The sequence below is a fragment of the Anopheles ziemanni genome, chromosome 3, assembly GCF_943734765.1.
Source record: "Anopheles ziemanni chromosome 3, idAnoZiCoDA_A2_x.2, whole genome shotgun sequence".
Taxonomy (NCBI): domain Eukaryota; kingdom Metazoa; phylum Arthropoda; class Insecta; order Diptera; family Culicidae; genus Anopheles; species Anopheles ziemanni.
In genome coordinates this window covers 20,807,501-20,871,884 of record NC_080706.1, presented here as the reverse complement: position 1 = coordinate 20,871,884, position 64,384 = coordinate 20,807,501, and the positions used below count along the sequence as shown (strand labels likewise).

The window sequence follows — 64,384 nt, the reverse complement described above, 5'->3', positions numbered from 1 at the left end:
CAAGTTCGCAATCAGGCTGTGTTCCGGTAAGACGGCGGCGGCGGCGTCTCGTCCAATAATAACCTTTGGCGCGACCGGTCTGTGGCCGAACGCAAAACATGTGTGTCTTGACGCCGAATTCTTCGAGTTCCTCTTGCCGAAGGGGCCTGAACGAGGTGGTACGGTGGATCGGGGTGGGTTTGTGTCATCAACGAGTCACGTTCCTGTCCGAAATCGAATATGCCCGTCAGGTTAGTCGGCAGTCCACCGGGTGCCCCCTCGTGGCTACCGCACTCTCTCCTCCCATCACATGAGGCAGATGTTGCGAGGTTTGAAATGTTTAGATGTTTTTTCGGGAGGGAAAGGATTGTTCGTTTACTGCCGCTGTTACTAACCGCTGTCGTGCCTTTACGTTGACGTGGCAAAATTTCTTTTTCCTTGTTCCCATCCTCGTGGAAACTCCCACGCGAGGCGGCGGGTAATGCGGGATTAGATTTAGAGAAGCTGGGTAGTTTTAAGTCCGAGAGTCATAATGGATCTCCGGAAGTTCCTTAGGTAGCAAATGCGATCCACGAGAAACCACGGTTCACCTTCCACCGTCGTTGGAAAGCGTTGGAAATGGACGGACCGGCGCATCTTTTACAACAGTTTATCCAAAGAAATTAATTGCACACACTTTTCAGCGCTTTCGAGTTGCCGGACCGCGTGCTCAGTAATGATGCAATAAATATATATATATGCAACAAGATTCGGAAGATGCCTTTCCACGCGCTAATCGCATTAATTGTGCTCGCTCTGCACAACACCACGTGGGGAGAAAGTTTTACGATACTTCGAAACACACACTCATTAGGACCCCCCGATTAGGGGTGGTGTGGGCCACGATCTCTGAACCTATGCCTCTCCGAAGGCTTTCGTCTGCAGTCTAGTTACTGTAAATTAACGGTGCGCTTCCTAAACTAAATGTTTTATTTGTTCGCTGCTTCAGTGCGTTACTGTTGTTGTGGAAAGACACTGTAGACTCAGTGACGGGAACGTTTAACTAGAGATAGTCATACTTTTCAAGCCATTTTAAATGATTGTTTTTTAATACGGAAGGAAATAAAGGTGATTATAACATTGAATTACAGGGTTTCGATTATACGTTGTTATAATGGAACGTTTCTGGCAGAGGGAAAATTTCATCAAAACAGGAGATGTTTAAAGACGCATCGGGAAAACAGGAGAATATTTCAAAAAAATGGAATCGTGCAAACCCATCGGGGAACTATGCAATCGATTTGAGGATTTCGCATCGTTTTTGTAATTCAATGATGTTCCTACGTTTGTACAAAACGTTACGTAAAACATTAAAACATCTTTTTCAGTGTTGTTTTCAACTAAATAACAAAAACATACTCCTATTTTTAACGTTTTTTATTTCGAGTTGTTACGGTAGTTGTTCAAACAACACATCCGTTGTGAAAAACATGAAATGCCCCGTCGTTGGGTAACAATCGATGTGAAGTTCTCCACGTTTACCGTACCGAATCCGTTGCTGGACAAATGCGTGTAAGCTATTGGATGAAACAATCGAAGGTACAAATTTTAATTTAATTAATAGATGCATGGACGTACCGGCGCGAAATAAAGTAAACAAACAAATTACAATAAACGAACGGACTTTTGAGAGCACAACAACTTGATCACCTAACCGGTTGCAAAGCTCTCCGTTTGGTATGCACATTTCACTTAGCTGTCTGACACATTCCCCTATATGATTGCAATGTTCTCCCTACCGGTTGAAAATGTGGTTTTAGTTTGTGAAAGAAAATTACTCACTACCGATAGACGAACACGAGCATACTGAGGCGATTGAAAACAAAAATCATTCCGTTATTAGATGAACCCCCACTGCAAGTTCATTGATTCTTCCACATTCTATAAGGCGTTAAGGCTGGAACCGTTCGCTGTCCATCTCGCACAACACCGTATGTGAAAACAACCTCCAAACAAATCCACCCTCCGCGAGAGGAGATATCCCGGTGGCTACCGGTTCGTTGGGCATACAGCTAAGGGACCGTGAGGTAGGCCAACTAAGCAGGAGGGTGAACCATGCGTGGCGCCTCTCCCGCTTCATGCGGATGCTGCTGATGGCGATGCGCCAGCTGTTGGGGTGTTACTGTTTTACCGGTGTTAATCTGAGCCACCATCTGCCGGGCGAACGGTAACCGTAAGCGGCGCGGTAGCTGTGAACGAAGAAGGAAGGAAAATACAGCAAACCGAAAGCCGTCGAACTCTTCTCTTCGAGCCCAGCAAGTTTGATGTTTCACTGGCGTGAAGCAACAATCTGTGAGTCACTTCCCGCCGTCGATGCTGTGAATCGTTCGTAGGGGGGGAGGGGGGGGGGAATCTTTTCTCAACCCAATGGTGGCGGCACCTCTGCCATACGCTTCCATCTTGCTTCTTCCCAAGGAACCAGCCAGCTGGCTGGCCAGTTTCGGGTAATTACTTCAGTTGACCGGCTTTCCGGGTTTAGGGCACCTGGTGGTGGGTCCGCGGTTATGTAGTAGTATTGTGTCGGTTAGGCTGGGAAAACTGGCCAACAAACATTTCCTGTCGTTGTTTATTTAAGGAGGAAAACTTTACAATGGTGCTGCCCGCCGCGTGTCATCATTTGTTCTGTGACATTCAGGGGCTTTAAACTTGCACCGTTTACTTCGGGATTATTTATTTTTTGGGGGATGAAACTGTGTTGTCTGGTTAAGAGCATTTTGATAGCTTGATCCCTTAAAACATTCATAGAAGTAGTAAAAGAACATCGTAGTTACTCGTACTCGTAGAAATAAATGAAAACCCTTATACTGATGTCTTTCTCTTTCTCTCCCTCTCCGTCTCTATTTTCAGGCTTCCGCAACAGCGTATGTGATGCGAGTTCTTGAAAAGTAAAAAAAAAAGTAAACTCTTATCAACGCCATGACACGCCGAGGTCGCTGCCTTCATGCCGTCCCGCGGAACGACGCGTTTGCACACTAATTGCTGCGAATAATAATTATTGCAGCTCTCCAGCGGCTGCACTTAATCCCGACTTCTCCGTCGCAAGACGAAGTCGCTTGGCCTCGCGACTTGGCCGAACCGATTGTGGACGCACAATCGACGATTGGCGCACTTGAGCATAAAAAAAGGAACGCGCTCTTCCAATCACAGCAATAACTGAAGAGGATGGAAAAATATAAATCACTGGCGCAAACAAAAACTCAGAGCGATAAGCGCGCGGGCGCCGGTTCGGCCTCAAGACGCCGGCACGGCGGAGGAATCGAACCGCGAAGTGCGAAATCTATTCTCTATCTATCGTCTTGCCGCACCACTTTGCAGCAGGCTTTCGTGTGTGAAACTTCTCCACCAGGACAAATGGGATCGTTGAGATTGTCGAATGATTGTTGATTTGTTTGTGTAAGAAAGGGAGAACGATGAGATGAGCGAGCGGATAGATGCTGGACTTTATGGAGAAAGTTTATGATGGCCAAGAATGTGTGAAGACGGTGGCGCAAAAGCGATAAGACCGTGTACTTAACCCACAGACCGTGTGCTGCGTGCGCACCGACGTGTGGTTTTTCTGTGAATTAAAACAATTCCAGGAGAGCCACACGAAAACAAGTGCCTTTGTGGCTTCGTTTGTGGTTTAATGATAGTATTAATGAATATGATGTTCCTTTTTCTCCGCAATCGGCAGGTTCAAGTAAAAGTAGCAGTGTCGTCTTGGAACAACAGTGTGGCATACTCCTCCGGTGAGTGTGTGAGTTTGTGCGTCCTTAGGATGGAAAGTGCATTAAAACAACCCCTCAGTGCGCAGCATCCCCGTTGCTGCCCGTTGTCCCCCCGGAAGCGGCAGCAGAAGAAAGTATAAGCCACGACTGGTTTTTTTTTTTAGTTTCCGTACCGACGGTGAGTGATGATGATGATGGTTCCTGCCCACCGTTTGCCGGAATCGGAGCCACCAGCTCCTCACGGGCATTGAAAGGGGGAGTGTCGCCTACCTCGGGAGCGGTCTCTAGCTGTGCCGAGTGCATGCGACCCTTTAGAACGGCCACCCGTTAGTAGTAGGTCTGCGAAGTGAAAAGTGAATCTCTTTCGGAGAATGAAAAGAATCTCGTAGGTGTTATTAGAGTTTTGTATAAGCAAAAAAAACCCCGACCCATTGTTCCGTGTCAATCGGCCAGTAGTGTGTCCCTTTAGTATTTACCCGAATGTGTGTAATGTAGTGTGTGCGCGACTTGTGGAAAAAGAGTTAGGTGAAAAAGCAGAAGGAAGAGAGCAAAACAGAAAATTTTCCCAACTGGTGATTGTACGTGGCTGGCTAGTAGCAGGCTGGTTGCATCCCTAGTTCGTGACAGGTTGTTGTTGTTGTTGCTGGCAAGGGGTTTGCATGTGTGTGCGCACGTATTTGACAAATCCGGTGGCTGCTGAATGGAAGGAGTCGGAGTCGGAGCAGAATGAGCGGCGTCGACTGTAGCAGTTGCAGTTGGATCGCCAGCATTAGCCGCCGCAGCCGTCGCCGAAGCAGCGTCCCCATCGGCATCAGTAGCAGTACCTCATCGGCCGCTCGCACCATCAGCAGCACCACCGCCATCAACACCACTCCACTGCCTGACGACGCCATCGGCAGGAGGCAGCAGCTCTATCGCCAAGGCGCACGGTCGATCCCTTCAAACGCACGTTTGATGCGATTGGGTCGCCAACGGCAGCATCGGTCGTTGTTGCTGCATCAACCTCCTACAACCATACCAGCCAGTACCAGCAGCCCCGTCGACGTCGGCCATGTCGCAGGATACACTGGGGGACTGCTCGCGCTATATTCTGCAGGTACGTTACAGATCCTAAGCCCACAATAAACCGCAATGGTAACTTGCAACCTCGATCGGCGAAAAGAGAGGTTGAAGCAAAGCAAATTTTCTGCACCGCCATTGTTTTGACAGTTGATTGAAGTTGTTTTCAAACACACTTGCATTATGTGACAGATCCTCGCAACAATCTCTTACATAGATATATATCGCCCGAAAATCTGAATCGCAGATTGTGACCCAAGTCTTCACGGATAGTGTCGTTAAATAATTTTTCAAGTAGTCAAAGTGCTCCTCGGTGCGATGTCACGAGAATATAGATCCCGTTGGTCACTATGATGTGATCGTAATCAAGTGTCATACCGAATGCCAAATTACTTTTTTATTAAACGCTCTCTGATAGCGGATTATTAATGAAATATACTAAAATTTTTTTTAAACAAACTTTTCGTAAACTAATAAAAGGTAAACAAAATTAAAAATTTTTATAAGGTTAAATAAATTAAAATATAAAATTATCCCAAGTGAACGTTACGTTTTTTTCTTAAATTACATTTTGCTCCACTCACATAAAGTAAATGTGTTTGTAAACACTTTTCGAACCACGAATGGTGTTGGTGGTTTGCCACGAATGGTGTTGGTGGTTTGCAGAAGATCCCGGCCATCATCGGTGGTTGTGTGGGGGAAGGTGCGGAGCACGCGGGATGCGTGTGAACGATAAACAAATTTCGTCCGATCGCTTCGTTTCGAGAGGTTGGCCAGAGTGTGGTGGCTCTTACGCGGAGGAAAGCAAAGGAAGAAAAAATCAGCACACATTTACACACACATGCAGTAATAGTGTAACACGGTTATTGCTGCGAATTATGGCGCCTTCCCGTGGTGAAATTCCGGCGATTCCGTTCACGCGCGCGCACTCACTTTCCGTAAATCAATTATCTGTAATAACATACCATTCCTGGGGCGGGCGGGCATTCCCGAATGTTCCCGAATTTCCCCATACGATCGCCCCTACCGACGCCCGTTCCTAGGCCGCCCAGCACGGGGTGTGAATATGATCTCGGGGGATCTCTGGGGGAGGAGGTCTATCGTGTCTTCAAACAACGAAGACGACCGAGACGTTGGCTGGCACATGCCGATGGCGTTGTTGGTAGCGAGTTTATTTATAAGTGCAGACGTGTTGCCTTAGTTGGGGCGTACAGTACTCTCATTTGTGCCCTTGATCGAGGAGTGACTCGCTTCTGTAAAGGAGTTAGCGTTTATGAGCACCGGTCTCGTTAGGGAGGACTTTAACGGAGGTTTGGACTAACCTTGTAGTTTTTCGGGACTTCCTGTGATGTTTGTAAACGAAAGTCCCCTTCGTTGGTAACCGAAATATTTCTGTAGTTTAATTGCTAGTGTTCATTCGATGCCAATTTGAAGGGGTTTCTTTCAGAAGTATAACTCTGCGCGAAGAATGATAGAACTCTTGTCTATTTATGGACTGCTACATCATTTGTAATCCATGCTACGATCACTTTTTAAATCAATGCATTTCAAACACCACCCCCGTTTCTTATCGTTTTACGATCTTCACGATTTGCCTCGTGGTCGGCTAGTAATAGCATTGTTGAAAGAATTCATTTTGCCCGCGTCATCGTTGGACAGCCAAGAAACGTGCAAAGAAAATCTAAGGTTCCTCGCGGGGGTTGTCTTTGCCAATCTGGAGCGGAAGGAGTGTGGCATTGCTGCACACACAAGGCTTCACCCGGAGGAGGCTATCGTCACTTCGAACAACCCGGAGTCATCCGTCAGTAAAGTCAGTCCATCCAGTGGGGTTCCGTATTCGCCAGGTGGTGGTGGTCGCCCGACAGGCCTCAGTCGCTCACAGAGGTAAAGGTCAAGATCGTAAAAATCACACACACACACACACACACATCATCAATCTGAATGTCGGACCAAACGGAAGAGAAGGAAAGGGAGAGCTTCCCGAAACTCGTTTGGCCTTGAAAGGAAGCAAAAAAGAAAAGAAATACACTTATTGGTGGCCCATTGTAGATATTGCAGGACACTAAAACCGTTGTCTCCTTCGCGGAGTTGTGCCTCTCCAGCGTTGTAGCTCCAGCACGGAGAGACACCGGGCGGGGTGACGGCGACGGTTGGATTGATAAGATAACGATGCCGGCTTGGTTGCTCCTCGTCAATATTGCCTCCAGCTCCCCCCGGGTCTACGGCGTGCCTCTAAGGGCCATTTGGCAAGGTGGTGATATTTTCAGTGGACTTTGAGGGGAAGGCCGAGAATCTCAGTTTGTTTAACTTGTTACGATCACGCAACTATCGAAAAGAAAAAATCAATATTTGACTAGAGCTACGATTTATTGCCACACACCTATTGCCGATCCCTTCTTGTTCTCCTAAAATGGGCGATTACTTTCAATAAAACATTTCCCTTCTTTGGGCAAATGCCGTGGGCGAAGGGGGCTACGAAACCGTTGAGTGATCGTTTATTTGCGGTACAAATGATGTTCTTAAATTTCGACCCGATTCACCGCGTAATAAAATGAGCTCACTGGTCAAACGTTTTATACGTCCTTGACTCACGTGCCTGTAGCATACAGACATGCTTTAAATGGACGTCCCCATCTCTGTGCCATCGGGGGAAAGGGGTGGAGGATCTGGAGTAAATCTATATATTTCTTCTCCAATTACTTGTAATAAAAAATCGATCCGTTTTTGGAGCAGCTGTGCACCTACGAACGTAAATCACGAGCCGTCCGACTGACGTCTCGTGTGTGCCAATTCGCCATTTGCCCAAGGACACCTCATATGTCACCTTTTTTTTGTTTTATGCATGCCAACCATCATATCCAGCACACTTAGCCGACGTGAAGATTCGAGGCAGTGGCATTCTCAAGTAAGCAGGAGACCCACACACTCCAGGACAGAAACGTATCACGCTCCTCATCGCCCAATGGGGCTCTCTATAAATAACCGAACCGAACCGGGCCTGCGGGTTCACCGGAAATTCCGAGCCAAAGTCGTCCCGGCGACAGAACACGTGTCAACAGCTCAACCGTCGTCAAAGAGAGGGGCGTGGGAGGGGGTTAGGAAGCGTGATAAGAAAGTTCTGAACTGCAGTTGCAACCGGAGCGGAAACTCCTCGAAAGAATCTCGGGCGCACGGGAAGCATGAGCGTAGGCGTCGCTCGCCTATAAACTCTGGGGCGCTTGGTGGTTTTTGTTGGTGCACCTACACCGGTACCGGGAGTCAACTTGACATTTGACAGGCTTTTCCGACGAGTGGCACCAAGGTGACGTGCGCCCCGTATCGCGTATCGCCATGCCATTCGCACAGGGAAATGCGGAAGTGGTCACCGGTACGCGAGCTACTAATAATATCCCTATTTCCGGAAAGTGTAACACCTCTCCGAGGGGTTGAGAAAACAAACATACGGACGCTCATAAACATTTTGGGACCCTCTTCGCGTTGTTTCACACCTACACGCAGGCATACAAATGGTACAGAATTGTAGCCTCTTCTCCTAGAGGAGCTAGAACTTGTGTGTCATTCCTAAGGGCAAGATAACGTCGGTAAGAGGCAAAAGTTAGCGAGGAAAAAGGCAAAGGCTATGTCCGCTCCGAGGGCGTTTCATGTATTCCAAAGCTCTTGTGTTCCTGTAAATGCGAAAGAACCCTTTCATTGTTGTTGGGGTGAGAAAGGGATAAGGCAGCATCGCAGAAGGGAAAAAGAATATTGGCCGCGGGTAGTTGTTTGTCAAAGAGAAATAAAATCCAAATCTTATCACACACCACGCACACGGGAGAAGGGAATGTGTACGTATGTACATATACGGCGGGACCATGGTCCGATAAGGGCTCCTCGGGCCGCTTATGACGTCCTCGGCCAGTCGCTTCTGATGAGCGGCTTTTGACGAGTTCAGGGCAAACTTTGTCGGGGTTTGTGGCACGGTTTCAATCGACATCATGAGGTCATGGGGAGTACGGAGTAGTATTTTGCTGCCGTAATGACATTTGCCACTCGTCGCGTTGTGTATCGCCAATAGGAAACAATCTTTTAGTCCTCTTCCACATGACGGGTTCTAGCACCACATCCCAGCGCAGGTGGTGGGAACGCTCCGAGCGGATAACCTTTTCCGTTTCGATTAGTATCGGATGAGATTAGCCCTGTGCGGATGGCACGACACACAATGTACGTGCAGTGCAGCGCCAAACACTTAGCCTCACGGAGGCTTACAGGCCCGGTATGATGAAATCCGCAGTAAAACTGCGAGGCCAAACAACCGACCGACTTCGGTGCGGACCCTCACAACAAAAACAGCGTCTTTAGAACGCGTCAAGTGCACGGTGGGTGCCTATGTTCCATTCACAACTCCTCCAATGCATACCACAGTGATCGTGTTTGGTGGCCCTGAGTTTGGATGAATCATCTATTCGCTCGGCGTGTGTTTTTTTCCCTTCCCTTGCGGGTGTATGTTGTGCCCTCCGTTGACAATCGATTCCATTCAACCAACTGGCAGCCTGTTCAACACCGACCGAACAAAGTGTTTTTCACGCCGTCAAACTGGTGATGGTACTAGTGCAGCGAACTAAAAATAACTGTGTCTTAGGTTTGTTTTATGCGCCAGAAATCGTTAGAATTTGTTGGGAATTACTTTGGGCGTACAGAATTCTGAGGCAACACGCCTGAAGAAGAAGGTCTGTAGTCGCGTGTGGTATGTTCCACTAGTTTGGTGTCGATCTCAACATACTTCGACTAGTGTTCTGCAATTCTGAAGATCCTGGTATCAACGAAATGGGCTCATCCGATCAGTCTCGGGCTATTCTCTAAAAACCCTGTGGGATACCAGATGATGTGGCTATCGTTTATAAAGATCGGTGTGGCCATGACGGGTCACCGGCCAGCGAAAGCACATATCTCACCCATCGATAAGAGGGTTTGGCTTCGATATATTACGCGATTTTGTTGTTCGCCCTTATCGCCAGAGTGCAACGTGGTATGTGTGTGTGTATGCGTGTGCGTGTCATGGCAAGTTCGCGATTGATTGATAAGCGCTTGTTATCCCTCAGGCCGACTGTGGCAGGTTTTTGTTCGCATATCCCTCGGTCGTGGAACTACTCCCGTTCGGGGACCTTCCATAGGAGGCGGCGCACACATACGGTGTTAAGATATCGGAACATCGCAAGCTTCGGGTACCGCACACTGCAGGTGGCGCGTGGCCTGTCAGTGCGGTGACTACACGGGCCCGAACCTGTTCGCATTTTCGCCGCTGTGTCCCCTGCTCGGACCCGGCCACAAGTTGTTGCCCAAGGGGTGTGTTATTATTGATTCGATTCCGTTGACTCAACACCCAGTATCAATGGTTGCCGTGCCTGTTCTCGTTGCGCACGCGTGCTCTAGTGCTGGAAGGAGCGAAAGGGATACCCTTGGCGACAAAATTGCCCTCCGCGCGTGACGTCGTGATCTCGAACCGGTGGAAGATTTGTAGTCTTTCCGGAAGGAGAAGGAGCGATGCAGCCCAAGCTATCCGAGGGCATTAGAGTGTTAGATCGCTTGCAAGTGGTTCGAAGGTGTGTGGCAGAGGGAGGAGATCGTGGTTATTAGCGAGGAGGAGGGGGACAGGTGGCTAAACGGTTTGTGAACAATGTGTCAATCGTTAGTGATGGGGGGAGGGTAAGGAAAGAAATTAGTGTCGATCGATCAGTAACTGGCTGATCTCGGAGGTACAGGAAGGCAAGATGTGAGTGGTTTGTTCTCACGTTCGTGTTCAGTGCGCCGCATTTGGTTGTGAAAATTGCGATCTAAAATCGAATCCCCGAATTCAGTGCGATCGCGCTAAGATGATCCTCACTCTCAACACCACGTGGCGGGGGTCGTTGTTTTAGAGCACATCTCCGTGTCGGTGTGCATCTCCAGAGTGCCTCGATCTCGATCGAGAGCACTTCGTGTGTTCGCGCCATTCTCGACGGTCATCCTCGCGCTCCAGTCCCGACAGTGAGAGTAGGGCAACCAACCACTACCTAGTGAACAAAACACGATCGGGGAATATCACTCCCGGGGTTCATCTCGCCTATCGCTCCATAATTGCTAGTTACGATCGAACGGTGCTCCTGGGCGGTTCTGGGTCAGCACGCTTTGTGCCCACTCACCCACTTACGCCCGGATCCAGTCCAAGTGTGTTTGGTCTTCTCCCCCTGTCAGTGGTGTCTACTTTCGAGCCATGTTCAAGGGTTCAGCTGTCAAGTGACGCATCACGGATCGTCGACTCACCGAACCCATGTGCTCACATTTGTCTTATCGGAATCGATAAGAGGAAAGCCTTGTGTGTTGGGCCGGCACATTTCGCGTGCGTTTGGATTGGTACATGGTTGGATAGATAATCGTGCTGTTGGTATAAAAAGCCTCTAAAATATGTCGATTACACAGTGAGTGTGTGTGTTAATGTATTTATGTGAAATACCCTTCGCCACCGAGGTGTACCTATTGGCAATTCTTGCACCACACGGTTTGGCCGTCTTGAAGCAATCAAACCCGGGGCACAATTCTTAGAACAGAGTCGCCAAGGGCTATTCTAAATCCCTTCCTTCCTCCCCACACTCCGTCGTTCAACCAGTTTTGTGCAACTTCCGCTCGCCAGCCAGAGGCGCTCGTTCAGTACTCCGTTCTCCGACGGTGAGAACTTCGTACCTCCGCCGTCAGTTGCGCCAAGTCGGGCGAAGGAAAGCGGAAGTCGGTGATTTAGTGCAGTGTGTGTAGTGCGCCACAATGCACTCGTAACGGGTGGGGGGGTGTAAAGTTGAAAATTTCATTCGACTTCATTTTAGGGCACTTGTTGCATTCGGCGTTTCCTTCATGGCGTAATTTATCCTGCAGTGATTTAGAGCTGTTGTGAAGTAAGGGCCCTCAGTGAGGTGTTTCGAGACCCGTAGTTCGACGATCGTTTGGGTAAAATAAACGGCACTTCCGGTGGTGTTTTACGCAATTTTGGCTGCTTTGTGCGGCATGGTCGATTTTTATTGATCACGTGATGTGTCCCGGAAACGGATTGTGCTTCGTCTGACCGACATTCGTTCACGGGTGCTTGTAGTTCATTTATAACGTTAATGAAAAAGTTCTCAAATCAGTGATATTTCCCTTCGGTGGTGCTATTCTAGTTGAAAGAGAGTTGGAAATGTCAGCTAAATGTTTCGATGTGTAATTTCACGCAGTGTACAATTTATTCAAATGGTGCCGGTATGGTTTATGTTCTGTTCAATAGAAAAAAGGTTCGCTAGCATAGCTGTCAGAGTATATCAAGAACGCCGATACCTAGCATGTATTTGCTAGACCCACTACCCTCCACCGCTCAACTTTCCACTCCACCGTCGACGGTTGACAGTTAGCGACTACAACGAACAACAGTGTCGGCAACGTAAAGGAAAAATCGCCCAAAAATATCAACCAACCAACGAGACCATCGATAAATCAGTCCGCAACGATGGAACCTTCCGAACTCGCGAACGTGACGTCTACGGGCAGCGTTCGCAAGAGAGCCCCGTCCAAACGAGGCGAAACTATGCCGCCACAATCCACCACCACCACTGGAACCCACACCCACACCACCAGTGAAAGTGAGAAGAAGCGTCTCGCGAGACTTTCGCGGCTTTACTACGACGATTTCGTAACGCTGGACACGACGATTATGCTGAAGGTAAATTTGGTGTGCCTCACTTGTTGGACAAGTGTTAAAAGCACAGAATCGCAAACGTTAGGTTTTCTGAGGAAATTGTGTGTTTCTGTTTTGGAACCCGTGCCACATCGTTTAAAACTTGTTCTACACCGATGAATCAACGCGCTTCCTATGCTCTTAATCGATGCTTGACGCAGTCGAATGGAATTATGAATCATACACCGTTCCTAATCGATACATATGAACAACTATTGCGTTTGCAAACCACCATCGATGATTGTGGTGGGGTTTCGCTGATGGCGACGATGTGCTGATGATGCTGCTGCTGCTGCTGATAATGATTGGCCATGTGTGATCGTCGTGCAGGGAAAATAGATGGATACGTCCCGTAATACCGTTCGTTCGAGCGGGCGCTGATTAATCATTTCCGCTCCAGGTCGCCGACGATACTACGCGACGAGCAGTTCATTCGCTTCCGAGACCCCTTTGAGTTGAGTGACGAAATTCTGTCGTTTGTAAACATGGAAATAAAATGTAACATGCAAAAGAAAATTTATTCGCTAAAGTTGCCACTTAACTTTGGCTCGAAAACTGGTAGTGTTGTCTCTTAGGCTATGGAACCTTTTACAATCAAATTCTGTCTCTAACTCATCACTTTTTATCTCTTGTCGAAAATATGAGTAATTGTGGTTTTCTTAGGTAATTTATGATATTTTTTACCGATTTCCCGAGCACTTTTTGTTTGCGCATTTCGAAATCCTCATAGAAACGGTGAGTTCTGGGATATAAACTTTCATTTATAGCCGCTAAACGTCACTTGTTTTGTTTGTTTACAACCGTTGCCGTATATTTGCCACATTTTAATCAGTACTAAACTATTGATTTAGTAGTAATTATGCTTGTAATCATTTTATATTTTAGTAATTAGTAATTATATTTCCTTGTTGTAGACAGCTTTACAAAATAATTTTGAGTAGAAACATAATCCTTATATTTACAATCATTCTAAATAACCAAATTTTTGGATAGAGAAAAAATTAAAATCAACAGACAAGATCAGATGAACACGAGAGAAAACCTGATGAGTTAGAGACAAAGTCCAATGCGTTAGAGACAGAAACTGATTTTATTGTAGAGTAACATGATTGATAGGGAACCTTGTTTGATTTGATCCGTCATAAGGAGTACGATAACATCCATCGTATAACTAGATATATTGAATACCTTGTAAGCATACTCTAGACAACGTAGTGGATTGTTTAAACCCCCCCATACCTATTTTTCTTGCAACAATGAAAAAAAGGAGCGGCCAGCGGCTCAAATTGTGCTTGGTTTAATCCACTTCTCGGTTCTTTTTTTTACCGCTTCGGCGAGCGATCGGTCCAGATCGTTGCTAGACCGAGGATTTGTTTATGATCCATCGCGATGTGTTCACTAGCTACTTCCACCAAACACCAGCAGAATCTCCCCTGCTTACAGCACCGACGATGGGCGTTCCTTCATTCGGAATATCTGCGATCATATGCAAAAGACGAACCGCATTTTCTTGTGCATCATGGTATCACTTTTTCCTCGGGTTTCCTCTCGAAAGTCCCAAACCAGGGTTGTTGGTTTGTTTTCCCGGCCTTTAGCAAGTTCTTCGCGGCTGTCTATCTGTCTGGCTGTGTGTTTGTAAGTGTGCTTCTTGTGATTGAAGTTGTTCAATTATGAGAGCGTTGCAGTAACATTGCACGCCCGGGGAAAGAAAACACGGCTGTGCATCGGTGCGAACGGAGTTTGCTTTCCTTTTCCCATGCCGTCATAAGACAACAAAGCGGTCATCGCTGTTGTTGCTGGTCATCACCAACTATCATCATCGACGACAAAAAGCATCATGTAGGTTGATCCGTTCGAACGGCTGCTGCCAATATAATGATCGATTACTGACCGGAGTGGAGGAAGATGTTGATTCACGGTGATGCTGCCGTGTATTCGTTTAGATGATTTCCAGTTCCAGGGATCGGCCCGCGTCGGTGCGTTCAACTCGGTTCAGTTTGGAGCTCGCGTCCGCTTTTCCCGGACGGCGATCAGCTGCTGCCTGGTGGGGAGAGTTGAAGACACCGAAGCGTGCCGGGGCTAAGACACACCACTAATAACAGTGGTGGTGCAATAAGAGTGCATAAGTCGTAACGATTGGACACACGCAAACGAGTTAGATTGCAAAACATTCGCTCGCCGGGGCCAGCGGAAACATCGGGAACACGTTGGAAAAGTGAGCCGTACGAACGAGAAAAACAAGTATTCACCCGAGCGCCCGAGAAGAAGCAAATAAGCGGCGAGTTGCGGCTTTCTTTTACTAATTAAAGGAACTGCTAGCTACCAACCACCACCACCACCATATATTCTGGTTGCCATCACCTCATGAGGAGTCTCAATTAGCTCCTGAGGCTGTCAGTCGACCCGGAGGAAGCTCCCTTTCGGTGGAATTTTTCGATGTGTGTGGCAGTAAAAAAAACACACACCCACAAAAAAAAATGATATCTCATTCAACGCGGTACCATTTTCAACGTGCGAAACACCATCATCGCGTGATGATTTCTTTTAACCATCGGTAGTTTTCCATTTGCTAATAAATCATTTCCCTCCGAGTGCGAGTCCGTTTTCCTTCCTTTCGTTCCTCGGGATGATGGTATCCTAATCTCTACCCCAGAGGGATTTTGAGTGAGAGAGTGGACCGGTGGGAGGGGTGGGGGGGTGGATCAAACTTAAAGATGATCCAAGGCCACGGTCGGATGCCGCCAGTTGCTGCGGCCTCGTGGTCACACGATCTGTTGGGGCGTTCAAAAATAAGCGAAAAAGGTGTGGTATCTATCGCCATGTTCTCAAACGGTTCTCGCCACAGAGCCAACCCGGGCTTGAAATATCCCGCGGGGCGGGAAGAGACCGCCGGCGCACCTGCTGCCAGCGGTCACTCAATCATCGTCGTCGTCGTCGTCGTCGTCCTGCCGCGTCGGCTGATCAGGTGGTGCCCAACCATCTTCCCAACTGGCGCGCGGATCGTCGATTTAAAATTGAAAAATGCTCATTCGAAAACGCGAATTGGCCTAAGCGACGCGTATGTGTGTGTGTAACGTACGTGTATCGTTGGCAGTGTGTGGCTGTTGGCACCGCTCACGGAATGTCGCGCGAGTATGGCCCGGGATTTAGAATAATATTAAAATGATGCCCCCGAAATGATGCCTGCCAGTTTCGCCGGGGATCGTTTCGGGCAAAATAAAATGAATAAAGAATTTAAATTAGTCAAATGACAAACCTCTCCTTCTCCCGCCAATGGTCCCCTTTAACCAGTGTTGGACAATTAAATCTAATCGGTTTGAAAAAGCCAAAACCGAGCGTCGTTGTCCGCGACGTCCCCTGGGGAAGCGATGTATCCTGCCAGGTTTTTTTTATTTCTATTCGTCTCGATCAGATGCGTGGGAAGGATGGATGCGGATGGGTAAGCGACTCGTGTTGTTGTGCCTCTTAATTCGGTGTTGGTTTCTACCGAAATTCTAGAATTTGCATGCTTCTCCCGTGCGAAGATGGGAAGCATAATTCCTTAGAAGGAAAAAACGAAAGGGAAACATGGCTGGACCGGACCGAGCGTCTCAACAAACTCGTCAACCATGACCTGTGCACGTAGGTCTTCCATTGTACGGTTGGAAGGATCTACATAACATAGTAGTGTCAAGCTTCAACCAACATTTTTAGCTGAATTCAAAAGCGCTGAATCTTTCCATGGAGTGTCAAAGCAATTTTCTTTGATATGGTATGTTTGTAAATTTCGTATACTGCCGAATAGCTGCAAAGGCATTTCTGTACTTATTTCTGTACTGTATTTAAATTTTTGTTTTGAAAATTTAATGGATTAGCCAAATCTTCTATCATTTGCGTCTTATCATTTGCATTTACACTTCAATGGACGGAGGAACATATGATTCGGACAAACATAAGCACTTGATGAACAGTGTTAACTGTTTCTCCCCCTGACCAAACCGGGCATCTCCTTTTTCCCCTTTATCCGTTGCCAACGGTCGCTTGAACCCCGTTCCCAGCAATCGGACACGACGGACCACACGAGCAGGCGGAAAGAAGCTTCGTTCGAGATAATAATTCTCAGCCACGAAAACCTGACCTCAACCCTGCTGCCCGGACGTTGTTGTTTCGAAGCCAGCCATCGAATCCACACAGTTGTTCCACCGAGGGATATTCTGTTCGCTCTCCAAACATGTGCGTAAGACGACCATTCCGGACGGACGGCGTCGGCGGCGACCGGCTCTTTGGCGCGCCGGTGCTAGTTTTCGAGCACTACATCAAACAAATATATGTTCGCATAAATTTGCATATTTCGTCGCCGTGTGTTTGCTCGGCGGCGACCACGGACGCGCCCGTACGGGTTTGTAAAATTCTTCTACACCACTCCACCCAAGCCTAGCTCCACAGACACACACACATGACTGGAAAGCTGCGATACTGCTAGTGCTGGATTGGTGTGGAAATCAACGTGTGGGCTCAAGATGACCAAGAAAAATGGTTCTTAAGCGGAGAAATGTTGAAAGCAGGTTTTTTCTTCCTGTCCACGATCTCCTCTCCCAGAACATAAACCCCTGATCTACGGTTATTTCTCTTGTGAATAGCAGTTGTAAAATAAACCATAGTGAAAATAAATTATCTTTTCGAATGGGAAAATTAAAACCAATTTGTAATTAATTAAATTGTCGAATTGATAATTTTTGCCTGTGTTTGGATTTAAAGTACAAAATATTACATCATTAAAAAAGACAAAACAATTCAATTAACCAATCTTTTTTTAACTCGACTGTGTATGTTGTACACGGATTGATAAGGTAATGTTTGTTGCTGATCTGACAGCACAATTTAAAATATTTGAAAAAATAATTCCATTGGCTAATGTCGTGTTCATAATGTTTCTTAAAGTGCTTGTGTGTTCGTGGGTATGTTGTTATCATACTGTGACACGTGCTTGACATTTTACCAGTTATAGAAACACTTGCGACCGGTCAAAAATGGAGGGTGCTTGCTGCGTGAGTCATAAGGAATCATTTATACCGACTCGACGGATTGCTCGGGCCGATGTCAGCCCTGAGACCTGAAAGTGAACCAAAAGTTTGAAAGATATTTGATCGGTTGATCCGGTTTCGCGTGCTATTCCCCATCCCCCTTCCCCTTTTGCCGCGCTGCCAGCGAATCAACAATTCCGTCCTGAATTGTTTGGATTTTCGATTTCGGTTTCGCTCGGGGTCTCATAGCGATTTAATTAACGGATGGCTCGGTGGGAGACGCCTGGGACGACTTGACAAGGTCAAGATGATTGGAGCGAGACGTTTTTTTTTTTTTTTTATTTCGTTTTTGAAATCGAGTTTTATGATTTTTTTTTTGCTTTGTTTTGTCGCTCGTCCAGGAAGAGCACAAGAGTTTGGGAATGGTTTGGTCGAGTTCAGGAAGAGTGCGTGGTTCCCAAGCGTTTTCGTCCGAGATGCATTTCTGTGCTGCGAGGGGGCGGGGGTCTGCCGTAGGTTTAACGATCTTCTGCTTGCGGCTGTGTTCGTGTTTTTGTTTTGTCCCTGTGTGGCTTTTGGCGAGGGAATTAATTCTGCCCCAGCAGCGTGCCATCGCTCCGGCGGTACGAAGATCTTCAGGTCAAGGATGTTGTCATCATCTTGCATTTGCCATTCTCTCAATGCGAATAACGCGAAATGCGCGCGCCCATCGAACATAATTTCGCGTGAGGGAACCAACATCTTTCCGCTTCCGTTTCACTCGTCCACTTGTCAAGGTGAGGTTGCTTGTGAATGGCAAATGTAAGAATAGATCTTATGACAGCACACGACGTATGGTACTGCTTATATTTACTTTCTTCTGCATTCGGTACAAACAATACTGATTGCATTAAATTGACCCATAAAGCATTTTCTTGTTTTATTGCTCAATGTTTAACTCCAATAATAAGCTATTTGATCCTTTTGCTATGCGGTGCAATGGAATTTATTTTTTCTCTTATACTTTCAGTGCAAAATAATTGAAATCAAAGTTGTTGTAGAAACAGTTGCAGTTTTAACAAAAACTGTACTTTATAAATACTTTGTTCCTGACTGCATAACAGGCAGCTTCCGTTAGGGTTTCCCTTTCCCACCGTTGCGCAACCAGCTGCATTCTATTGCGTTAATTAAGGCAAAGTTGGTTACCAGCACTCACTCGGATGCTCGATATCACTCACTCGGTCCCACCATGGGAAGGCATAAAGGCTGCGCGATGCGTTGTCGCAACGCAGGGTGGAAAAAAATAAACACGGACATATATAACCGGGGGTGCAGACGACGTGTGCGCGTTCTTCGGGTCCGAAGAACGCGCAGACGAAGTGCGCGGGTTAGCGAAACTCCTCCCCGAAAAAAACTCCTGCAGCGAGAGTGAGCAGCAATATACTGCTTTCCTTTGCAACCGTACAGGAAGCAACGTAAAATCTGAGCTGCACTCCGGATTTTAGGATGTTTACGCACACAATCTTAAAAACGCCTTACATCCCTAGATGCGCAGCTTTGGGTTTTCTCTAGTGGGTTAGCCATGGAGAAATTTTTATTATTTTGGTAGCTGTTATTTCTTGTAGAGCCAACAGGCCAATGAAAAACATTTTAAGAAAAGGGCATTTGAAAGCGTTATCGAAAAACATAAGCACTGTCATGAGTTCATTGCAGTAAAATAAAAATAATTGGGCTCATGACATTATGGTTGGAGGACAATACCGAGAGGTTGAGCCCTTCAGACATTCGTGCAACCAATCTTCTCAAATGCCCTGTTTTCATATCACTTTCAGAGGACTTTTTGTATGAGCCCGAAACGGCTGGCCTACATTACTGGAACTAAAAGTTGGATCGCCTCAGCTTTTCATGTATATTACTTAGATGATAGTGGGTACAAAAATGAATAAATTTTGAAGTTGATATAGATACACAGATAAAAGTATTCATTAGAATACCAATCAAACAGGTTTTCCGATACAGGAATCGTATGGTCGGTAACTGTAAATCAATATAAATGTGTTTTATTCCCTGGTTCTATTGTTTTCTCGTTATTGAACGGAATTTATAAGTTTATTACGAATGTTTGTTTTGGTTATCCTACATCGCAAGATAGCGCTATTTTTACCAATTATATCGTTCTGTATGACCTTGCGGCTGATACAAAATTGAGGCATTTTGCTCTAGCGTTAGTCTAGTTTGGTGTGAGCCGTTTCGTACTCATACAAAAAGTCCTCTGAAGGTCATGTCAAAATAGGGCAGACTTGCAACTTGAGACCCACGGGAGTACGAGAGGCCATTCAAAAGTTTGCATACACCGTCAGATTACAACAGCAACCAGCAACTTTAGCGCCAAAAAAGAAACAATTGTAATACTCATTCCTTTCCGGGTCCACCAACAGTAACAGAAAATCTTGCCTGCAGCGGAAGTGAGAGTTCAGAAAACCCGAACATTTTCTTATCCTGTCGCTCTTCTGGTAGCCAATGGAAAACACGAAGGTTACCGAAACCTGCCCGAAAGGTTCCGAACAATTTTTTTCACTACCACTGCTTTGATTTGTGTACGTACACGAAACACCGAACTCATTGCGTCCCCCTTTTTCATATAATCATTTTTGTTCTTCCTTCTCTCTCGAAACTGTTTCATCGGCATTTTTCTCAGTACTTCGTTCTTTTTGCATGTGCCGAACATACATCGGAGGAAGATGGAAGAACAAAAATTGCCATAGGATAAAGAGAGAAGTAACGATTTTGGCATTTCGTGTACGTACACAAATCAAAGCAGTGGTAGTGAAAAAAATTGCTCGGAACCTTTCGCGCCGGTTTCGGCAACCATCGTGTTATTCATTGCCTACCAGAAGAGCGACAGGATAAGAAAATGTTCGGGTTTTCGGAGTTCCCATTCCCGCTGCTGCCAGTTTTTTTCTGTTACTGTTGGAGGAGCAGGAAAGGAAAGAGTATTATAATTGTTTCTCATGATATGTCGCTAAATTATGGGTCTCCTAGTATGTCCCTTTCTTAGAAAGTTCGTTAAAAAGATACCGTAGTCGGCCTTTCGTACCCCAAGGGGTCTTAATTCGAGGTGCGACTTTGCAGTTGGCACGTGATGTGTTGGAACCGTTGTGTTATAGCACCGCGGCTATTATTTTGCTGCTATGAGTTTAGAAGAGCGCCTATTTTCGTTAGCTCTTTAAAATGTCCTAACTACAAAACGTTTGTTCTTAAGACTGCAACAATTTTAGACAAAAGATTTACATGACATAAAATTTATATTTCTTGAATCCCTACGCAGTGTTGCTTATAATACTCAGAAGACAGCATTGATCATAGAACGGAACCATATTCCTCAGCTGCGCGAGTCATAATGGAACTGCAGTTGTCCGTCACTGAGAACATCGGTCAGAGGTTACCGAATCAACCAGCTTCCTTCTAGCAACAGTCGAAGCTCAGCGTGCAGCATTGCCAGGCTCGGCTTGAATTTGCTCACTAAGGTGTAGTCCATTAGCGAAATGTGCTGTTCAGTGATGAACTCAAGGTATGACATATGTGAGACAGCTCCGGAACAAGCTATATGACCTACGATTTGAGCTACCCGTCGGCACAGTTTGTATATCATGATCTAAGACTGCTTTAAGGGTTAGAGTGTAGGACCTTTACCTTTACCTTTAGCTAAGCGGCTTTGACGAAATTTAATGAAATATGCACTATAAGCCGTGCAATGGGAAATACAGAGGCTCAAAAATGAGAAATGGATGTGGTGTACAACTTGTGTCCGACATTGTAGTTCTTCATGAGAAAACAGCAACCAAAATGATTAAATTTCCTTCATGGTCAAACAATTAAAGAAAAACCAAAGATGCGCATCTAGGGATGTACGTTACTTATAAGGTAGTATGCGTAAATATTCCAAATTTACCTTGCCTCCTGTACGGTTGCAAAGTAAAGCAGTATATTGCTGCTCACTCTCGCTGCAGTAGTTTTTTTCGCATTTTGCCGAAGCTAATCCGCACACCTCGTCTGCGCGTTAGCCGCGCCCGAAGAACGCGCAGACGACGTGTGCACACCCCTTAAGAGAAGAGAAGGAAAAAAATACCATGCCACACATAGCTTCAGCTTCATCATCAAACCCGCCGCAAACTCACTTTCATTTTCCACTTCCGGTCTTTTGCCGAACGTGCGCCGAGCGCCGTGTGCGTATCGCGAATGCACGCGTAACGTGTTTTTATCGCTTCCTCCCGGGGGCCCATCCTCCTCCCGGCGGGGTGAGTGGCGGTGTGATGTCCTCGACCGCGAGGGGGGGCCTTCTCACAGCAGGTTTTCGTCGTTAGCAATCTTTGTTGGGTGCTTCTTTTTTTTTTTTTTTTTTTTGGTTTCTCCCCAGCTGTCGTGGTCGTCTTCTCCCGGCTGCTGATCACTAAAACGTTGCAAAATGCACTTAGCAGCACTCTTCGGCAAAGGGTGGGATAAGGTGGGGGAAATGGGGTGCATGTGTGGAAAAGAAAAGCGACGGGCTGAAACTCACGAGCCACGATGTCGTCGCACGGTGATAATTATTGTACGCCAAGCGAGTGTTTAGGAAATGACCACACTCTCGGGGGACTAGGGGTTGGGTCTCCTCTCCGGGGCCGGGGGAGACGGACCAGGGGGACGGCAGGGGCGCGATGGTGGTGCCCGGTTCGTTAGCAAAAGCGGAGACATTTTGCCGTTAAAGGAAAACCGTTTCACTAACGCTTTATTATTGATTCGTTAGTCGGTCCAGCAGAAGGAAGGTGTATACCCGGGCATGGGAAGGAAGTGGGTCCAGGGATAGTAGTCATCACAATTTCTTCCTTTTCCTTTTTAAAAACACTTTATTCACAGTTTCTTTAATATATCCTTTGAGGCGAAAAGTTGGTGCATATTTAATACTGTCATTATTAAAATATTGATTTTTCGAGTCGTTTGTTTTCTAGTTTGCTTCTGATACTATGCTGTCACCATTTATTTAAATCCTCACTATTTATTTATATTTGTTGGATACTTATGAACGCCTTTTCCAAAACGTTTTTTTTGTTTGTAGAAATATTGTTGTGCATTACATTAATGCTAAGAAGTGGATTTACAACGATTTCTTTTCTATCGAACAAAGATTATTCTGAATTGATCAAAGTTAATTTTATCTATCTGTATTGCCTCCATGATTTCTACACTGTGTTACTTTAAAGTTATTTCTTTTAAGCAGTGTTTTATCATAATTTTCCTAAGCTACCCCCTATCCGCCATCGCATTCCCACTGTTCGATACGTTGTCTTATTATTTCCCGCTCCACCGGTCTTCCGGTCGGACACCAAACATTTTTCCTCCATTGCTTCAGAGGTTCGTTCTCGTCGTCGTCTAGCGAAAGAAGGTGCCTTTCTTTCATTTCCATACCTAAGACACCCGAGTTCCCGCATCGGATGAGCCCATAGTGTGGATTGTTTTGTTCAGCTTTTTGTTTGCCATTATGTTTGCATTGCATCTCGCTGCATCACTTTTCAAACCCCGGATCCGGTGTGCGTGTTTTTTGTCACTCTCTCTCACATACTTTCTTTCTGTTTCTTTTTTCACCCTCGTCGGTTTTTCCACGCGATGAAAAACATACACACAGGTCTACGTCGGTGCACTGTCGCTGCACTATGAGGCGCTCAGTGTGGAGGCATCGAAGCAGACCACGGCGGAGGAGATCGTTTCCTGCATCGTCGAACGGCTGGGGCTAACGGTAAGTTTGCTGGATAGTCGCTTTTCCCGTGATAACTTTCTATAATGTTTGCAAATTTATTTGTACCGAACAACCGATGGAAAACGATAATAGGTTAAGAGAATATTAGTCTTAGCTTTTGCTCTATTGCGTTTTGATAGTTGTCACGTTTTCATTGGTTTTCTTTTTAATTATGATTCATAAGTGCTAAGCAATGAACGCCTTTCGATTTTTTATTAATTTAAATTTATTATTTTTCTGTTTGTTTTATACATAAAAAATCTTCTTTTTTTATTCCCATTATGCCGTAAAAATATCTTCTTTTGTAACACAAAAGTCTTATAGTCCACGATTTAAGCCGAGCTAGAATATATTGCGGGACGCTTTGTGTTCCGATGGTTATTCATTTTTGCAGCAAAACAACTCATTTTTCTTCCCGTTTCTCGCTTTCCTTCCCATCCCTTTTGACTGCAGGGAAACAACTATGAGCTGGCGGAAGTGGCCGGCGAGTGCAAGGAAAGGCGACTTTCCGCGCACGAAAAACCCGTCTCCGTTATGCTGCTGTGGCCGATGCACTCGGAGAAAGATTTTCATAGGTAAGTGTTAGCTGTAGCACGGAGTTGGCGAGTGAACGGGGGAAACCGACCCAGGGGAAGAGCCGTTGCATCCGATGCAATTTATCAGCGCGCCGCCAGTTGATGGAATGACGATTGTGAAGAATGAACCCCGACGGGGGATGGGGCTGGTATGGCCGAGCGAAGGAGAAGGGCCAACGGGGTGTCCATGTTTGAGGAAATGAATTTCACTTTTACTTTTACCCGAGTCACCAAACTCGTTTGCGTCCGACAAAAACGGCCCGATGACGGTGATCGAACGCCTGGTGGTGACCGTGGGACAAGAACGTGGAGGAAGCGACGAGAGAAGAGAGGGAGAGAGAGGGATGCGACGCTCACCCCCTTTCGTCTTCCCTCCTTCCACACATCATGAGGAAATGATTAGAGAGAAATTGATTTTCCAACGGCTATAATTTTTGTGGTCGACCATTAAATTCGTGCCGGCAGAATATAAAATCTTTGTGGGTAGGCTTTAAAAAAGGAAAATTGGTGAAATTTGATAACTATCAAGTGTATACACATTTGTAGTTATAATAGGGGTTCTTCTTTTTCATTTTAAACAGATTTTTCTTTACCTCGTTTCACAAAAGTATCACTATTTACCGTAGATGTTTTTTTATCTTGTGATTTATTTAGCAAAATGATTTTTTTCAAGAACATGGTTTTCCTTTCTCTGTGACGTCATGCAGAAAGGTGGTTGCTTTGGTCAATTATGTGTGATCATCTGGAGCTCTAATGATCCTCTTAGAGAAACAGATAAGCATTCTATTTATTTCTTTGCATAGCATTTACATCGAACAAACTTTAACTGATTCATTCACTTGATGCCTACCGAAAGGTGATACGAAATTGATTTGTTACTTTTTCTCAGTGGCACTCGCAATAAATTTACCCCGTAGTGATCGTGCCCGGCGGACACAGATATTGCAGATTAAAATAAAGCAGAAACTAACCGAGATGATCGGTAGCCGTGAGCAGAAAGGGGTCTAATTTTTTTTTCTATTTGTAAATTATTATTTACACTCAACCTCACCTTGAATTATTCGTAAATCGTTCGATCATCATATTAATCGCCTCGTTTCACCGTCGTTACGTGGAACCCTCCCGCTGGAAGTACCATTTTTCATGCAACGATAGAGAGACCGAGAGCGAGAGGGTAGGGCGTCTTGGTTGAAGAGACCGATCATGTCTAAAAATGAGTGCAAAGATGGAAGATGAAAGGTTCTTAAAATATGTTCCCCCCTTGTAAGTGTTCCCTCCCGGGTATCTCCACCACTTAGACCAGCTCGCATTCCCGGCGGTTGCAATCGTGTCCGAAAAGCGTCATCATTCGAAGTGGAAACGGCGTCGTCGTCGTCATCGTCGTCGGAATGGAAGCGGACCACACATCACCAACAACAAGACCTTGCGAGCGAAACTGGGGGGTATTTTTATCCCAATCTTGTGTCGAAAGTTTGGCCTTCGATTGGGGAAAGCGGGCGAACGGCGAACGGGGAAGGGTAATGTTTTGCTGCCTTCCCCCCCGTGTGCGGTGGCGCTAATTTGTTTACTACCGAACCCTTCATCGTCGCTGATCGATTAAAACAAATCTCCACAAATCAACCCGTCGCTCCCCCCGCGAGCTTCCTCATGAGATGTATCTGATTCCTTTCTGCCTTTATATAGGGAGGGCGGAATTTTCCGGATTTTCTCAGCGAGGGTGCTAAACCTGTCGACGGCAATGTTAGTTTAAATGGAATATCTTTGAACAATTTGTACGTGGAGCGGCGTAGAAGGTTACTTAACAACTTTATCCTTTACATTTCGGTGAACGGCCAATTGATGATGCTCGCGTATCGAGGGATAAAAATTAAACCGTCAACTGAAACAGCACAGCGAAAACAGATTTTTTTAAGGCGATGCTGTTGTCGTCACTTCACAAAATAGCATTCGTGACATCGGGATGATATTATAGGCAGTGAAAAGTGACGCACTATTTACATCCAATTATTTACATGGTGCAGTGGAAATCTTTTCACCCGGTGTCTTTTGGCATCACGCTGATGGCTTCATTTGCATCCTCCATCCGAAGGAAGAAGTCTGAATGTATGGGAAAATGGGCGACTCTTTTTTTAGCCGAAACACGGATCGGGAAGTGTCCCTGAAGGGGGAGTGGGAAGCAAGGTACGGAAATTGGATTCAAATTGCTTCAATCTAATTTGGCACACATGATGAACGAGCCCCGGCCTCTCTAATGCTGCTGCTCCGCTAATTAGCCTGTCCATTCGGCCGGGTCCGACTCCTCGGGCGGACATGGGGCGGTGGTGGGCCGTCAAATTTCACGCCCTCTAGCGGCACGACTTTTCCAAACAAACCACCTCCACACCACGTAACTTTCTACCCTGACTCAAGACGCGCGTACTCGTCAGAATGGTTTCCGAAGTCTCTCCACTCCGACTTCTAACGCATGGACACACGCCACATACACATGCGCGTCGTCCTGGGGGAAGGGGAGGATTCTTTCTGGAGGTGTAGGAAGGTGTGCCCGGCGCGGGAGGAATCGTCCCGAGACGACGTAACGATGGTGGGCGATAAATCCCACGCATCCGTTCGTCATCATTCCGCTGGGAGTATTCTAGACACCTTTCCCAACGCCCCTGGGGTTGACACAGGTGGGAAGGGGGTGGGAGAGGGGAGAAAATGCACGGAAGATAGAGAGGGGGGCGGCGGAACTTGGGCGATGAATCCTAAATTTAGCCTGTTCCACCTATCAAATATTCCGCTTTTCGCATCCGCCAAGCTGAGGCGGGGTGGTGAGGTGGTTAATGGGGGAGGGGGTGGGACGAAACTATTTTGTTTTTACGAGCTGCTTCCACCCACCCCTCCGCTGCTCGCTTCCATCCCGCCGGATTGCAGTTGTCAGTCTGCTTGACAAATATCAACATTTTTCGGCGTGAATTAATTTGGCATGGTTGAATTTCCATCGAGCGGCGCGAGTGTTTTTTGTTTGTTTGTGTGGTGTGTGTTGTTGTAATGGAAGACATTCTGCCGAACGAGGGGAGTATTCAATGAGCTATGGGACGATCCTCTTAGGCCTCAACGAACACTCATCGGGACGGGGACCCTGCTCACAGTGATCCCGGGGGGATAATGGGTCCGGAAGGCGGGTAGGAGACTTGTTGTTATCCCGACGGTATTGTGACATACTTTTCACAGCAGACTTTTGAGGTAGTACAGGCTTAACTTGCGCAACCCTATCCACCGAAACACGATACGACGGGTTTAGACTGCGTTGTTCGAGCAGTCAAAACTAATGGTTCCGCTGGGATGTTGTAATTTGTGTCATTCGTGAACGGTCATAAAACATATCTTACCCGTCTGGTAATATGTCCCGCTAAGCGATCTGCTTTCCGCTCTAAATTATGTTTCGCGTCATTCAACGAAATCGTTTTGCCTTTTGCCGCAGAACTTGGATTGTCTTGTTCCAAGGAGTGAACACATGTCAACAATAAAACTGGATGAGATTAGTTTCGGCAAACCTCGTTTAGGTTTACGGCTCCATTGCTGGGCATTTATCGTTGTTCCATATTCCACTAATATGTCATTTTTATTACTTCTCCAATTGTTTAACAGTATTTAATCCATAAAAATAGAATTCCTGTTTGGTAATCCTTTTTTTATGTTTTTACAACCATCGAAAGTAGAAGGGTTTGTATTGACTTTTAGTAATTAAAATTTGGCAAATGAAGGTTAAAACCATCCTTTTTTGGAATGTATCAAAACCATCTATGAAATCAATCCTTTTAAAATCTTTCGCCGATGAACAGCGAAAAATGGGGGCATTGAATCAATTGTGGTGTTAAAATAATATAAACCGTGTAGGACGATGAAAAGCAATATTAACGATCGATGCACCAGAGTGCAACTATTGAGAGATGTACATGCGTCCCTGTGACCCATCGACCGACAGTCAAAATGGCTTTCCCGACGAGATCCATGATGCACTGGCTGTCTCCGTTTGGTGTACAAAATGTTCTACTTATGTGCAACAAACGTGTCACGTCGGTTAAATATTTTTCCATCGGGCGTTAAAGAAATTCCTGCACAAACGAACTCGTTCTCGTGCAAGAAGACAGATCCGCAAACCGGGGTGCGTGTTTGTGTATATTATTTTTTTCCTCCCGCGCTTCGTATACGCGTACCATTTCCCTCCCCCCGAGTGGCGGCGGCGCATTTCTTGCGCTTATTGTTGCTTATTTGTCACGTCAAAAAAGACCGCTCTCTCGATGCGGTACTCTAACGACTTTCAGCCGGAGGCCATCGTCATCCATTTGCACCATATAGGAATGGTGAATGCGGGTGTGATGGTGGCGGTATGTTTTGACGTTTCGATGACATTTATCATCGTGAAATGCGAACGAGAACAGGGCGGCAGGCGTACAACAGAACCACAACATCCGTACGGAGCAAAGAGTTCACACATTGCATTTGCTGCTTGGCCTTTTTTTTTTTTTTTTGTTGGTCCGTTTGCATCTTTCTCTTTTTCCCCTGGGAGAGGAGGGCTAAAAACAACCTTTGTCTGTGCGTGGTAACGCAAAAAGATTTTACATTCTGTTTGCCCCACGAACGAGAACACAGGTGGGTCATAAACTCGCTTGTACCGCGAAACACACCAGAACCAGAATCCCCTTCCCCATCAAAATAGCAAGAAGGTAGCATGAGAAGGCCAAGGATTTTTCTTTCGGTTCAATTTTTAGTTTTTAAACGAGCGAAACAAAAAAAAACTCCTCACCCAGTGACGATGGCTCAGCTGTGTTTTCTCAACCGCACATCAATCTCTAACTCCTACTGGTCGAGGTTATTGAAACCCTTCGTTAACTGCCGCCCGGTTTTTGCTGTGTAGTAAACAATCAATGGCCACTGGCCATTTAACGTTGGAATTTGTGTAACCTACCGGTTCTACTCGACTGCCAGTTGTTGCTTTTCTGCGGATATATTTTATGAAACTACCTTAATAGTAAAGTTTTAAATCATAGAAATATTTTAGCTCGACGTTTAACGCTTTCAGTGCAAATTAAAACAGAGTGTTAAAAATACAACCATACAACAAAAAGTAAAAGTATCATTTTAAATTAATTCTTCACGTGAAGCTATTCTCGCTCATTCTCCGTGAAATCGTTAATATTTGCTTTTAATTACGACCAACCAACGACTAATGGAGCAAATAAAAAGTATCTATCACATTCACGGTTCGTGTGGCACGCTTCGGAAGCGATTGGGTAAATAAGCAAAAAGTACACGTACAAGAAACGTTCTGTCCCTTCACTTCGGCCGTGGTGCAATTGCACGCGGAGGAGACGACCAAGCAAGAGGACAATCACCAATGGCACGATTCCGGAACATAAATACGGCGCTTATACGTATGTGTCCTTTCGGTCATATTTCTTGTACAAATTGCATATGCATATTGCATCAACAAAATGGGTCCAGCAATTCGTATGACAAATTTCTGTTGAACTAAACATTTTGGGAATCACCAAAACGTAGGTGATCCCACCATGCGATCGTTGCGCTGACTGGACGAACGCCATCCCTTCCCGGCGGTTGGATCTTGCTCAAGTGTGTGGCAAACGGGAAACCCTCTCTCGTGCCGCGTACATCGCCAAGATTCCGCCAAGATGACTCATGTGTGGCGCGAGTGGCAGAAAAGTGAAACGAGATTCGGTTTGTTGTTTTTTTTTCCTAGCTTCACTTTAAGTAACGGAATCTGGCGCCCCGAAGAATAAATGAGCCATGTGCCGCTACCCACCCCCAGACGCGATCCCGGAGCGCGTTCTCCTTCTTGAGTTGCAAAGACACACGAAAACGAAAAAAAACCGTTCGCGATCGACGCAACTTTCCGCGCCTAATATGGGGTAGAGTGCCGGTAGACCGTTGGTGTTTTATTTTTTTTTCTTGCCGGTTTGTGGAAAGCAAAAAAGACATGCAGTGTGCGTGGGTTACTTTTTACTCCTCGGGGCGCGTAGCCCGTGGCCGTGTCGTGTCGTCGGTAAAAGGATTGGTTCGTTTACGGAATAATTATATTATTCAATTGATGTAACTACAACGCGTGTACAATGTGTGGAAACAATTGACGCACATGAATCATCGGCTAAATTCGTAAAACCGTTTCCGTTTTTGTGTTGCATGCATGACGACAAGCAGATGAGGGATGTGGGGTAATTCAATTCCAATGCGTGATCTTTTCACGCATCCCAAGATGCCCCACCCAAATCATCAGATGCGCGTTATTAATTATGTTTTTTCTCGTCTTGCTTTTTTTTTCTATTGCAGATTCTATTTACGTGAAATACAAAGCGACGTTCCTTGGCTAGATAGTTATGGACTCGATCCACAGATACTTAGAGACTTTATACCGTTTCTGTTGCAGAAAGAAAATAGAGAATATCCTGACCTGTGCCAACTTCCAGGTGAGTGCCCCCAACACACAACAAATCGACCACAGCACCGTCATCATCTTAATCTTCCCATTCGTAGATCTTAATGAAGCGACGCTTCTCGAAAACCTGCGCCAACGGTTCGAAGCCGGCCACATCTACACCTACGTCGGTAGCATCCTGATCGCGGTGAACCCGTTCAAGTTCCATCCGATCTACAATCCAAAGTATGTGCGGCTCTACCAGAACCAGCGGATTGGGCCGATCCTGCCGCCGCACATCTTCGCCATCGCTGACAACGCTTACTACAACATGCTGAAGGAGAAACGCAACCAGGTATGTGGGGATGTCACAAAATCGGATCTTTACAGAATGGTTGACACCATCGCATATTGTGCAACAACACCCCAAAGGACAACAGAGAGAGAGCACAATGCACATCCCCTAACACTGCATGTATAATACGCCCATCTCTACAACCGAAGAGTGCAATTAAATTGAATCATGCATAGTTAATTGATCGTCATCGAAACTTACGACTGGACTGTGGACGGGGGCAGTAGGAGAAGCGGGATACTCAATGCAAGGGGAACGACAACCTCCCACATGGTGCCATTCTCCTGCCCGAATCGAAATCGCTTGGATATGGTGCATCGTAAATGCACCGACGTGGGGTTTTATCGTGCCACGCTGACCGATGTTTGACCGATGTGCGATGATGGATTCCTTCATTTCGTGCCACTATCATCATCATCATCGTGAACATCGTTTGCAGCATCGTCATCTTCCATCGCCATCGACGATGTGGTAGGCCCCAACCCTACACCAAGGAAAGGCTTCGGTCAGCCGGGAATCATACCCGCCGTGTTACCGTGTGACCGTGTGGATAATCTCGCATCTGCGCTCCACGAGAGAAAGATGATGGTGCCTTCTTTTGCCCGACCCCAAAGTTCACGTGTATGTACGGCACGGCAATGTCACGGCATTAGGTGTGCAATGAGTTATGACCATCTGTGCTCCGCTGCCCTTGCTGAGGGATCGCCGCCAACTGGCGAAAGGTTTGGGATCATCTGCTCACCCTTTTGACAGTGTGCCAACCACCAGCGACACAACTCGAAGAGGGTGTGTTTTTCTCGTTGCATTGGAGTTCCTTTTCAATTCCTTTTCAATCGGCGTATGCAAGTGTAACCCTACTTGCATGCTAGGAACAATCCGTATTTTGTGTCCTGGCGATAGAGGCTTGTTTGTTCTGTTTTTCTTTCAGTTATACTTTTTTTCTGCACAGTTATTCGCGTAACTGTAGCACCTGACGTAGAGATATTGTTTAATTATTTAAGTTTGTACATGAATCGTTTAATTTTGAACAGAACAATGTAATTGACTTCATTGGGCTACCGAAGCCAAATTGATGTTATTGAAATGTTTACAATTATCAAATGAAAAACATTACGACGATAACTGTCGGCATCGGCATCCATCCATCGGCCGAAGCAAAGATGCATTAAGTGGGAGCGAAGTTTTATTGCTTGTCACTGCGTCGATCATTCGCCCATCTGTCCATGGCGTCGTAAAATTTCTTCACCCCAAGTTCTCCGGCATGCTCATCCAGCGAAGCAAACGATGCCGTCATCATCATCACGCCGCTTGGCCATCTCGTCAACGTCGATACGTCGATGGAAGAAAGGGAAGACCGAACCCAACGTCCTCTGACGTCGTCAGCAAGGCGGTTCTCGTGCTGGACTATGCCGTTTTCCTTGCGTCCTTTTACGGGATTGGATTATTGCTGCTTAGGCGCTTCCATTTGTATGTTCTTTGCCGGGCCTTTCTTTGTTCATTTCGACGTTGGTTGCTTGTTCCAAGCCTTCTTTCAATTGATGTTAATTAATCTGATTCAAAACGTAAAACAATGTTTAGATTAGCGCAGTTGCACATTTTGCATATATTTTGTTGTCAGAGCAGGGTTTTTTTTTTTGTGCAGTAAGAGCTATGAGAAAGGAGTAAACGATTCAACATAATTTCTTTTCCTTCTGTCAAAGGAGATGTTTTAATGGAACAGTATTCTCTACTTTCGTAAATCGCCCGGAATATGGAAACTTATCCACAACTAAAAGGTACCATAATTGGCACATTAACGGGGCAAGCGCCACTTGATCTGCGCTCTTTGGCCAGCCATCATCGTGTATGACCTTCCACCTTCTACTAGTCGCTTGACGCCGAAGCTCCAAAGTGGGTTTTATTTTCCACCGTTTGTCAGAACGAACGACTATTATCACCCCACGTCTTAAGTGTATCCATTTCACTGTTGGGGTGTTGTACTCGGAACAGCAGGAACCCAACCGAACGCCACATGCCGAGAGAGAGAGAGAGGCCAATGGCTTCGTTTTTGTACGGATTCTTACGGGTCGGTTGAACGAAACGTCCACCAAACGGTTTGGTGGATAATCGATCCATCCTTGCCATCGAAAAAAAAAAGAAATGGAAGGAAGAAAAGCCTCGCAACACGGAATGGTACGTTGTTTTTGGCAGGCTTTTTGCACAGCGACATGATGGAAAAGCGTTGAGTGTGTAGCGTGTTAACGTGATGGGTGAGCCATCGGGGGTTGCTATGTAAATTGGCCGCCCGTTGGGCTGTGCCCGGGCGTGCTACGCGACCAGAAGACTAATGAATGAATCGCCAGCTCGTGCTGGAGAAAGAGGATGGTGGAGGGGTGCATGTCTCGATGCCAAAATGGCGCAGAGAGAGAGCCCCGAGCCCCGAACGTGTAGTGTTGTTGTCTGGGCGCGGGTTGGGAAAAAAAGCAAACAATAAATATGTGACCACCTCCAACATCAAGTTGGCAAGTGATCAGTAGCCACAAGGAGAGCTACCTTAAAACCGGCCACGAATTATAGCTGGCCATCCATCCTGTTCTCTTTCTCCGACCCACGAACCTACGGCACACGCGATCTGGAGTCTAGAGAACTGGTCCGCGAGGGAGGGAGGGATTGTAGTGCGCCATGCGAACGCGACGCCCCGGCATCGGGAGGAAGCAGGCGTGTAGCAATGTAGGTGTCGGTGGCCGCCACATGCTGATGTGCTCGCGTACACCCAAACCCTCCACACCCCCCCACCGATCCAGCTTAGTCAGGTCCGTTCCGCGGAAAGTTGACATGACGCGCGACGATGACGACGACAACGACGGCGGCTGACCGTGGCATTCATACAAATCGCGTATGAATGGCCAAACGAGTTATGAATGAATATGGCGTCGGGGGTGGTGTTTTTTTGCTCCTTCGTTTACTTTACCTCACCACCGTGTTGTACGCTTGCCCAGTCGTCTCCTATCGCTTGCGATCCATTTGGGTTTCCTCTCGTGAACAAAACACACATTTAATCCACATGTGGCTTCTGTGGCTCGCGAGTGAAATTGTTGCCCATAATGTCCAGTAGATGTACTTGCGATCTGCTGTTTTTGTTTTCTTTCCCTGACCGGCAGGGTAGGGTTCATTTGAATCTGCTTTTTATTCACTCCAGTCACGTGTTTTATTACTTGCCACGCGGAAGAGAAAGTAACATGCAAACCGGAGGGTGGCCCCGGTGTCGGAGATGGAGAAAGTTAGTTCGACCGATGTGAAATTGTTTGACAATGTTTTTACAGCCGCAGTACGTGTGCCTTTTTAGATGCATTCCTATTCATAATTAGGCATTGTTCGATATTCTAGCGTGGTTTTGAGTCAATAATATTGATTTACAATGATGGCCACACTGTGGAAGTTTGATGAGGTTCATAAAGTTTGACTCTTGTAGAATCGTAACGTTTTGATTTTAATGTTTTTAATTTTTAATTAACTGTTCCTCCGTTCTTTCTCCAACTTTAGTGCATTGTTATCAGCGGCGAGAGTGGTTCGGGCAAGACGGAAAGCACCAACTTCCTGCTTCACCATCTGACGGCCCTGTCGCAGAAGGGTGCCCATGGGTCCGGCGTGGAGCAGACGATCCTTAGCGCCGGACCCGTGCTGGAAGCGTTCGGCAATGCGAAAACGGCGCACAACAACAACAGCAGCCGCTTCGGCAAGTTCATCCAGGTGAACTACCGCGAGAACGGCATGGTGCAGGGTGCGGTCGTCCAGAAGTATCTGCTCGAGAAGAGCCGAATCGTGTCCCAGGGCCACTATGAGCGCAACTACCACGTGTTCTACTATCTGCTGTCTGGTGCGACCGAAACGGAGCGGGACGCGCTGCATCTGCTGCCGGCCGAAAAGTACCACTACCTGAACGCGAAGAATCTCACGCTGGAGAACTGCGACGAGAAGTACGAGTTTTCGCGCCTGAAGCAGAGCATGGAGATGGTGGGCTTTTCGGCGGAGAAGCAGCGGCGGCTGTTCAACGTGCTGTCGGCCGTGCTGCTGCTCGGCAACGTGGAGTTCTTCCCGAAGAAGTCCACCTACCATCACGACGAGAGCGTCCAGGTGCGCAACCCGGACGTGGTCGGGCTGATCTCGGAGCTGCTGCGCGTGAAGCAGGAAACGCTCATGTCGGCCCTCACGTCCAAGCGGGTGAAGGCGAGCGGCGAAACGCTGATCATGCAGTACAAGCTGCCGGAGGCGATCGCGGCCCGGGATGCGCTCGCCAAGTGCCTGTACGGGGCACTGTTCGACTGGATCGTGCTGCAGGTGAACCACGCGCTGCTGAACAAGGACCAGGCGCTGCACACGGGCCACTCGATCGGGGTGCTGGATATATTCGGGTTCGAGGACTTTGGACCGCAGAACAGCTTCGAACAGCTGTGCATCAACTATGCAAACGAGCATTTACAGTATTACTTTAATCTGGTATGTACCGACGACGGGGGCGACTTATCCGTATGCGGTTTACTTGGGTAGTTTTTCATTGTGTTTTTTATTTCCAGCACGTGTTCAAGTACGAACAGAAGGAATACAAGCGCGAGGGAATCAAATGGACTGATATAGAATTTCTAGACAATTACGGCTGTCTACAGCTGTTCGAATCGAAACCATCCGGTTTGCTGTGTATACTGGACGATCTGTGCAAGTACGTGAACGATCTCTCACGTGATCTACACCAATGGAACGTGTGCTATTAATCGCCCATTATGTCATTTTAGTTTTCCCGGTGCCACCAACGAAACGTTGCTGCAAAAGTTCAACAGTGTTCACAAGGATAACGCATTTTACGAGAAACCACAGCGCAAGGAGAACGCATTTATCATTAAACATTACGCTGGCAAGGTGAAATATCAGGTACGAAGCAGGTCCCAATCAGGGCATCACATTGTAACCTGTGCGAGGAGAACTGAAATTAAACTTTTGTACTCGTTTTTCCCGCTCCTCTTGCCTCCTTCAGGTGGCCGAAATGCGTGAAAAGAATCTCGACCTGATGCGGCAGGATATCGTGAGCGTGCTGAAGAACTCCAGCATGGCGTTCGTCCGGGAGCTGGTGGGGGCTGACCCGGTCGCCGTCTTCCGGTGGGCCATTCTGAGGGCATTTTTTCGCGGCTACTTTGCGTTCCGGTCGGCCGGCATCAAGCACCGGAAGGAGCGTGCGGACATGTCGTTCAACAAGCTGGCCACCAAAACACGCTACCGTGCACCGAACGATAGTATCGTAAGGTAAGCATATCCGGGTGGGGTCGTTTCCGAAAGGGAATCTCCTCGTTCGAGTGCTACTGGATCCGGATTTATGTTTCTTGTGGTTTTGAATAATGTGAGGTGATGGGTTCTTTGTTGAATGCTACGCTCAAGGTAGTTAATGTTCTGATTGGGACGAAATTGGACTGGGTAAACTAGGACTTTAATCTAGTTTAATATTGTGACACACGTTCGATCACAATTTACAATCTCTATTTCTCTTTCCTTCTTTTCTATCTATCTCTTCTCGGTATCCAAACCATCATTGTGTTGTCTTTTGTCCAACATTCCTCTTCACCCAATTTTCGATCCGTTTCCACCAAACACGTGTGTCGTGTGGTTCGCTTTCCTGAACCACGACCACCGTACTTCCATTACTGAATCCAACAAATCATATATCCACCCTATGCGGGATTAATCCCTCCTTCCATTTTTCTTCATCTCCACTTTCGGGATTTGGTGGTTTGGTCGGTTCTTGCACGGCGTACTCTATAGCCACCTTGTGACGGTCTCATCGGTGAACCTAACAATCAATCGTATTGCGTAAGTTGAACTTGTTATATTTGCTGTCTATACTTTTGAAACAGAGTCGAAAATAAGCTTCAGTTCTTCCCTCCTCCCGCCTGCCGTTAACGATGTGGGCACTAATACTTTTCTAACTGTGTTTAGTTCTATGTGTCACACACTGTTACTGTTTATCATAGTCTATTGTTATCACCTGCTCTCCGTCGTTCTCCCTCTCCGCTATCATTTAATGAGTTCGCATTCTTTTCATTCCACCGTCTCTCGGGTGTTTCGTGCTTGCACTTGATTAGTAAAGTGCATAATCTATCTTATCCCTCTTTTGCAGTTTCCTAAAAAAGAAGGCCAGATTGATTGCTTCCCATTGTTAAACCCTTACTTGTTTGTCCTGTATGCCTACCTAATATTGTTCACAACCAATTTACATTTCTACTCCTATGTCTTGTCACGTTAATATCTGTTTTACGTTAGTGATAATTGTGCACATGTTGAGATTTCATAGTTGTTTTTTTCGATCTTGAATTGGACGATAACTTTTTCTCAATTAAAAACCCATTGTCATTTCCTCGCACATCATCATCTATTTTATGCTATATATGTATTGTTTTTTGTTTAAATTTTGGATGATTTCTATGATTGAGTTTTACGAAGAATTAAAATTGACTATTATAGGATATTTTAATATTGATAATAGAGGAAAGATATGTATCCGCGTGGATGAGAGAAAGTCGTCAGCTTTTGTTTCCGATCCCATCCTAAATGCTCTATAAGTAATAACAACAAAACTCTCGAAGATCTTGTGAGTAGCTAGTAACTTGTAACAAAAGATAAACGTTAAAAACAACTGAACGCACCGGTAGGGGAAAACACTAAAAAGAAAAAAGCAATTCTACATCCTATTTCCCTGTTCCCACTGTAGGAAACTTTTCTGTCCGCGGCGCCCAGTGCGTGACAGTGGTATGCTGGACCGGTACCGTAACTACTCCGTGAAGTCGGCGTCGGCCAAAGGGGGCCGAGAGCGGCGCAAAAATTGGCCGTAAGACCGTTTGTTCTACAGAGACCGCAGTGATCGATTCTGCGATCTTTGATGCCTGTTGTTTCTATCGCTGCCGTGCGCGCGCGCTCTCCTTGTGTCTGTCGTTTGATTTTGGTTTGGTTTTGGATTTTGCTCCTCCTTCCCATCCAGCACGTTAGTGTAGTGTATGGCGTGCGCCGATGTCCATAGAAATGCCGCTCAGCGTTAGGCCCAAGCTGCCCCAAGCTGCCTTTAATATCGAGTCTTTTTGTACATAGGGTGCCTAGGGTGCGATAGTGCGCAGTAGGAAGGATAATAAGCTAAACAACATTAACTGAAGCAGTTCATCATTAGCCGGGTTCACCATTATTTTACTCCCATGTACAAACCCTTAATGCCGTAACTAACATACCCCAATGTGTGGGGCAGAATGATGCAAAATTTTCAATAACCCAAAATTTGCAATTGTGGCTGAACATTGTTTAGGGGAATCGCTTTGCTAACATTCGTTAATTGATCAATATAATGTATCATAATTTTTTCTGTATCTTCTCTTCACTATACATTTGTGTTATTCTCCTTCCGTTGTTATGTCATTTTATTTACTCTTGTTTTTATTTATTTTTGGTTTACTTCTATTCAAACCATCCTACATGAACATGTGTGTGTGTGCCTCTGTGCGCCTTCTCTCCCGTGTGCGCCTTCGTCTATCGTTATCGTGTGTATCGTGCCTACCTCTCATCCAACACATCACGCCATCTTCGAATGAATCGATATCGCAAAACAAAACCATATCTACTCGCGCTACCGTGGCCAATTCAAATCCATCGGTCGCGTAGCAAACGCATCAGCAATGCCATGAGTGACATCACCTCGGGCCACAACCACCATAGCGGCAACCCGGCAGCATCGTCTCCCACCGGCGGTGGCGGAAACAATCTTGCCTACCACCGCCAATCGCTCGGTAACGCGGGCTACAACAGTACCACCGGATCGATGGCCTCGGTCACCGGTCCCGGCGGCACACCCCGTCGGTCCTGGTCAAGCTTCGCGTTCAACAACAAAAACTTCCCCGACGGAAAGCTCAACTACGAGTGCCAACAGCTGCAGGACTCTCCACAGCAGCAGCACGGAAAGCATCATCCATCCTCCTCGCCCGGCGGAGGTTCCTCCTCATCGCTGTCGTCCGCGTATGGCAGTAACAACGGTGGAAAGCATTCGTCAGCCACCGGGAACATTTCGTCGCCGGGATCGACAGTCGGAGGCGGCGGGGCAGCCGCTGGCGGTGGAGGTGGAAAAGGATATGGGTTAGGTTCGGCTGCAGCCCGGCATCGCTTCGAACGCTCCGGTCAGGACGTGATGGCTCGTGCGTCGCAAATCGTGATGTAAGAAATAACAAGCCTCTGGAGCGATGATAAAAACAATTCAAACAATTACACACAAACACACCCCCACTCTACCCTATTCTCCAACATTTCCCAATCGTTCATGTCATGCTTGGTCGAAACCAAATTCATTAATCCATTTGCTTCCGTTTTTGACGTCCGATTTTGCTATAACTCTACTTCCTCCATTGGTTATCCGCTTTCCTTGTGACGTCAGTTGCAAATTTGTAAAACTTACTTTGGTGTCCGTTTTTTTGAGTAATTTACAACGTTTTATCCTCGCAAAGGTTTGATGTGCTGTACAAAGATTCAGACTGTTCTGTGTGTCTTTTGTATGAGTTCTCTGTAGCGTTTTAGCTCTACCCTATCTCTAAGATAAGCTTTAGAAGCTTGTTACAAATTGTTGCGAAGTTTCTTTCTTTTTATTATTTTTGCAAGTGTTCGTTTTTGTGTGAATTCCAAATGTCTACATTGCATTTTAAGTATCATTATCTAAATATAAAGCAACGAGTGTTGGGTTCAATCTGTGTTCCCAATAGCTTCGTAGGCGAATGATACTAGCAAGCAAGAATAAACCTTTGGTTTTTTCCCTGCTCTAGCCGAAAGATGATCAAATGATAGAAGATAGTATACCCGGTATTCTAACGATTATTTCCGTTTCTCCCCCTTCATCCGTACAAAATGAAAACGCAATCGATGGACATGGACAACCAATACAGGAAAAACAAATCATTTCGTCCCCGGGAGCGGCCGAAGAAGGGCCTCAAGAATCTCCAGTCGGTGAAGACACTTTCGGCCGGGCAGAACCTCTCCAATCAAACATCTGCCATAAAGACACGCAAGCAGCCGCTAACCGTAACGGCACAGTTTCAAAACTCGCTGATCGCACTGATGGAAACGTTAAATCAGGTGAGTCGAGGGCCATTCGACCCAGCCAACAAGCACTCTTTTGCCACATTTCACTTACTTTCTTCATTCCTGTTTCAATTTTAGGCAAACCCATTCTTCATTCGGTGCATCAAATCGAACCCGAACAAAATCCCGAACCAGTTTGACGATGCAACCGTTACGAGACAGGTACGTTCATGTTTGTTTGGGGGCTGTAACGCTAGCTGTAATGAAGTCCTTGCTGGAACTACTCATTGAACGGGGTGTTGGTGGGAAATATTGCCTTGAGAGTGTTTTTTTTTTGTTTTGCCAGAACACAAAGAGCGACGGAAAAAGCCCGAAATACAAGGACGCGCGGGTTGTTGCCGGAAGTGTCCACTTGTTTCATCCACACTACGACGATAAATGAGTTGACCGAGCTGGCTTGGGAAAACAATATATCCCTTTTTTCCAACACACTTCCCTTCTACGTGACTTGTTACGGGTGTTTTCTTTTGTTCGTTGCGAATTTACATTTTGCGAATAATTTTCCCCATTTCCCATAACCTTCTATTTTGGCATTGAGCACGCATAATCAACGAGGACACGAACGCCGGGTCGATATAAACCGTTAAGAAGGTAACGGTGATTGGCTTAAGCCAAACCATGTGAGATGACGTATTTGTTATTTTTTTCTCACATGTTCCTTCTGACGCCCATTAATCGTCGAAGTTTGTTTGATGACCATTTCCCTTAGGTAAACGCCATAAACATTTGCATAATTTCGCGCGGTCAGCGTTGAGCAGAGGAGAAACGCTGAAAAGCTAGAAATTTTACAGATGGTAGTCATGGTAATATTTCATGTTTCGTATAATTTGTTTGAGCTATTCGTAAAACAAAGATCAACAGATCTATCAATAGCGAAATCCAATTGTTTATAAAAAGTTGCATAAACTGGTTGTGATAATTGATGCATATGTAATAAAATAACTGTGGACGCCTTCATTAAAACATTGCTTTATATGGGTTTTCTGCACCCTTTGTTCATCTATATTGTTGAAATCATTGTATTGTATCGCTAAATTGCAACATGCCAATGAATGAAATGCGTATCAGTGTAGGGCGGGGACGACCTGGTCGGTTATCATTCATGCTGTTGCCTACCTTCGAAGAAAGATGGGTCCATTAGGCCGCTTTGGTGTCTTTTTCTCATAAACAGTTCCTCTCTTCTTTCCTCCGGTGAGTCAGAAGTCTTAGCCATCTTTTGTGGCCATATTCCTGGTGGCGTGTTCTCCTACCTGAGAATCGCGTCGGTCGAAACTCCAGGCAGGTCTGACATAGAGGTGCTTGACTATCAGTTGCAGTTTTACCTCCGAACGGTATGCACGTGTTGCCAGTGTCTTAAATTGGAAGAAAGTTTTTGTTTTATCGTGTATGAAGTGATAAAATTTTAATACAAACTTTGTTAAAGAACAAACAAAACAATCATAGTGGGCTATCAAATCCATATCCGCGCGCAGTAGGCCGCAAGTATACCCGAACCATGGTGTACGATGACATTCGAACTGATTCGATTGTATCCGGAGCTTGGTATTAGGCTGGCATTGTTGGCACTGCTTTTCTGTACACACTGTGTGCTAATTCTGCTCCTGATGACGACTGGGCTTGTGCTGAGATTAAAAATGACCATCACGGTCGCGGTGGTAAGTGGTGTCTCCCGTCTTCGCAATTCCAGTGAGAACACATTTTGTAGTGCATTTGAAACCGAAATCAAAACGCTCCAGCCTTAAAAGTATGCACGGGCCTTCCGTCGCCAGACTGTCCCGGGACGGGTAAACGAAGGGACACAGCTAAAACCGGAAACACCAGCTTTCATTACGTCGCCACCTCTCCCAAACAAGCGGTGTTCATGTTTTGGCCGGTACCATAAATCCCATTAGGAATCTTCCAGACGACGGCAGACCGAGGGACAGAGAGAAAAAGGGTGTAGGGTATCTGGTTTCCGGTGGTTCATCTGGTGACGAAAGGCAAACTACCCAAAGTACCTTCAGGGAGTGGAGTGTTGCTTGTTCTTTGTAGGTATAGACGGTCGATCGCGTCCGTGCCGATCTTATCGTGTACAAAACCCAATACATGGTAGAATTTTCCCTCAGCCATTTGTTGTTCTTTCGCTGCTGCTCCTACGATGAGTTTTTGTAATGATATCTTCTTCCATGAGATGCTCTCTAAAAGCTCTGACGCAGCATTTAAAGCAGTACAAGCAATAATACTCGTGTGGCAGGTCGCATGGATGGTCTTATCGGCACTACCGGGGAACACCAGAAAGAGAAGGCGAGGCAAATGGCAAAATGGAAAATTGCAATAAAACCCTCGGTCCTCCGATGGTGGTGGTGGTGGTGTGGCCAATGTGTCGACATGCCTATCTTTTCCTGCTATGGCACCATATGGAAGGAATTTGTTGCTGCAATGAAATTCCTCATCCATTCGCTTTCATTCGTCCCGGTTTTCGTCTCTCTTCCTTCTGGGTACGGTTTCATTCATGCGCCATACACTATCTTATCGGGATATTTTATGGTTTTATTTTTTACCATTTCCGCACTGCCAACCACTTTGCTGCTGGCCACCACAAATCCCACCGGCGGAGGAAGCATCTTCACGGGTGGGTGAGAAAATCGGCAAATGGCAGCGAAAATAGGTAGTTTTTATTTGTATTTTTTGTTCGAGGAGGTTTTGAACCGGAATAAGGATCCACGGCCCGTACAGCACAATGGGGGCCATCTTTGAGGACGTTCCTGTTTTTACTGTATTGAGTCATACATCCGTTAGGAATGCTGTCGCCGATGTTCTGACTATTAGATAGGTGATTCTAGAAGGAACCTTTTGTTTTTATTGGCCATTATTTGTGCCACCATAGTTTTACGATGTTGTTAATGCTACCGCCTGGGACGTGAATCATTTGCATGATTTGATGTGTTTGGGATTCGCTTTACGGCGTGGGAATGTGATGTTTTCAGGTGGTCAGATAAATGAGTCCATACCAATTGTAGTTTTTTTTTCAGTAAAAAAAATGATACTCTGAAAATGTCCCTTATACTAAATATGAACTCTTTCCTTTTCATTCGCAGCTCCGCTATACGGGCATGCTAGAGACAGTCCGGATCCGGCGCGCCGGCTACAACGTGCGTCTAACGTACGAGGAGTTCATCCAGCTGTACCGCATCCTGCTGCCGAAAGGACTGGTCAGCTCTCAGAAGGATGTGCGCGACTTTATGAGCACGATGGATCTGAACAAGCAGCACTACCAGCTGGGCGTGACCAAAATCTACATGCGCGAGTCGCAGAAGATGCGCCTCGACATCTCGTTGCACACGAAAATCATCGACAGCATCATCTGCATCCAGCGCTGGTTCCGGGCGATTCTGCAGCGCAAAAAGTACTGCCAGTACCGGACGGCGGCCTGCACCATCCAGTCGTACTGGCGCGACTACCTGCGCGAGAAGCAGGAAAAGTTCACGCGCAAGATACGCATCCACGCGGCGACCGTCATTCAGGCGACCTGGCGCGGCTACACGGTGCGCAAGTGGTACGACAAGCTGAAGAAGGGTGTGCTGGTCGTGCAGGCACGTATCCGCGGTCAACAGGCCCGCTCTCGCTTCAAGGAACTACTGAGCAAGAAGCGCGATCGGGCGAAACTGCGTTCGACGCAGAGCCTGCCGGTGGAACGCCCAATCGGTTCGACGGCGGCCGGCGGATCCTACGGTGGTGGTGGCGGGGGTGGATACGCGGAAGTGGTGCACGCGATCGAGCATCGGAAGAAACCGATACCGGCCGTCGTGGGCCTAAGTTTCGAGACGGCGATCGATATCGTGAACAAAAATCGGGCCCTCTTCGCGGACGACAGCATGTCGGCGGACTTTATCGACGACGACGACGACGATGATGAAGAGGAGGAGGACGAGGAGGAGGCAGCGGGAAGTGGTGGTGGTGCCGCCACCGCCGCCGTGAGAGAACCAGCGGCCGTGGCAGGCCATGACGAGGAGGAGGACGAAGACGATGACGAGGAGGGTTACGAAGACTTGGGCCTAGTGGACTATCCGCACCCGCTGGCGACCCGAGCTGCGGCCGCATTACATCAAGGCCCCGTTGTTGGCTCGAAGCCACAATCACCTCCTTCGGGGCCAGCGAACAACAGCGCTTTATTAGATAGGAATGAAAGGTATATAAAAAATCTGGTCATTTCGTCGGCACCACCGCCGAGCGGTGGTGGTGGTGCGGCATCTGCGTCCACAGCGTCGCCAAGCAATAATAGCAGTCCGTACCAGAAGACACCACTGCAGCGACAGGACGACGTTTTGGATCGGCCCCTCCGGATGTACGACATCGAGCGCGCCAGCAAGAGCACCTTCGACGACACGGAGCTGGCCAAGTACCGGTACGAGCGAGGTGGTGGTGGTGTGAGCAGCACGGCCAAGTTGCCCGTACGCCGTGTCGATTCCGGACCGTCCACGGTGGCGGGTACCGCCGGTAGTGGTAGTAGCCGCCCGGGGATGCAGCGGTTTCGGTACGGCGACACCTCGGCGTCGTACGGCGTTGGTGGTGGCATGATTCGAAATCAGAACCACAGCAATAATAGTTATAGTAATAGCAACGTGGAAATCGTGTTTGTAAATACGGGACTAGAGAATGTCGTCGCCGGCACCGCGTCACCATCGTCGTCGCTGTCCTCTCCGGCCACAAGGAATCTCAGCCAGCGCAACAGCATTAGCAGTGGTACGCTGACGCACACCCAGCCGCACCCGGCAATGGCGGCCGCCAGCATGATGCGGCGGGAGTCACTGCCATTCACCCACACGCACATGAGCTCCCGCAGGGACCGGGACCAGGGAGACGAAATCAACTCGAACTACAATCTGCTACAGCAGCAACAGCAACTGAGCCACCTTCATCAAACGCAATCGACAACGTCGGCGACCTCATCGTCAACGTCATCCCTAATACCGCACTCCTCCTCTCAGTCACTATCGTCGGCAAGCTCGACGACCGGAGGGCACATCGGTAACTATCAGAATCTACAGTTCCCTCAGACCAACAATTACCAACAAAATAAGCACCACCACCACCATCAGCAGAAGCAGCACCAACAGTCGGTTTACAACAACAACACACCACCTGCCAACAGTGGCACGAAAATGTCCACCTCGTCGTCGTACGGCACCAGTAACACCAGCTCCGGTGGCCAGTACGGTGGTAATAGTGCTGCGGCCCCAACATCATCGTCATCTTCCGCCATCAACAACCAGCGGGTGTCGGCGGTGTACCCGGACGATTTCGCACAGAACTACTACAACACGACTACGACGACACCGAAGGGCGCTGGCAAGGCTGCCCTCATACTCGGGACCGCCAAGTCGGAGGACAGCAGCTTTGCCGGTAGCAGCAACATCATGTACAATCTGTCCACGCTCGGCAAAGCGGACAGTAGTGACATGGTGCTGGGTGGCGGAGGAGGAGGAGGAGGCGGTAGTAAACCGACCTCCAGCTCCAGCAGCAGCCGCCGGGGGATCAAATCGACGAATCTCAGTGAGGAACAGCTTGGTGGCGGAAGTTCGGCCGTCAGCTACCATCCTGGCACGGGCCTAACGAGACGAGGACCGGTGGGTAGTAGCAATCCGGGTGTTGCTGCAAGCGGTAACACTACGAACGCCAGCTCGGGAGCCAGTGGCGGTGGCGGTGGCGATACGCTTAAGCGGCGCAATTCGGACCCGGCAAACAACAAGATTCCGCTGCTCGAGGTGAACCGGGGCAACGACATGTACCAGTCGAGCACGCGCATCAACATCGCCGGCCACCAGTTCCGGAAGGTGCAGCGCATCAACAAGGCGGAGCGGTGTGCCTGCTGTCAGGAGATCGATTCGTTCGTGAACGAGGGCTACCGGTGCCTGGACTGCAAGGTGCTGGTGCACACAAAATGCATCCAGAACGGGGGCATCAAGTCGCTCCAGTGTGCGGCGGCCAAGCGCTCGAAACGCATCCGCACCAGTGGCGGCGGTGGTGGGCTTGGCAGCAAGCACGACAAACACCAGCCGATCGCGGCCGGTTCGTCGTCCGGTGGAGGCAGCCAGAAGATCTCGTCGACGCGCGAGTACACCGATTCGACCGATAAGATTATAAGCGATGCCAAAGAGCTGCAGCTGATGCAGGACTTCATCACACAGAAGATCTGCAAGATGGAGAGCGATTGCGAGAAGCCGTCCGAGGTGGACCGGGTGTTCAAGCAGGCGCTCCGCGAGTTCAAGGACAACCTGGTCGCGCAGTACAGCGTGGCGCACAAGCAGAACTCGGACGTGCTGAACATCAAGTACCGCGATCTGATCGCCAACTTCGAGCAGGTGATCGAGACGACGTCTGGGCGCAAGAACGACTTCCCGCTCACGATGGGCGTCAATGCGTTCCGTGGGTTTATGAACGAATTTATGAACTCACGCGAAACGGAGAAACCGAAGACGAAGCGGAAGAAGGACAAGAAACGCAAGCACGATGATCACACCACGTTCAACGGTAAAATATTCATTTTTATACTGAATTTAAGGGTGTTTGGAAAAAAAATCAAGAGATTACATTATATCTTCCACACAACAGGACATACATTCCAGCTAACGATACTCAACATTGCGACGGCGTGCGAAATATGCCAACAGTTTCTCTTGTGGCCAATCGAGCGAGGACTGGTAAGTACTGGTGTGGGAAAGGATTATTAGGATAATGTTGTTTAAAAATCATTTATCTTAACACTCTCACTCTGCTTTTCTCCTCCCCTCCCTCAGGTGTGCCAAAACTGTAAGTTAACGTGCCACAAAAAGTGCTACCAAAAGTCGGCCTCGTGCAATAAGATTGCCAACTCGGACCCGAACGCGCTGCTGCACGGTGGCGGTGGTGGAAGCAGTGGATCAGCCGTCGTAGCCGGTGGTTGCGGTCCGGACGGTCAACCCCTGTACGGTGGTGGCATTCCGACGAAACTGTTCGGCGTGCCGCTGACGGCGATGTGCGGCAGCAGTAGCGATGGCGTTAAAATTCCGGCCCAAATCAACAAGCTGATCATGATGATCGAAATGCACGGCCTGTACTCGGAGGGTATCTACCGGAAGAGCGGCGTTAGCTCGAAGATCAAGGATCTGAAGGCGAAGATGGACCGCGCGGTAACGAGTGCGGACGGGGGCGGCGGAGAGATGGACTTCGAGTCGTACAACGTGCACGTGCTAACGAACGTGCTGAAGTCGTTCCTGCGCGAAATGCCCGAACCTCTGCTAACGTTCGACCGGTACGATGACTTTCTGCGTGCGGCCGACCTTTCCGACGGTAGCGATCGGGTGCAGACGCTTCTGTCGCTGGTGAAAAAGATCCCCCCGGCCCATCACTGCCTGTTCGAGCGGTTGATCTTCCATCTGGCCCTGGTGGCGAAGCTGGAGCAGTACAACCGCATGTCGGCCAGCTCGCTTGCGATCGTGTTTGCGCCGTGCGTGCTACGCACCAACCGGTACGTGCCGGCACAGGACAGCCTGAACGACATCGGACGGCAAACGAAGTGCATGGAGACGCTCATCACGCAGAAGATGCTGAACGTGAAGAGCACGCTGGCGGACATTGACACGCTCGATACGGCCGCGCACACGGCTACGGCCCGCCTTAGCACGCTGCGCAGTAGCAAGGTGTTTACGCAGGAGGAAATGGCGAATGCGCGCGGTACTGGCAGCGGACTCCCGGCCGGTGGGCTGCTCGAGACGGAAACGGAGGAGATGCTGCTCGAGGGTCACATTCAAGAGATACGCAAGGAGAAGGCCTTGCTGACCTCGACGTTGCCGAGTCTGGCACGGGCCAGCTCGGACGATGATCTGCTCTCGACCGATCTGGATGGGGAAGGAGGTAGTCTGGACGATCTGAGCAATAGCAAGGAGAAGGATCTCGATGTGAGCAGCAGCGGTGGTGGCGGTGGTGGTGGTGGAGGAGGTGGAAACAACATGATCAGCGACAGTGGCATCTCGATCCGCTACCAGGCACCCTCCGATCACGGTGGTAGTAGTAATGTTAGTCTTAATAATGACGTCCCGATGGCTGTGAGTTATTCGTTACGTGATCAGAGCGGAGGAGGTGTCGGTGGTGGCAGTGGTGTGGAGTATTTCCACAAGATGGGCTCGAGTGCCACCGCCAGTGCGTCATCATCGGTCGTCGGATCGTCGGCGGGGGTAAAAACGAAATCTCTGTCCCATCAAACACTGCTCGAGCGGGAAGCGTTCCTGCGCGGTAGCAACAACTCCACGTCGGCCTCCTCACCCCAGTCACCGACGGCTGCCACCTCAGCCATCTCAGCCTCCTCGACGCCGTCGTCCTCCGCATCGGCTCCTTCGATGATGAAAACGCAACAGAATGGAAACCACGGTGGGAACGGTGCGAGCTCGTCCGGTGGTGCCAATGCCAGTGGAAGTGGCATCGTCATCGGTGGCGGTACATCGATGGCTCCACCGGGCAACGGAGGAGGAGGAGCGGGGAATAAACGGTCCGACATTAACCTGAGCCACTCGATGATAACGCTCTCGACGACTTCGCACAGTCTCGGGGGCAGTACGACGAGCAGTAGCAGCAGTAGTGGGGTTGGTGGTAGCACCGGCAGCAGCAGCACTGGCAGCGGTAGTGACCTCCAGCGCCAGAAGCCCATCATCATCCGGAGTGTTTCCGGCGGGTATGAGGTAGGTGCTACCGGTGGTGGTGGTGGTGGAAATTCCGCCTCAACGAACTCCTCCTCCAACCATCGAACGATCCTGATCCAGTCGACGACGGTGGCAGCACCGTCCGGGTCCGCCGCTACCTCCACGTCCGCCTCCAGTTCGTCCATCAATTCGGCGAACCTTGCAAAAGACAATAACATGCCCAAGGAGGGAAAAATGTCGTCACGTCGTATGTCCTCGGGCCATGGAAGTAAACGATCCGGCGGAGGTGGTGGTGGTGGTGGTGGTTCAGCAGGTGCCAGCGGCGGCGGCGGTGCACAATCAACATCGACGACCGCTGGAGACGACGAACCAATTATGGTTTGAGATTGAGGTCGCACAAATGTCGATACGATCGAACAAATCGCCGTGTCATAGTGTGTAGTGAGAGGAAGGTCCTTCTCAATCGCAGGAACTCTAGGTGTACTACCTTCAGAGTTTTCACAGCAGATAACACAACACAGGACTTTCGAACATCTCCCGGTTCCGCCGTCGTGTATGTGTCCATCGTGGATCGGACGACAGGGTCCACAACGTGCAAAAAACATGCGCAGTCCCATGATCGTCAACGCAGCGCAAATCGGTCTTCGTTATTACTTTAATTAATTTATAAATCAAAAAAACCCTATCAAGCGAGCACAAGATCAAGGGGAACGACACGAGGGAAACAGGAGAGCTGTTGAGATTCACACACGCACACACGCTCACAAACACGACTGGTGGTGAAAACGCGACGCGATGTAACAAACGATGGGAATGTAGAATTTCGTGTCTTTTGCCCAACCCCCAAAAAATACTCCCCACGGAAGTGTATCTACGTTTCGGAGTGTTCGACACACAAACACACACACACATCCAGATACTAACAAGCCCCCTTTATTTGTAGAGACAGTCATAATATTCCCAAGGGGAACAGAAATGGGCATGCTTCGATCAACGCAGAAAAAAAGAAGACAAGAGGCGCTCCAAAATATTAATAAATGAACATGGAAGTGCATTCGTTACGGACAAGCGTAGGCTAGGCTAGGCGGGTAGAAAACCGGGGAGCAAATCATCCCATTTTCCGGTGTACTCTTCTTTTTAGTTATTTAAACGCCACATAACGCTAAAAGTGCAGTTTATAGTGTAAGGAGTCTATAGAACATAAACAAAAGCCCATGCTCATCCATACACATCAACACACGCGGGCGCGCGCCCTGTTAAATGAAAGGAGGTTTTTTGTTTTTGTTGACAAAACAACAAATCGTTTAAGAGAATAGGTTGAGGATAGAAATTAAAACAAAACACCAGAAGCAGTGTGGGGAAAAGAAGTTTTATCCCAGTTATGGGAAGCAGAAACTGATGAGGAATATCTAGACCTTCCTAGGAAGAGAAGGGCCGTTAAAGCAAACAGCCTACTATAGCATCGTGCTCATGATCATTGCCTTGGCAACGGATGTTTTTGTTCGTCGGTTTATGGATTTTACACATTCAATCGTACGCCGCTTGTGTTGGTCTCCGACGGTGACTTTTTCATTCTTGATTTTTCAATTATTCTTTCACTGCGCATTTTGACTATTTCTCGGTGTCAAAAGTATGAAGCGAATGTGGGCGCACACTTTAACAGAGCAATATATAAATATGATATACATATTAAACACATAATTATACATATGTAAATTTAAATGTATTGTTGATGTAAGTAAAGACGACGTAAGAAACAAGAGCAGAAGAAGAAAAAACACACATCTACACACATAAACAAACCTGGGCTCTCGGGCGTGAACGAATTGTTGACGGAGGTAACTGCCCGCGAACGCTTCCGTTTTTCCCCCGGCTAAAGGAGAACTAAACGAAACAAAACGGACAGGGAGGAACTGTGAATATACAACTCGGAACTGCGATAAAAATATCTCGTTTAACCTTTTTTTTCTTGTTAGTTTGTGGTACATCCTCTTGAAGTATATAAAAAAGCAGTTCGTCGGAGGATCCTTTTCCATCTTTTTTTTTTGTTTTATTAACTTTGTGCTTCCTAAAGCTTATCGCAGCACCGTAGTTAGTTAGTGGGGTGGGAACTAAATAAACGACACCATTTAGCAGTGAATGATCGAATCGAAAGTAATCTGAAAACAATACAGAGACGAAAATAAGAACAATTCAAAACATTTGAACTTTTATGTTTTTTTTTCCTTTTATGTTTTTTTTGTTTCTTTTTACGCCTGTTTCCGTTTATTGGATTTTAGTTTGGAGGGACGAACTTTTCTCCACTGGATTCTCTCCTTTTGTGTTGCGATTTCTTTTTACAGCTATTTGCTTTTCTTTCGTTTGCGGCGTCTTATAGGTTCCTAATGCTAATGGCAAGTATGGTAGAAGTATTATGTTGCGTAATTTTCAGTTTCGCTTTTTATATGATTTATTAATATTTCTTTCATTATTTTTTAGTTTATGCCATGGGAAACACTGCAAATAGATAAGATCAACCCCCTCCGGCCGACATTTTGCTGACCAAATTCCATCGTTTGTTACAACGAACCTGTTTCGCGGTAGGTGCTTTCACAAAGCCTGCGCCCCAAAATGTCCTGAAATCCTGAAAAACTAGCTAATGAAAAACACTAACCACACACCTCACGCGGTGAAACAAAAACCAGATAAAACATTCTAAACGTAGCCAAGAACAGCCAATATCGAACGCAATACCGATTCGGGTTACATGCAAAGCAGAAGCGAGAAGAAAAGGGAAAGAGAACAAACCATGTGGAAAACATAAAAACAAGGGAAGTAAACAAAAACTGAACGCATTATAATGTCCTTATGTCGCACTTGATGCAAGATACTCTAGTGGGAAGTGTATAGAAAAAAGGAGGAGTACATGTAGATTAAAGTGTACAAACCTAACAAAAAACCCACTTAAACAGACCAACAAAGCTGTCTCCGGAAATGCATCGGCAGTAAGCAAACAGAACATAAACAGAAGAGAAGAACTTTATCTAAACTACCAGCAAAAAAAAACTGTTGCGTTCGTTTGAAATACAAAACAAAAAATCGTATGTATTTGTGTAAAGGAAAAAAAAAAGCAAACCAATTCGCAAAGTAAAACAAGGGAATCGTTTTGCACACTTTGCTTTGGTGTAAGCAGTGAAGCGGAAAATTACATATGAATTATAAGAAACAGGCAAACATTAGCAGAAAACAAAAAGAAAACAAAAAGAGATTCTATTTACATGTGTATTGTCCAGGACAAACTCTAACATATAACTACGGTCAGGAAAAGGCATCGAAGGAAAAGAGCGTTTTTTAGAACCAACAAATGTAAAACAATGAGTTTATCACTTTGCTTTTCACAGCTTTATAGATCCATTTTTGAGTTTGACCGTTTTTTTTGTTTTTTTTTTTAATAAAAGCCAAGAGGAATTACTAGCAACAAGAAATTACTCAGGTGAAGAAACATAGTTGTGAACAGAATTTCGTTATTAAGTCTTACTAATCTGGACTATTTGGAGAGATAATTTTCTACATAGATCTGTTATATTTGCTTATTTTTGTTGTATTGTATGCCAGTATGCGGCACGCAAAAAAAAAAGTAAAAAACAAGGGTAGCGTAAAATAATTCCAACGGGCGAAGGGTGTGTAAATACTTTCGGCCAGTTTCCATTACCTCGATGGTTGTTAATGAAAACGTTATTGTGTGGTTGTTGTTGTTGTTGTTGTTGTATATACAATTTTCCTTTCGTTTAATCCCATCGCAAAAACAGTAAAGCAGCAGCACGAAAAATTCAGGGTAAAACAGTGGCAAGGTTTCCGTTTTGATTCGAGGTTGATGATAGTTTGAACAGGATCTTGTTAATACCTCGTGTTAAACAAATGCTCGTTTGTATTAAAACAAAAAAGAGCAAGAAGAAATGATGGGAATATTGTTCGCTTAAGTTTTCTTCTAATTTCAAGCATTTTTTCTTAACCAGATGACCATTCAACGAAACTGGTACTTCTTAGACGTAGACAAATGTTACATCGATTGTTTTTGTTGTAAGACATCAGCTAATTGTTCTTTCCATTCGGATGCATAATTGTTTTTCAAACTATACAGCGTTTTACATTTCACCTAGCAACTGCGGCAGTGTACGTGGAACATCAAACAATTCCTAGCCTACTGTAAAGTATGTGATGTTGAATCATCAAACCTCCAAATGGCAACACAAACGGGTAAGTAGGCAATTCGTCGCTTACTAGGATCTACCAAAATTATAGTTGTCGCATGGATGTTTGTAGTAGACACGACCAATCGAGGGGTGCAGGTAAAAGTAGGGGAAAATCGCTTTCCGACAGAAAACATACTTTTGCGAGGATTGTTGTGATTCGCGCTCGTTTGCTCATGCGAAAAAGTGATCATAGCCTACCTTATCCTGTACCCCTTCAACTGGTTGTCTCTACTACAAACATTCAACCGCTAGCTATCATGTTGGTAGATCCTAGAAAGTGATGAATTGTCTACTTGACCCGTTTGTGTTGCGATTTGGAGGTTTGTCGATTTAACATCAATTACTTTACAGTAGGCTAGTATTGTTTTATGTTCCACGTACACTGCCGCGGTTGCTAGATGAGATGTAAAACGCTGTAAAAGCTTAGTTGTTCACTTTTAGCTACGTTCGGCAACGCTAACGAAAGTATAAAACTATTTCCACCGAATGAACTTATCGCATTACGTGCGGCTAGTGGAAACTCCGCATACAACATGATAAAAAGGGGGGAGGGTTCGCATAGAGCAAATAGACTGTAGGGCCTAGATCAAATCTAGGTGGAAGTGTGTAAGTAGTAGAGCTCTTCTAGCACATCACTAGCGAAATGTAGCGAAAAGGTATGTGAGATCCTGAGAACGGGAATAGCAGTTCTTTTTTTACGTTGGAAATTAAACACTGAACTGAACCAACACTGAACCCAGATCGGCGAAGAAAAAAACGTGTGCAGGGAATGAAACAAGAATGAACTACTGTAAAAATTAAATCAAACACAAAACGAAAAACCTCTATTTAAAATCCAACATTTACATAAGCGTTGTGGGCGCCAAGTGTAAAACACGAGCACCGCCCCGCAAACCCCAATGGAACACACAATCAAACGCGGAATGTTTAAATGTTTTGTAAAACGAAGCAAGCTGGAGTGCGCGAAGCGAAGAAAATCATAACCAACCCACAGATCGCCAAGAAAACCCACATGCCTTTGTGACATGTTTTATTCCACCGATTGAATTAACCTCTCTTACAAACACACTCTCGTTATCTCTTTCTCCACGGTGTTTGAAAACGCTTTTTTTTTAAAACAAATTTACCAACAGTGGGACACTGAGTAAAGAAATCTTCCCGCCAGAGAATTTGTAAAAGACAGACCGTAGTGTAAGCCGGCAATTGGAGGACCATAGTTCACGGCACAGAAAACGAGAGAGAGAGCATATACTTTTTCCCGGGTGTTTAAACGTAAAGCAATGGATGTTCTTATCTACCATCACCATCTCGATTGATATCTTACCTTGCCGAATATAACCATAGAGAAGGCAGATAGACTAGCGTTTAGTGGGTGGCAGGTGTGGAAAACATAAAAATCATTAAGAACAGTGCCAAGGCGGCATGGTGTGAAAACTTTATATTACATAACCTCACCGAAAGGTGACGACATAATGAACGCCATTTGTAGAGGTGTTTCTTATGCATGTATAAGAACGGGAAAACACTGCATACGGTGGCGCAAGGGAATTTTTACTAACAGAACAAAGCACAATGCAAACATGAAGAAATAGATACAAAAGAATGTTCAGAGATACATTGGAGATAGTCAAACGTTGTACGTAAGAGCACCGCCGATGCAGCAGCAAAAAAGAGAAAGTTTAAGCAAAAAAAGACAAGACATATATGTTGAAACGAAGCAAACCAGAACAGACAAACAGAAACTTTGAATAATAAAACCCTATGAAACTTATAGCCAAATGATGAAATATTTAAAATGTAGGCAAACGGAATGGGGAAAAAGGCATAGGACCGTGAACGTGACAGAATAATGCAAGTAGAACGTAAGAAACATACTACAAACGAGAAAATACTGTACCGTGCACCCGGGGACGGGACGGGTGGGTCAAAGTTACAAAAAGAATCATATACTGTACCAGTTAGCGTTTTGGATACAAACACGAACGTGCAGGGTGAGATTTGATGGTGGATGGGTTGGATAGGCGGAAGACGATGGATGTAACTGATTGTAACAAAATACAATGATAGTGAACCATCGGAATACACGATATGAAATTATGTAAAATCGCGATTCAAATCACATATATGAAGGATGGGGGGATATGGGGAGGAGGTAAACAGAGAGGTGAACGAGAAAGAGAACAAGTTAAACCTATTTAATATTATATATATATATATATACATACCTACCACCTTGCGGTGGTAAGAATCGACCGAAAAAATAAAGTATAAAACATAAACAACAATCGGCATTTGTTTTGCACAGAAGTGTATCTCAGTATTTAGTAATAAGTTCAATAATCATTTTCAGAACAACTGCAAAAGAAAACATCATCCGAAAATCCTTAAATGCCTTCATGATGACGCGCTCCACAATCTCACGGTATAAACGAACGATTCGAGATAGCTACAGGTGCTTACCGGCATATACCGGCTACTAGATCGTTCATCTCCTTGTGCGGGACGAGCCCGATCTAGTAGAGAGCGAGATTTAGTAACGGCCCAGCCCTCGGCCAGTGCGGTCGGCGTGTGGCAGATCGGTGGCTGGATGCTGTCCTGGGCTTATCTCTGCCGCAAGGGGAGATGGTAAGCGTGGGTCAGTGCCGCCGATCGACACACTCTCGGGCGGGTGGGCTCTCTCGCGCTGGCGAGAGAATAACTTGATAAGGGGGGGCACGCTCGCTCATTTGCTTCAAGGACACGCAATTTTTCCGATTTTTTAAAAACTTCCATGCACGTTTAATACAAGTACTTGCATGGAAGACTTGTGTTTGAGGCCATACAAGTGTCCAAGGATATATTTTCGGATTGAGGTCGATTTTTCGAGCTGAAAAATTCAATTTTCGACCGAAAAATCTAATTTTTTCAGGATTTTTCCGGAATAAAAACCTGAAAATGATGGTGATATTTTTGTATAAAAAATACTAAAATATCAATTTAAATAAATATATTTTCGGATAATTTAAAGCCATAAATGCGTATCAATTTTTGTGAAAATTCGTTCAATAACCGTTGAGCTTTAATTGTTGTTCGATAGCAGCGTTACACCTTTTACCACTGTTTAGCGCGATGGCCAAGGCCTTTAGTGACACCGTCCAAAACATTAGTACGATCGCCGGAGCTATTAAGACAGCGCGAGCGCCGTTTAGCGACTCCGTCCAAAGCATTAAGAAGATGGCAGACCCTCTAAGATAATGGGAGCACCCTTTGCGCGTTGACCGCACCTATTAGACCGTTCGCCGCACCTTTTAGCGGCAGTCATTTTTCCGAGCCTTTTGTGAGGGCTTTTGTTCAAAGAGTCGATTGTAGAGGTGGATGCTTCATTTCGTGGTTTGAATTATCCGTTACGTATCAATATTTTAGAATATTTTTTTGTTTAGCTGGAAAGTTCTTTAAAATGTCTCGGGAAATTCATTCTGAAAATTGTAAATGCAAATATTAATTTCCATAAAGAGCATTAATATTTATTTTCATAAAGGTCGCCTTTTCAAAAACATTCTTATTTACATTTGTACATTGTGTTTGGTGCATATTTACTCCATAATTGCTTTCTTTCTGAGGCATTTTGTGATATATGACCACATATTGCACATATAGCCTGCACAATCAGAGGGAGTAATTTACGAAGCTGCTCCTGCGATGGCGTTCATCAGCTCCGCTTCGTTCTGTGGATTGGACCGTCGAGTAATTTGCTTCCACTGACTGAACAAGGAGTTGGGGGCATCTCCTGGGGTTGCTGGCAGGCTAGTAGGATGGACCAGCCAACCATCGAAAGTCTTGACCAGCAGCAGAACGGAAGGTCGCTCGTGGCACAAGCAGGCACACTTAGTGCAGGCGCCCAAGCGCAATGAGGAAGGAAGACAGGGCAGGCTATGGGGCGACTTGTGACTTGTCGGTGAGGGATGCACCGGTGACTCCTCCCACCAAGGTGTTACCTATCTGACAATGACCATGTCAATCCAGAAACCTATACTGTCAAGGGCCTGGCAGAACATCAGCCAGGCCAAGCGCAAGAGGGCAAGTCAGACAATGAAACGATAAGGGATTGGGCGGGAAGCGGAGGTGGTGGGGCCCCACCAAGCCGTCCATGACTGATTCGATTCAGACGTCGGACGAGCCCAGGAATGAAGCCAGACGTAGATTGCGCAGGAGCGTGATTTTGCGGACTGGTTTCAGCACGAGGAAGAGGAAAGGACCGGTTACTCGAGGTTTGAGATGCTTTGGGGAGGGGGGTGCATCGGGGGTGTTCTCTGTCACCCGCCAATCACGGTACCAAGCCATCGCTGATCAACCTCTTGCACACCGGTCACCGGTGGCAATCATTTTTCCTTTCGGATATTTTCCAATCAATAAATGCCACATGTTAAGCGTTTAATTTCTCATTTTTTATTTTTTCATTAAATAAGTGTTTCATCTAGCATCCCGGTATCCGACCGAAGCCAGCTTGAAAAATTCAAAACTTTTTTTCCCCACCGCCGACTGTGATGATGCTGGAAGGAAGGAACGAGTGTCGAGAGCGAGATTAAGATGTTTGCTGATTTTTATTTTTCATTAGCTACTACAGTCGGTTGTTGTTTGTTCTGCTGTTCTTTCAACTGCTTGTGTTTTAACATAGTTTTCGTCCGCACACTTGGTTTTACATTTCACAATCTCGTTTGCGCATTTATGCGTGTTTGCGCTCTGCCTTATTCCAATTGTTATTCCATGTTTTTTTTAAATCTTGCCTTGTCTCTGCGTGTATGTGTATCTGGTACGCGCGGGCACACATATGCTCGCATATGTTCTGATTGACCACCGAAGCTAACTGTAACTGACCTCCTTCTTTTATGGTCATTTTATTCACCTTTGCACATATTTTGCGAATTTGCTTTGCTTGTTTGCTGGTATGTTCTCCTCCACTGTTACACATTTTCTCACAAATGCATGGCTTTGCATGCGATAACTTTACAACTTTAGCTCTATATTTTGTGGTGTGTTGCTTCTTCCGCGTAGGTTTGTTTATTTTCATGTTTGCTGTTAATGTCGCTTCGCTACAATATGCCTTTTGTTTCTTTTTTGTTTTTGCTTCCCCTCGTCTGCCCCCTGTCTGTCTGTTAATGCAAATTTTAACCATTTTATTTGTAATAGCTGTTTGTAGGTTTTCCAACCGCGCTCGTTTACCACGGCTCTTTCGCTCCCTTCGCACTACATACATACACATACATACACAAACGCACACACGCACACACCATTCATACTATCTGTCGTGCACTACACACTTTCTAGCAACGCAGCTGCTGCCCGCGTTTTCTAGTGTTTCTGTTGCTTGCTTTCTTTTGTTTAACTATATATTTTACTCTTCACCTCAGTGCTAACGTTTTGTTTTAGCTGTCAATTTGCTGGTTAAAGGGCTGAGTTCTCAAACAGCTAGTTCAACCATTTTTCATTCTCTCGATACATCATCTTGCGTTGCAACGGATTTTTTTAAACACACACACACACACACACACACCCTCGTCAGTGCGCGGTGTGTGCTTTTGTTGGCTGCTTCTGGCGCATGCATGGAGAGCATGTGTTTTAGTTGCATTTTTTTGTTTGTTTTGTTTTAATCTTGTTTGCATTGACTTAAATAATCTTATCGAATAGGTAGGTTTTGCTGTGTTTCTTAATATTTTCCCTTTCACTATGCTGCATCTCTTATTTTCATGTTTCCTCCGTTTGCTTCCACTACTCAACTTCAATTACTCTTCCTCCTTTTGTTCTCCCCGCCCGACGCTATCTTACTACTTTTCCAGTGTTACCACCCCGTCGTACTCTTCAAAACCTGCTCCACAAACTACATGCTGCTCCTCTAAGGTTCTATTGTTTCTCCCATCTCTCTTCAACTTGCTGCTTCTGGCTATCTATGGGTTTATCTATCGTTCCGCTGTGGGGGGTGGGGGTTGATTTGTTTTTCTTTTAATTACACACACACACGCGCTGCTCAATATCTTCAATGCGTTTACTGTTTCCTTTGTATAACCACTCGCCCACCACTTGAGCTTCCATCCACAACGATACTGTTTTATTAGGACTATTTATAATCTCTTAACTCTGAAAGGTTTCCGTTTCCTCTGTTTCCTTATGCCAACCCTCCTGGCGGTTGGGTGTTTGTAACTATGTGTGTATGAGTGTGGTTTGTTTTTTCTCCTTTTCTGCACAACACCCTGCTCCCCGAACCCCCGGGAACAGGGGGTGAAAATGGCGATTGTTTGACCGTTTGTCCCGCCTAAAAGGGGGCAACATTTCCGTGGTTTCCTCCCGCATTTGCGTTCCAACTAGCAGCACGCAGCGCCGCACCCTTACAACAAACTTTTCACATGTCTGTCTGTATGTGTTGTATGTGAATTGAGAAAACGCGTCGTGGACAAAATTGGCGTATCAATATATAAACAGGTGCAAAACATTGCTGCATTTATCATCTTTTCTGGGGCGGTTGTGATTCTTTTATGTTTCTCTTCTATGTTTTTGTTTTGTTTGTTTGTTTGTTAGTTGTTCACCGCACTTAGTAGCGATTTCCTCCTCCTTCACTGTGGCCTAAAAGCGAACCCCACCTGCCGCGTGTGGGTCTATTAATGGTTATACATTACAGTTCCACGGTGGCGAGCTGCATTCCGGTTCGCCAGCGATTTGCCCGTTTTTTATTCCTCTAATACATAGTTCTATACATTACAAAATGCGTCCCTCTCGCCGTGCTGTTGGGCCTCCTGGAAAGAGGGTGTTTACCTACAACCCGGCTATAAGAAACGGAAGAAAATATGTTCCCGTCCGTCCCCGCTCTATATCCTCTTTATGGACAAGCATAACGCTGGCGCCAGTATCTCCAGCTGCTCTGTGTTAGTTTCCTCGCTTCTCCGTACCACTCAGTGGCTCGTTCTGGTTAGCTTTCATACACACCGCACTGGTTTTCGACATAGCTCAAGGTTCAGTTTTTGTTTTGTTTGCTCACAGCTCGTGAACTTTTAGTTTTTTTTTTAATTTTTGGTTGAATAGTTACAGTAGTATTCCATCAACTTGGCTTTTTGTTTTCATTTGAATCGATTCCTTTTTGTTTCGTTTGTTTGTTTGTTTGTTTGTTTGTTTGTTGGTTTGTTTGAATGTTTTCGTTTCTATTTTTTTATGTTTTTTCTTGCATTTATTGAATTTCTATTGGTTTTGTTAAAGTTTTCGCCGGTTTCTGCACATAGTTTCAGGCTTTTCTAGTGAAATATACTTGCTGGTCATTAAAATGTACACACTCTGCAAAGAAGAGGAAACTATTGCGTATCACAATCAGCGGATGTAGCAAACCAGTGCAGAAGAGATCGTGTGATCGAAAACCTTGCACAGCATAACACACACACACAAACATGATGGAGTTAAAAGCTGCTCTATCAGAAATCAGTGTCGCCAATCAGCAATAATAGACAAAATTATAAACAAACAAATTGAACGGTAGCGAAAACATGATTGAGGCAAGATTAAAAGCATGCCGAATAAAAGACCCTACAATCATCACATTCAAGGACGCCAAAAAGCCTCGAAGTAAACACTTTCAAAACATTTCATGTTCAGTATGTGCTCCGTTTCCCTTTTTTGTAGAGTTTGCTACGCCCTTAGTTTTTCTCGTTTTTCCTGTTGCGCTGTATGACAGGATAATCGACAGGTGTGTAGTGTGTGTACTTTTCCATTCTTTTTCAGTTTTATTGTTTTGCGTTTTTTTTTAAGGTTTTTTTTATGTTTTAACTTCTTCTAATATTTTTAATGAAGAGCAAAACATAACCAAAATGAAAACAACAAGTTAAAAAATTCCGTAGAGTTGCAAGATGAAGTACAAAAAAATAAAACTAAACAAAATGGAGGATGTGTACAATAAAATTCAAAAATACAATGTCCAACATAATCTACCAGCTTTTGGTAAGATTGGATGGAGTGGCAACTTTTTTCTAATAAAGGTACGACGAACCAACATAAAAACTTTTTTTTTGTATAGTTTTTGTTCATTTTTCTTAGTTGCAGAATGAGCTTGATAAGATAAGATATAACTGATACAAAAAACCCAAATGATACGTGCGATGGTATTCCTCTTGAAATCGATATACGGTAGAACTAGGATATTTTGCTGACGGAGGTAAGAAGGGCGAAAGGAAACAGTAACGAAAAAAACACAGTTGGGACATTAGTTCGAAACTAATACCGTTTCCGTTGGGCTGGGGGATAGGGGGGCGAGGTCAGAGTGTGTTGTAAAGCGTTTGGGACAAGCGTAAATGCTTCATCGTGCACAAGAACGTGTGTGTGTGTGTGTGTGTGTGTGTGTGTGTGTGTGTGTATGTGTGAAAAGAGATAATTCAGATAGATACGGTATACGGTGGGTGCGTCAGTGGTCAGTGCTGGTACGTTTAATTGTGACCGTCGATAAACCTGTTCGATCAGGCGATGAATTTATTTGCGTATGGTTTTACCAACGGATTAGTACGGATTTTCCTAATAAAAGAGATACTTGTTACCGTGTAATTGACTTCAATCAACGATGGCCTTGCGTTTACCAAAGTAAGTAAAAGATTTGCAAAATGTTAGCAATCCTTATATTCGAAATAAAGATTCTGTATTCCGACATGCGATTTTGGCTGAACGTATGAAACGAAAAGGCAAATCTATCTGCGTGCAATATTCTAAATTTATAACAAACACAGTAGTCGCCTTCTTTATCATAGGAATCATTGAAGATCAACATGCGCCATACTAAAACACAATGTCAGCTCGTCAGTCAAATTTGCGCTCTACAATCTCAAACTATACACAATAGGTATTTGTATAACCCGGTGGTCAGTTATAAGTCACTATGAACAAGCATTGGTGCAAAAGGCGTTAAAAACGTGTGATGAACGTGATAAAAACGGTTGAAAAGGAATCATATGTGAGAATGAAAGACCTTTTGAACCACTTTCAAAGCGTGCCGTTTTCGTGTGGTAGAGAAAAACATGCATCAAAAGCTGAAAGAAGTGCTTTGCATGTGATGCGCGCATGCGTGCACGGGAAAAAGGATTACAGTAGGTACGGAGGACAATAAATTCTAGAGAATATATCACCGCATTTGGAAATCAATTTTCCTCTCATTTGCAATTTTTGGTACTCAATGATAGGCTTTGAGTTTTCGAACAAGAATGACATTACGGTCGGTGCTATCGCTTGATATCTGTATCCTCCTTCGATGAATCTTACACACATTGTTTGGCTTCTATACAACGTCTCCCATGTTCGACGTGTGTTGTGTTCGCATACGGTTGATTAGCTATTTTCGTTTATTAACTTTGTCTGTCCCCCCTTTTGTTTCTACTACGTTTTGTGGAAAGCTCGATTTGTTGTAGCACATTTAAAAAGGGTAAATTTGTGAGGATTCCGTATTTGCTTTTGCTTATCGTTTCGGTTTGTTATTCCTTATCCTTACTATGCTATCTGGTGCTGTCGATGTTAGAGTTGTTTGCAAAAGTTCTAATCTATTTAGTGTTGCGCAAGATTTTTATTCTTTTTTTTCTCAAATTGCAATCGATGTTAAAATGGTCTTTACTAAAATATTATTCGTTTGTCTTAAAAATGCTACACCTACGACAATCTATGGGTGCTTTGATTCGGTATGGATAAGTTGTTGTTTTGATACTAGATGTTATTTGTTTGTTTGAATTGCGCTTTAAAACATTCGTAAATACGAGTTCTCCTTTGAATTCTCTCCATTCCGTACTTTTTCCTTCCTCAATCCCAATGACGGCTAAGGTGCCCTGTTCCACTCTAATGGAACAAGGAATCAGTAAATTACCGATCATAGTAAAAAGGTACCATCTACCAAATGCAGCTAACACAACTAAAATTTATTTCCTCTATCAAATTACTAGTGTCGTTTTGACCTTCGAAGGGCCGGTTCTTTATCAACTGAATCCGAGGAAATTTGCATCACATCACATACATTGTGGAGTTTGTCTTCATTAAACCTATGCCCAGGTACATTGGTGCAGAGAATGAATGTTAGATCGAGTTAGAAAATACGTAAATTATTCCTTCGGGGCGTATTCCGTATTTGCATTTTCAACAAAACATGAATTGGAATGCCTCCAGGGTGAGCCTTTTTTTATAACACTTTCGGTAAAAGGGAAAGATTTCTCGGAAGGGAGAGAACGGAGAAAACTGCAAGCTAAAAGCATACCGAGCAATATTTTTGCTTTGCCCTATCAAAAAGCCTTCTCTTTTACTAGCTGTTCCTGTAGTTCAAATGTGCCCTAGCCTCTTGCATGAGTTTTGTCCTTCCACTCGTCGATGACTCTCGAGGGCTTCCGTGATTTTTATTTCCGTTTCCCTATTTTTGTGACTTCTATTCAACCGTTTTGAACAATATTATTTCCAGCCAAACTGTGGCACAGTACCCGGAGGGGGGATCAAAGAGAGAAAAAGTAGAGAAGTTGGAGCTTCCCTGCTTTTTCCCTGTTATTTTTTTTGCCTCTCGTTCATTCCCAGAGTATACGTAGGAAGGATAACACGACAGTAAGATCATTAACGTCTAGATCAATGTCATCATCGAGATCGCTGCGGTTTTGAAATGGTTGCCAGGGTTACCCGTTTGTTTTTGCGCATGGCCGGTGCAGTTGGGGATCATTGTTTGAGAAGGGAATAATTTGTTTGTGCGCGGACCACGATGTGACAAATAGAACGCCAGAGATAAACGTCGGCGAAATATTGAAGGATTTTGTTTGTTTTTTTTTGCGGTGTAAGGCGGTGTTTTAAGGATAGTTGTGATGATTGTGGTTCAGCAACGTGGCACAGAATTGGTTGTGGAAGTAGCGCAGTCGGTTGTAGTTGTAGGTCGAAGAGGCAGTCGATTGAACGTCGGTAGTGTAGTCGCGTATCCCGTCCGCGGCGCGAAAGTGTCGTTGGTTTTTGGGAACGAACCGTGGGAAGGGTTCCGAAGTGTTGTAAATTACAATAAATAATGCATCATTAATTTTGCAGACAACACACACATTTCGTTATGGTGCACGGCTCGGCACACAAACGAGAGCAGCACGCACGACGCCGTATGTGCGACACGTGGAAACGAACAAACGTGCGCGAGAGTTGAAGGAACGATAGATATTTTGTTTGTATAACAAGCTGAGCTGAATTGTTGGGCTGTAGGGTGCAGTGGGGTATGAGTGAAATTCGTTTAAATGCTTGAAAACACTCTCTTGCCTTGGATGCGCTATGCCGGAAATCAAAAAGGAGATACCAAACGTAAAATGTTTAAAAGTAAGAAAGAGGAAACCTTTCGCGCTATAACAAACGGTCAGAGCGTGTGTGTTACCAGGATCCGGAGAGGAGAAGAAAAAAACTAATAACTAACGAAAGTATAAAAAAAACCTAGGATCACAACCGAAACGGAACCAAAATCGATCGAACGCAAATATCGACGAGGTTTGAGAACGGAATACATTACAATGGAAGTGACGGCGTTGGTGTCGAGGCCAGCACGGAGGTGGATGGGTAGCGGATCGTATGCTGCGACGACGCCTGGATGTAGTCCTGGCTCGGGTTCAGGACGCTGTCCCGCGAGTTGGAGTGGGAGGTGGCGCGGAGCAGCTTGACGGCTTCGCGTTCGGGGCTACATTGCACTGCTTCTAGTCATTTCTGGCGGGACGATTTCTTCTTCTTTCGTTTAAAGAAACAGCAACATCTGAAAATGGTTCAAAAGAAAAATGCGATAAGTATTC

The 64,384-nt window shown here is 45.9% G+C and overlaps 2 protein-coding genes across 11 annotated transcripts in view; one reads left to right on the top strand and one right to left on the bottom strand.

Moving 5' to 3' along the window:
- Positions 1-4,451: 4,451 nt before the first annotated feature.
- LOC131284329 (unconventional myosin-IXb-like) lies at positions 4,452-48,809 on the top strand. Its single transcript, XM_058313184.1, has 18 exons — positions 4,452-4,821; positions 9,779-9,789; positions 12,172-12,483; positions 23,143-23,253; positions 23,707-23,828; positions 30,159-30,295; positions 30,363-30,598; positions 34,121-35,074; positions 35,152-35,294; positions 35,368-35,503; positions 35,607-35,872; positions 36,386-36,433; positions 38,267-38,812; positions 39,532-39,721; positions 39,806-39,889; positions 42,805-46,237; positions 46,319-46,407; positions 46,504-48,809. Exons 1-18 carry the CDS (start codon positions 4,452-4,454, stop codon positions 48,763-48,765), a joined length of 9,450 nt encoding a protein of 3,149 aa, XP_058169167.1. The 3' UTR covers positions 48,766-48,809.
- A 15,245-nt stretch (positions 48,810-64,054) lies between these two features.
- LOC131289395 (casein kinase I) overlaps positions 64,055-64,384 on the bottom strand; it is a 30,646-nt gene continuing 30,316 nt past the window's right edge. For all 10 annotated transcript variants that reach the window (XM_058318631.1, XM_058318633.1, XM_058318634.1 and 7 more), the window contains one exon: positions 64,055-64,347. In XM_058318631.1, coding sequence (XP_058174614.1) covers positions 64,296-64,347 — 52 coding nt within the window. In that variant the 3' untranslated portion in view covers positions 64,055-64,295. The remainder of the gene's footprint in view (positions 64,348-64,384) is intronic.

What these genes read in the sequence shown, in the direction of transcription:
- LOC131284329 (XM_058313184.1), top strand. Translation starts at nt 4,452, where the DNA reads ATGAGCGGCGTCGACTGTAGCAGTTGCAGTTGGATCGCCAGCATTAGC. An exon ending in TACAGTATTACTTTAATCTG is followed by an intron (nt 35,075 to 35,151) that starts GTATGTACCGAC and finishes TTTTATTTCCAG; the next exon opens with CACGTGTTCAAGTACGAACA. An exon ending in CCGAACGATAGTATCGTAAG is followed by an intron (nt 35,873 to 36,385) that starts GTAAGCATATCC and finishes CGTACTCTATAG; the next exon opens with CCACCTTGTGACGGTCTCAT.